This window comes from Diplotaxodon limnothrissa, linkage group LG16, assembly GCF_057381915.1.
Source record: "Diplotaxodon limnothrissa isolate DT_005_m linkage group LG16, D_limnothrissa_male_GT1.1, whole genome shotgun sequence".
In the NCBI taxonomy this organism is placed as follows: Eukaryota; Metazoa; Chordata; class Actinopteri; order Cichliformes; family Cichlidae; genus Diplotaxodon; species Diplotaxodon limnothrissa.
In genome coordinates, this window is record NC_140611.1 from 39,477,426 (window position 1) to 39,547,962 (window position 70,537).

The window sequence follows — 70,537 nt, forward strand, 5'->3', positions numbered from 1 at the left end:
CATCAGTTTCTCCCAACAAGAATGTGGGAATGTTAAAGCTGCAGACGGCAGAGGAAAATAGCAGTCCTCCCATAAACAGCAACAACGAGCTTCTACATTACACTGAAGTATAAGTGAGGTTTGGGGAACATCACAGAGCTTCCTCAGCTCCTCTGCACCGGCTACTCTTCTGAAACATGGTTGCTGCAACAATCAATATGGATCAATCAGCAATTTATCTTCTGTGAAAACACTCACTGTTTAAAACACAACCAGCCACTGTGGAAATACGTCGAGTGCTGAATGACACCACAGATGTAATCCTGTCACAGGTCCCAGCAGGTGGAGTTAGTCACACCTGATTAAGCACCCGAAGCATGACGTGATGGACAGCAGCTTAGACTCAAGATCAGTTTGATCATTTTTGAATATTATGAATAAATTCCAGAAGCTGAGAGTAAATCAGGATCATGTTAAAGTTACAGAGTTTTATTTTGGTCACAGCCGTCTAAGAAACATTCTTCCTAAACCAGTTCAGCCACTAACCTCAGGGAAGCGGATACTGGGAGGATTCTTCCAGATTTCTGAAACTAGTTCAGCGCTGAGACGTCTTCTCTGACATATTTTGAAGATAGTTGTAAGAAACGTTTTTAAACCTCAAACTTCACGCTGGAGCCTCTTCAATGGACATCCAGAAGGAACTCGTGCTTTCTCTCTGACATGAAATTCATATGAGCTGTTCGCACTAAAGTAAAAAGCACCATCACTTCATGCGGAGACCCCTTTGGCGCCAGCAGCAAGGCTGGAGCCGAACAACAACACCCTGATTACGACTGTGTTGAGTCTGTTCTTCCCATTCATGCAAGGCCACCTGGGTTGGCTGGAAGACTGTTTACTTAGCCTGGCAGGGCGAAGGACACTGTCTCAGCTGAGCTACGGACACGCACACACACTTACACTGATATGCACACTGATCCCCCCTCCCTTTCCAAACGCCTTCGATGCTTGTGCCCTCCCGGGGAAGATGGCAGTCGACTGGACCAGCGCAGACATGCTGCAGGACCGGATGCGCTGTCTACACCGGCTCTCTCTCACCCTTTACCCGCCCTGTTGCTTGTCTTGTGTTTCTATGGTGTGTTGATAGTCATGTGCTTTTGTGCTGAGGTGTTTTTTCTGTTATCAAACTGTTCTCCCACTAGGAGCTCAGTCTGAGTGGAGTTTTTTTCTCCTCCTCTCACCTCATGTTGTTTGTTTTTTCCTATCAGCTGACCTCTCTGACGTGTCTCCCCAATGTGATGTTTGTGTAAAGTAGGTCAGAAGGTTCCTTTGTAAGTGCGCATGCGCCATTAGCGTGCTGCCTGCTGTAACCCTAATTTCCTTCGGGATTAATAAAGTATTCTGATTCTGCTATGCAGCGACCTGCAGGTGGAAATACTCTGTAAGAGAAAGCAGACTGCAAAGCTTCTTGGCCTGTAATGTGAAAGCGTGTGTTTGGATACAAACCGTCCTAATAACGTGGGTCACCACACACACGCTCAAAGAATCACTCAGCAATCAGTTCAAATGCCAACAGCTGGTCCAACAGAGGCCCAGAGAAAGAGCAGAGATGTGGAGGGAGGCTAAAAGGGCCGTCGCCGTGACAAACGCTGCCATGGTAATGCAGCTTTAACAACGCTGAGGTGTGATGTAGGAGTTAATTATGAGCCAGAAGGTGAAAAACTGGCTCCAAACTCAGGAAAGCGACTCAGCAGACCTACTAACTGCTCTTCTTTCCCATCCAGCTCCTCCACACTCCTGTCTCCACAATGTCTCCATCTCTGCTGCTATCAGTTAATGAAGCCGGTGTGGAGCAGGGAGCAGCACTAAGCCAATCTGCAGGGCACAGACGAGGAGCGGGGGGGTTGTGGACAGCGAGACACTCGCAGGCGGTTAGCTCGGGGGCGTCGAGCTTTACTTTGCAATCTGATACAGCCAAAGTTTGACTCTACATACTAAATAGAAAAAGCCTAAATATGGTAATAGAATAAATTGCCCCGAGATTTACTGGATGTCACGAGCGTGGGCACCAAGGAGGCATGTTGCTGAAGTGTAAAGCCATCTGAAATTGAGTTGGCAGCAGCACCTCTAAAAGAACCAGCCGAGGAAAAAAGCTGAAGATAGCTGAAGAGGAATATTCCCCCGAGGTGTCTGAATTGCACCAATAAGAAAGGAGTTGAGCCCTGTGGGTGGAAGGTGCAGTCAGGTTCACTGAATTCTACACAAGCCTATCAGTCTGAATATGACTTCTCCAGAGGGAGTGGATCCCCCACGCTCGGCTGTCGGCGCTGAGCTGTTTTTCTTTCTGGGGGTAATTTGTGACACTCCTCGGTGAGACATCAATTCTTCTTGACGTGGAGAGAAAACAGGAACATTTAAAGGCCTGTATTTGTCATTGTTTTTCCTCAGACAAATTTATTACCGGGGAGGCTGCTGGCCTTCGGGCAGCCAGCTCAGGGTTATTATACGTCTCCTTCATGTCGGCTGTGGGGCCGGTGAGCACACATGCGTTCATACGTGCTGATGTTCTGTTTTACTTCCACTTTTGCTGTTTGCCGATAACATAAATACTCGCAGCACTCAGCGTTTCTGACAATCCTGTGAAAACGTTTAACAGCAATGAGCAAATTTGGCGTGCCGGACAAACCGCTAACACGGTAACAAATTCATGAAGTGCGAATATCGCTGCAGAGTTCAAGTTAGCAGCACTGCAGAACATATTAAACACGATGCCTAATTTATTCATCTCTTTGGTTTCACAGCGGTTCCAGCTTGCAGCTGCGTCTTAACAGTTGGCAGCAAAGTTAAGAAGGAGTACACAGCGCAGCCAGATTCCACGTCAGCTCGACTTGGTTTCTAAAACTTCTCGCTCGAATAAATGCTCCATCTGTCTGTCCTGATCTCATCACCAACACTGCGTCTAATCCTGCCTCCTCAGACACATCACAGCATATTCGCTGACGATTCTCCTCCAAATCAGATGACATTCTGGATTTCACCGGGGGAATCAGACCTCGCCGAGTCTTGAATGGCGTCCAAGGTGACATTTTCATCTGAGCCCTCTTCTTATGGCGGTCTTCTCTGTTCCCTCTTCAGGAAACGAGTTCAACCACTTACCTCAGGGAAGCGGATACTGGGAGGATTCTTCCAGATTTCTGAAACTAGACGCTGAGACGTCTTCTCTGACATATTTTAAAGATAGTTGTAAGAAGCGTTTTTAAACCTCAAACTTCACGCGGGAGCCTCTTCAATGGACATCCAGAAGGAACTCGTGCTTTCTCTCTGACATGGCTGCTATGCAGCGACCTGCAGGTGGAAATACTCTGTAAGAGAAAGCAGACTGCAAAGCTTCTTGGCCTGTAATGTGAAAGCGTGTGTTTGGATACAAACCGTCCTAATAACGTGGGTCACCACACACACGCTCAAAGAATCACTCAGCAATCAGTTCAAATGCCAACAGCTGGTCCAACAGAGGCCCAGAGAAAGAGCAGAGATGTGGAGGGAGGCTAAAAGGGCCGTCGCCGTGACAAACGCTGCCATGGTAATGCAGCTTTAACAACGCTGAGGTGTGATGTAGGAGTTAATTATGAGCCAGAAGGTGAAAAACTGGCTCCAAACTCAGGAAAGCGACTCAGCAGACCTACTAACTGCTCTTCCAGTTAGATTCATCTGGATATGCTAACCTTTAACAGAGGCCCAGGATTTCGGGATTGTTACCAGGACCGGCGCATAAATCCCACCACACACGATGCAATTTATCCTCTCCCAGCACACATATGTATGTACAGACACGTACTTCACGCTAAACATAACAGACTTAATGCCATCACACACAGTCACATATGGATACGGAATAACAGATGCAGACGTACACACTCAGAAACACACACACCCTCCAATAACTGAGAGGCAAGAGGAAGCTCACACAGGGAGTAATCTAGCACCAGGGAAAATGCCAAGTGTCTTATTAGTGGTTTAGCAGAGATGGCTGGGAATCGATGAACGACCCTACTGGTCACAACACGGCACTCCCGGAGACGCACACACATCGTGGCGCTCGCTCTGCGCTATCCATCATAACAAAACAACGAAGGGAAAAAAAGAAACCCCTCCACAGCTAAAGACTTCCTCATTCTTATCCCCCTTCTGTTCTGTGCTTTGGGAGAGACGTGAGAGTGCTGCCAAGCAAAGGCACGATCAACATAAGGAGTTCCTTATTTTCTGCTTCGGTCCTTGGAGACGACCCCTCTATTCCACCTTTGTGCTGCACAACGATGTTTTTACTAAAGTTATTTTTCTTTTCATGTTATTCTTGAAACTCTTCTACCCACCCAAAAGTTTTTGAAGCTTTAATAAAAGCTGATCAAGGAAATCTTGCAGCCCTGCAGAGGTACACATGTGCATCAAAGCACATCGGTCCTTTCAGATGGTGAGCCGATGGGGAAAAGGAGTTACTATTAATGATGACAACAGGTTACATGAATCTGTTTGTTTTAGTCACGTCTTTAGATCCACTGAGTTTGGTTATCCAGTGCTACCATCACACAGAGTACCATTTCTGCCAAAGGTCCTGGATCTTTGTATCCCAGGGAAACGTCAGAGCGGGCGTTCGCCGTTGGAGCAGCTGCACAGGATCTCATCCATGTCTTATACTTACCAACAACAGACTACAGAGTTAGTAAAAGTAGAGAATGTCAAACTTCCTGTAGATGTCTGTAGGTAACAGATGCCACCAAAGGCAGCTTGTTGTCTTTTTGGTAATTCCACCAAATTGTCTAAAAAAAGATTATATTCATAAAACAATAGAAGAATCGAAGAATTGCCAACAACTCTCCCCAAACTAACAAGGTGAAACTTCAAAGGAACAACTTTATGAAAACAGACATCAGGCAACGTTCAGTCCGAAGCATTTCCAGGTGTCACAGACGTGTCCAACCATCAAACGGGCTCATTGGAGATAGAAATCAAAGGAAAGCACCTGGAAACTGACGAAAATTCATGGAAATAAAATTATTTTAAGACATAACTGCCCCATAACAGGCAAATAAACTATACTGTGAATAACCACGTTTACTGAGTGACAGGAGCAAACAGACATCTTTTCTTTACAGTCTGAAAACTCAGGCAGTGCACCAAACTGTGACGTCCATCGTTCCAGTGCATTGTTGTCCATTTCTGATGAAAGCAGAAGCTTTCAACACATCAAATGTTCCATATTTATATAAATTATTTACATCACTGTAAAGCTCGATATCCTCACTGACATGACAGCTTTTTGTTTTGTGCTTCTGGCTGTTATATTAATGTTGTTATACATGACAGCAAAATTGCTTTACATTAATTACACACAGTAGTAGTTTGTGTTTCTTAGTAACTACATAAAGGTCACATGGCAACAAGTAGTCGGGAAATTATTAATATATGAAGAAAATAATTAGATAAAATCTCCTCAGTGTTAAGAGATGATTCACAAAAATATAAATGATTTATTATATATTATTTAACTTTTAGTAATATCATATGCATTCATGCATCTAATCTAAGGTACAAAATCCATATTTCATAAGCCATACTTTGTCATTTGGAGTAATGCATGGATGCTGTATCTGTACTGGTCCTCATTAGATCAAAGCAGAAATAACTGCACTCAAAGCACTAAAACCTGCAGCTCTGCCGTCATGCATCATCACTTCATTTTAATTATTTGCAGTTAATTTCATGTTCAAAAAGAAAACAGAGCATTAAACATCAAACATGCGATTCTCTGACTGGTGTGTCGCACCGTTGCATCCAAAGCAACGCCCTCGTGTAGTTAATGAATGATTAAGTGTAGCTGTGGCTGCAAAGCACTTCAGTGTTTTCCCTCTAATTCCTCTGCCTCTTTCTAATCATTAAGCAAGCTGCTGAGAAGTTACTGAAAGAGCGGAACAAACAAGGTTATTCCGCATGAAAGGTGTGCAGATTGCACGGCAGCGGTCGAACAGACAGGAAACAGCTGGTGGTTAATGGCGTTCCCGAAGAAGAGCTGCTGCTGTTCTGACCATCTTCCCCACTGCACTCTGGTTTTTCTGTTAACACTTTGGGCTCCTCGTCGTTGTGGCTTCCTGATCTGCCGTTGTCCCTGCTTCCCATTATTCACTCACAAAATGAACTACACAATGCTGTAGTGGCTCCAGGGAGCCTCTGTAAAGTTCAGCCATTGAAATAACCATTTATCCCAACGGCCCCTTGACACTCACGGCACCTGCACAGTTCTGCTAAACTGAAATATTATTTGGAAGTATAAAGTGACTCGTATTCAACTCGGGGTTGGCTGTTTCAGCCCAGTGTGAATGGGCCATGGTGTACAAGCTCCACCTCCAAACAAGATGGACACACAGCGGAAAAGGATTCAAATTAAGAGAATAACGGCCGAGTCACAGCAGTCGATGTTACAGAGATAAAAACCTCACTGACTCTAAAGTAGATCCAAAGTTTTCTCATGTTTCACACAGAAACAGAGGCAGCACCTTTCAGATTAGGCTCTTTGAACTAAAGCTAACTTTTAGAGCTTCATGCGTGTTTTAGCTGCACAGTCTGACGTCACTAGCCGTGTCTGGACCTAAACTCCGCTGCAGGTCCATATATCAAACGATCACTGTGGCATTACTGAGAGTTGAAAAACTGTCTAAAGTCTTTCATCTTTAATAAAATGATCAGCATTCTGCTCTACCAGGTGTAACAATTGAGTTTAACATCCAGGCATCCATGAAAACGGAATTTATGACATTTAACGGAGTTAGAAGTTAGCAGGAAGTTAGCTCGCTAGCTTCTATCTAAATACAATATAGCATGTCCTGACTGCGGGGTTTTGGAAACAAATTAAAACGTACAGCTCTGCTATCACTTCCAGCATAAATGAAGACAGAAAACTAAACAGCAGTGACGTTTGTAGGGTTACTGAAGTTGGGCTAGCTGCTATATAATAATGTGCTACGTGACCGCTAGCGACACAGCTACAGTGGGGCAAAAAAGTATTTAGTCAGCCACCGATTGTGCAAGTTCCCCCACTTAAAATGATGACAGAGGTCAGTAATTTGCACCAGAGGTACACTTCAACTGTGAGAGACAGAATGTGAAAAAAAAATCCATGAATCCACATGGTAGGATTTGTAAAGAATTTATTCATAAATCAGGGTGGAAAATAAGTATTTGGTCACCTCAAACAAGGAAAATCTCTGGCTCTCACAGACCTGTAACGTCTTCTGTAAGAAGCTTTTCTGTCCCCCACTCGTTACCTGTATGAATGGCACCTGTTTGAACTCATCATCTGTATAAAAGACACCTGTCCACAGCCTCAAACAGTCAGACTCCAAACTCCGCCATGGCCAAGACCAAAGAGCTTTCGAAGGACACCAGGAAAAGTATTGTAGACCTGCACCAGACTGGGAAGAGTGAATCTACAATAGGCAAGCAGCTTGGTGTGAAAAAATCAACTGTGGGAGCAATCATCAGAAAATGGAAGACATACAAGACCACTGATAATCTCCCTCGATCTGGGGCTCCACGCAAGATCTCATCCCGTGGGGTCAAAATGATCATGAGAACGGTGAGCAAAGATCCCAGAACCACACGGGGGGACCTGGTGAATGACCTGCAGAGAGCTGGGACCAAAGTAACAAAGGTCACCATCAGTAACACACTACAACGGCAGGGAATCAAATCCCGCAGTGCCAGACGTGTTCCGCTGCTGAAGCCAGTGCATGTCCAGGCCCGTCTGAAGTTTGCCAGAGAGCACATGGATGATACAGCAGAGGATTGGGAGAATGTCATGTGGTCAGATGAAACCAAAGTAGGACTTTTTGGTATAAACTCAACTCGTCGTGTTTGGAGGAAGAAGAATACTGAGTTGCATCCCAAGAACACCATACCTACTGTGAAGCATGGGGGTGGAAACATCATGCTATGGGGCTGTTTTTCTGCCAAGGGGACAGGACGACTGATCCGTGTTAAGGACAGAATGAATGGGGCCATGTATCGTGAGATTTTGAGCCAAAACCTCCTTCCATCAGTGAGAACTTTGAAGATGAAACGAGGCTGGGTCTTCCAACATGACAGTGATCCAAAACACACCGCCCGGGCAACAAAGGAGTGGCTCCGTAAGAAGCATTTGAAAGTACTGGAGTGGCCTAGCCAGTCTCCAGACCTCAACCCCATAGAAAATCTGTGGCGGGAGTTGAAAGTCCGTGTTGCTCGGCGACAGCCCCAAAACATCACTGCTCTCGAGAAGATCTACATGGAGGAATGGGCCAAAATACCAGCTACTGTGTGTGCAAACCTGGTAAAGACCTATAGTAAACGTTTGACCTCTGTTATTGCCAACAAAGGTTATGTTACAAAGTATTGAGTTGTATTTTTGTTATTGACCAAATACTTATTTTCCACCCTGATTTACGAATAAATTCTTTACAAATCCTACCATGTGGATTCATGGATTTTTTTTTCACATTCTGTCTCTCACAGTTGAAGTGTACCTCTGGTGCAAATTACTGACCTCTGTCATCATTTTAGGTGGGGGAACTTGCACAATCGCTGGCTGACTAAATACTTTTTTGCCCCACTGTATGTTAGCATAATATAAACAAGCTAACTTTTTTTCCACTCGATAAAAGTTAACGTGAGTGTTCTCGGTGGTCAGGAACAAATGTAATCGCATGGCAGGATGCTGTAAAAGGACCAAACTTCAGCCAGGAGAACAACTGAGATAATCCATCCACAATACGAGGTTAGTCATTCATATACTGCTGCATGGGCTGGGCTGTAGTTACATCCTAAGGTTTTAAAAACTGAGCTTAAATAAATGATTAGCGGTAATAAAAGCCGAGGGAGGTCAACAGTGATCACTGACTGTTTTAGGAGCTTTTTGAGATCAAATAGAAGAAAATACAAAACATTAAACATGTTAACAACACAAAAGCCATATTAAACACAGACTACTTTAGACCCGGAAGTAGGATTCGTCGCGTCATCACTGAACAACCGGATATAAAGCACCTTGAGGTCTCTGTTGTTGTGATTTGATGCTGTATAAATAAAATTGAATTGAAAAATTGAATGTCTGCTGAAATTGCACTGATTTGGATTATTTACTGTTTCACTGTAGTTAAAGTGTGGAGGTAACTAGCAGCCGAGGCTCGGTGCAGAACGTTTTAGCACACTGCTGCCTCTCATTGATCATCGTGGGGTCGGTTTGGTGTCCTTTCAGACTGGAGTGAGATGGTCTGAGGTTCGGTTTAAGCCCTGAGTTGTATTTTAGAAAGACTGTAAAATCAGATCCAAGCACAAGTGTATGTGAGAGTATTCATAATAAGAATGGAAGCAGACAGAACGACGGTCTGCTGCTTCTCCTTTAATTCGTCCTTTTCACTCGTACCCAGATCTGGATGACCATCTACAAGGAAAGAACACTGTGTCTACCTCTCTCATTAGCATCCAATTAAATTCTGTCTAAACAAACACACAGTCAACAATTACTTGTTCTGTGTACTTTGTTTATTTACTCTATTTTTCTATAATGAGAATATTTAGTCCTTTCTGCCTCGAGGTTACGGCGAGCATCTTTTTGTGCTTCCCTTCAGAAACCCGTCTGTTACAGATGTTAGACTGACAGATACAAAACAGCAGAGCTTCAAACAACATTGTCAGTCCACATTTCTTCTGCAAGCAGCAAACTTATACTCATTATTCTGGGCTTCAGTTTATCACTATTTCATGTACAATTTGCAGGATACTTAAAGGGTGCACACACTTTGGATTCTGGCTCGCAGTGCGAGATGAAAAGTCAAAATCATTCACCTCAGTGTCTGTTCAAATTTTCATGGCGGTCTATCCAGTAGTTTTATTCTCGGCCAAAGAACTGATGCACTGATGCAGTCGAACTGACTGATGGACAGCACCCTCCTTAAAGTCTCACCGCTGGCACGGGTAAAAGAAAAAAGCCAAGCGTGCAGGCGTACTGTGACAGAGACAAAGCCTCGTCCCGAGCTTACAACACACGGGATGGAGGGAGTACAAGGGATAAATGAAGAGCTTATCCCTGCTATAAATCCAACTTAATTCCAGTGTCTAATCAGTATTCTGCCAAAGCCCTCTTTCACACATATTTTCATCTGTTATACTAACCTTCCAGTGTCTGTTAGAGAATCCTGAGTGGAATACCTTCCTTTGGTAACCACAGAGAAATGGTAATGTGGGTTTGAGGCTGTGCCAACAAAGAAGCTGCAGCGGGTTCAGTGAATAGATATATTCAAACAAAGAGGAAGCACTGACATCCCCCACACTGCAGGAAAAAGCAGCCTTGGTGGGTATTAGCTCCTGTAATTAGTGGACAGTGTTTAGTGAAAGTAACACACGAAGCTGTAGTGGTGATTACACGACACGTCTTTAACACAGAAGCTAATACAAAGCAGAGAGAAGCAGGACAAAGGCACTTCTGTAATTCAAAATGAAACACATGCAGTTTCCATGTGTGAAAATTAGAACAGGATCCTCAAACGTAATAATATAATAGAGCAACAAGCACTTACACGAGTGGCTCACAGCACTCAAAAGCAAAAACAGCAAGGCTATTAAAAGAATGGAAACGTTTCAGGCTGCGTCCACACCACTGTGGACAGTTTTAAAAATGCTTTTTCCGTCCACACTGAGAAAGAAGAAAGAAAGAAGAGCCCTCGGCTCACTCAGAAATGCAGAATAAGTGATTTTAAAACATAAAGAAGAAGAAAGGGAGACTGACAGGACGTGTCATAAGAGTCACGTTCACCAGATGATGGTGGGAAATAGTTTGGTTGTTGGACAAAAGAGACAAGGAAAAATGAAAGAATCTATCTCATCGTTTCAACAAAGGCCGTTTGTTCACTGTAGATGGATGAGACGACTTTACAGAACACAGATTTTCAGAGAAATCTCAGAGGCATCAGATGCATATAGACGAGTATAAATGAGGAAGAGCACGTCACAATCAATTACTAGACTCTGTGCATGTTTATGAAAGATAAACATAGGAAAAATGGCATTTTATCAAAGAGAATATAGAAATGTGATAGAGTAGAAGGGTTCTCACAGCAGTACGGCAGGTCTGACTGGCTGTGACCAGAGTCAGAGAAGTCAGTGCCAATCAAAGAATCCCTTTAATTTTTCAGGTTATTCAATAGAAAAAATATATTTTGTACTCATGAATATACATAGATTAACATGCAAGTCTGTCTTGCAACAGGCCTTTAATTAATCCTTTAAAAATATAAACAGGTTTGTGGAAGTCGCCATGTTCCCTCGTGGCTGGTCTCTAGTCACGTATGTAACACCAAACACCAAAGGACGAGAGAAGTCGTAGGCGTGCCGTGGACGGACATTTAAATTTGTGTCTGCACCTCAGACTCAAGCTATGAATGATCGTACCTGTTTCATTATCTGAGACGATAGACGAGGTCCCCGTCACCAAAGGAAAGTGAAGCCACCACACGTCATCTGCTTCCTCTTTGCTCTTCTCCTGATCTGAAGTCAGGGCTCTAACACATGAAAACCTGCATAAACACAGTCATTGTCACAATTACTTATTGTCAGCAGATTAAACATGTGACCCTCCCTCTACCAATGTTTAGCCGCTCTTGTGGCTAAACAACAGCAGCTGGTTTTAAGCTAACAATATGCCAGCTTATATTAGGCTCTGGTGTCCTAAAATCAGAATTTCTCTCTGATATATCAGTTTGATCACATTCTCACATCATGTGTGAGTGTATTCAGAGTGTCAGAGTCCAACAAAGCTACATCCACTCCAAAAAGAAGTTCCTCTAACACAGATTAACAGCAGCTAAAGCAGGCTAACAGAGGCTACAGCAGGCTAACAACAGCTAAATCAGGCTAACAGAGGCTACAGCAGGCTAATAACAGCTAAAGCAGGCTAACAGAGGCTAATAGTAGCTAACAGAGGCTAAAGCAGCAGAAACAGACACAAAGGTTCTGTCTTCAGCAGCTCACCTCAGTATGGCTAGGGATGGGTATCGTTTAGGTTTTATCCAATACCAGTACCAAACCGGTACTTTTGAAACGGTGCCGGTGCTTAAACGGTGCTCAAACCGGTGCTTAAAGAATGGAGAACACAAAATTGGTCCAAAACCTCTCATGTTCAGCTGTTTTTTTGTAAAAAGATAACAATGTTAGCCTTTTCTGCAGCTATGGGGCATATATGGCATCACTCTTGGCTGGAAGCAGTGCTTAAACAATGGAAAAAACACAAACTTTGTCCAAAAACCTCTCATGTTTAACTGTTTTCCACTTTTTCTTTGGTCATTTTAGCCTTTTTGGCCAGGGTGAAGGGAGTATCTGCCATCAAACAAGAAGACAGCCGCATGTAGCTATGATGATGTTTGCTAGTTCACCTTACATGCATTAATGTAATAACGTGGTTAGCCTACTCAACGTAAATTACACACGAACAACATGAAGCTACTCACGCAGAGAAGAACGGCTGCTGCTGCCATCATCATCCTCATCATTTCTGCTACACTGGCAGGGCTAGGGGCCAGGACTCTCCTCTTCGGGTTTTTGGGGGATGTTGCTAACTCCGGTCCGATAACAGGCACCATACCCGCAGTAGACATATAGCATTTTGTTAAAATGTTATACGTCATCAGATTTGAGGTGTTAGCTCCTTTGACAGTATCACAGTATCAGCTTAAAGCACTTGTTGCTGCTGAGTTTGCATCTTTTGCTGTGAAGTACAGCCAGACTTTGACCGCTTTGCCTTGGGCATTTTTAATCTGTAGCTCCGCTCTAAAAGAACGTACGTACCTGGGCCCGCCTACTATCCTCGGAAACGTAAAATGATTGGCTAGAATCCAAAGTGTGTCACAGCTCAGGAAAAAAAAGCACCGAAATGTGATGAGCTTCATGTCAGACCTCTTTCATGAAGCTTTTAAGCCTCTTCTGTATAAATAAAGGTGGAGACTTCACAGCAGGGATGTGTACATTTACTCAAACACTTTTTAATGTACTTAGTTACTTTAATGTACTTAGTTACTTTAATGTACTTGTAAGGATTTCCATGTTGTGCTGCTTTCTGTGTTTATTCCATATTTTGGATGCATCCACTACACTGTATACGCCATACGATTTATTTTAAAGCTTTAGTTATTATTTTGCTGATTCAGTATCATAGATCAAACTGTCCAGCCATTTATAAGTTATTAAAATCATCATCGTCAGCTGCAACATTAAAGAGATTTACACATCAATAAATCAATAATCACAATCCACTGATATCATATATAGAACAGAAATGCATAGTGAGGACAGTTACTTTAGCTACTATAAATATATTTTGGAAGTACAACTTGTTTACTGTTTAGGGACTTGATAAGGATCATGACTTTTAGGTTATGATTATGATTATGTTGAAATTATCATGCAGCACCACGTTTCGCATGATAAAGCTGTAATAGATGACAGGGCTGCACATGAGCCTGAAAATCCTGTTTTCTGTTCTGATTGTATTTCTGTAGAAACACTGATGTCCTGTGGGCTCCTCTGGCGTGTTCTTGGTCCCTGTGCACCACATTTAAAAATACTGGAAAACTCCTGCCGCTGCATCTTTGATTCAGTTTGAATCCTCGGATCTTCCGTACTCCACGGCACGCTGCAGTCAGACACCTTACAGTAAAGATAGATCACTTTGGACATTACAGCAGAAAGTGGAACAGAAGGTTGTCAGTTCTTTGATCCAAGTCCTGTGAGGCCTGGATGCGCACAGCGCTACCTGCAGAAGAGTAATATCACATCTGAATAACTGTTTGATGTTAGTTAAACCTGCCCCATTGTTACCTAATTGCCACCTAATTTTATAGTCACACTGCACATAGTATGTAAATGTTATGCTTCTTTTAGACGTCTGAAATACCTGAGGGAGGCTGAAGTGTTGGTGCACCAAAGGCCAACCAGCAGCGGAATAATTGGGGGAAGGAAAGGCTGCTGATTATTATGGGGTTCAAAGGTTCTTCTGTGGAACCAAACTTCAGCGAATCCCAAGGCGGTCGGTTAGGTCGGCTCCTTCCAAACAAACACGATGAATGCACGGAGCAGGAATCAGAAGAATCCATTCACACGTTTGATGTTTTTGCCAACATAATAAATGAAGCCTGCAGTACAGAACAGTTCCCTACCTGTGAAATCTGCAGCAAATACAACATCATAATGAATCTCATTCGAGAAGCATACAACAAATGTACTAAATCTATAGGGACTTCACGAAGGAAGCAGATGTGGCAGACAACGTCAAGGAAACAGTGAGTGTCGTTGTACAAAGTGTGTTGGACACAGGAGAAGGTGACAGCTGTAGAGATGTCAGGGACTTTGACGTGGTCCAGATTATCTGCCTGTAAACGGCTCACAAATGCTGTTCTTGTGGTCAGAGGTCACAGGACGGAGAAACCATACAGCAGTGACAGGACATGAAACCAGTCTGATCCACAGAGGCTACATCACAGGCCTCAGATAATCAGCTGCTCGCGTCTTGTTGTGAGATAGAAGGTCACCTTCATGTCTTGTAGCGTCCAGGCCTCAGCAGGTCCACGCTGCACCGACCGTCTCGTAGGTGGTCGTGACGTTTTGGCTCATCCTTCTTATACTTCTGAAAAATAGTTTTAGAAAACTCTTCATAAGACATCTCAAACTTGACATGAGAGTTTTTTAAGGACTTGTGCATCTATTTTGCCCCGTAGCTGATGTCTCATCCCTACCTGTCAGCCAAAAGCGACCTGCTGCGCTAAGGTTTCACACCCCTACAGCTACATGTGCTCGGACTGAATTCATTATTCTTTAATGGCACGCGCACACAAACTCTTAAGTTCCTGATGCAATTATTGCTCATACACCTCATGCAGATAAATGTGAGCTGCACTGTAGTATCCTGCTGTTCCTTATTATAAATAGCCTCTAATGAATCGTTACTTCAAGCCTACCGATAGGCCTTTGACATGAGTTATGTGTTATGGTGGTTATGAGAGCACACTGCCAGGAATCATCAGATGGGGTAATTATTGCCTCCTCCAGTTTAATCCGCCTTGGCCACATCCCTACATGTTGCACTGACATTGCGTGGAGGTGTTTCAGAGGCTTTTCTCGCCCTCCCTCATTCTGGATTGCACTTTGTTGGCTGCACGGTACTTTTGATAAACCAACATAAAAGGTTTTTGTAAGACACCATCAGATCAGCTTCAGTGCACCATAGCATTGATTTTTCAAGCGTCTGGAGCTCTGCTGCAGAGATGGAGTTTTCTACAAAAGATGTTCCTTCATTTAGTGTTTTGATGATATTTTGGACCGTGCACCGTCTGAGACGTCGGCCCAGTGTCACGACTTTTCAGCTGAGGCTGGATGGTGATGGTCATAGCATGTGGTTCACTTCATTTTCATACTTTCATACTCAGACCATTTTCTGAAATACTTGTGCCGTTTGGATGGGGCTAATGTGTGCTCGAACTCTCCCACTCCCACCAGAGCAGAGAGGTTTTACTGTAGCACAGAGAACGGTGATTTGCAGTGAAGCTTCCCTGTAAGGTGAAGCTCACAGCAGCACAGCAGCTCTCATAAAGAGGCCAAAGGCTGATTCATTACATGTCTCTGGGACTTCTGAGTTTTGCATCTGCAGCATCTTTTCTCTGTCATATGTTTCTATTTAATTAACTTGTTGACTTACCACAGGGAAAGTGCATTTTGCTGTAATAACAATGCTTGTTTTATGCTGCTGCAGTTGTGTCTGTTTGCATAGGTATTAGCCTGCGGAGGAACGTTTCAGACCCCGAGTCCTCCAACAACACGTAGCTCCACGGTGCAGTCTGACACTGGCTGCTGGGCTGAAACAGGAACAGGAGAAGCAGAAAAAACCACCAAAGACAAAAAGTAATTCCTGAAAAGCACAGACTGCTGCAAACACTTTTGTTTTTAACACTTGGTTTCAATTCAGCTGTTTCTAGTTAGGACTTTTCTCTGGAGCTGACTCACAGACCTGCTGTCCCACATACATCTGCCTTCATCTGGCAACAGACAGGCTCTGGAGCTGGACCGGCTCCCCGGCGTCTGCCGAGGAGGAGGGAACCGAGTGCTAGCTGGAGGAATGAGCGAGCTCCTCACCCTCCCTCCTGCGGGCCCATCACCAGCAGTAGGGCCACGACAGTTCAGAGTGATGTGGACTGGGCAGCGACCTGTTGGTCTGATTCCCAGTTGCTAAAAGTGGCTAATTAGTCATGTGTCTGTATATATTTTCCTTTCATAGTCTCTTCCCTTCTCCTTCTGACTTTCAAAAACAACACGGCTCTCTCCTGTGATTACTGACAGCAGTAAATTTACTTAGATGCACTCGAGTACCCGTCTTAGTGAACCCATCAAATCCTCTAATTGGCAAATGCATTTTCTAGGCTGGGCTCATCATAAAAGGCTCCTGATTGCAGAGACAGAGCCTCTTTCTGTTCAAGACAAAATTCTAAAATTATCGTCCTCTTTGCATAAAAAGCCGACCTATCTTTAGTAAAATGACTAAACCAACAAAATAATTAGAAGCATGGTGGGAATAAAGTGTCCATCCTCTCACTGTGCAGCAGGTTATTCTACATACATCAATCATCTATAACTAATTGTAAACAGAGACAGAGGTTTTATTACAGTATGAAATTATCAGTGTAATTAGATCCCGAGCATGTGAGCAACAGAGCCTCTCCTCCGATGTGCTCCCTCTTTGTACTACATGTAGGCACACTGATAAGGATGATGAACGGCTTCTCCCGTAGCTGCTGATGGATGATACTGTCATTGTGACAACATCAAGCGAAAAATTTAATGAAAATCTTTGATACCTTGAGGCTTTTTGCGGTGGCACAGTGGTAAATGAGAGAAACGCGAGGTTCATGGCTCTCAGAGATTTCACTGAAGCCTGACAGCAAATGAACACTGACCATTATTCTCCCGGTGTGCACAAACATAAATCTACTGTACCTCGGCACTATATGTGTTTGACGTTCCTCTCGCCATCCATGGTTAAACAGTTTGCTTTGACTGAGGAGCCCCCGCACCAGATCTGGTCGGCTCACAGGAAGCAGTCCTTCCTTTGAAACGTAGTTTTAATCATCTCAGTTTCTTAGTGGAGCTGCATGTTGAGGGTCTCCAACTCTCCTGGTTGTATTTACTGCATTACCTGGCAGGCAGCGTGGAATAGGCACAGAGGTTTGTTTTGTTATTCTGCAACAGGCTGCTGACGGCTGTGCAAGATTTAATCAGGCTAACCACGGTGGATATGGCATTCGCAATTACACTTTGACACTCAAATTGGAAACAGCAGATACCTGATGGCTGTGCAAGGACTTAATTAATCTGCTGTGAGGGAAGGCCTTGATACGTGCAGGCTGGTGTGGAGAACACCTGCTGTCCATCTCCCTTTTGTAATTCTTTAATTCCAATTATCAACAATAAGTACATTTTTGGATGCAATAATAATGTTCCAGCTCGATAAGTGGGGGCTGTTGGATGAGACCAATCATTTACAGCTGGTAAGGAAACGCGCCTGACCACAGAAAAACAGCTTTGCAGTGTGCCGTCATGTCTGCTTCAGTAACTAATAATGCATGAGTAAAGGTGAGTATAAGTGCGCCATAAAACAATGTTCAGAGAAACAATATTTTGTTTGTTCCACAGCCTGTTTGAAGCTGCACGGCAGCAGATGGTGAGAAAACCGAAGCTCAAGATAAAACACACAAGGTGTAAAGATACTCATTTAAATGCAGAGGACTGTTTGTTTGTTAAAAAATTGAAAATGGAAAAATGAAAGGCTGATATCCTGCTTTCACAATGACAGAAAGGGGTTTTTCTGATGTACCAGATGCAGCATTAATTTGCCAAGTCCTTCAAATGTGGCACAAAAACTGGTCCGCTGGTATTTTAGGCATTTATTTATCAGTCAGCCTGCAGTGTTTCCATCTCTGTTTCTGGATACCTGCTGAACGAGCTTCCTGCTGGGGTTTTAACCACAACACAACACATATCGCCTCTAGCATCAATAATTGTGGAAGAACAATACATCTCCATGTGCAACGGCACCTTTAACAACCTTCCTGATTATTTAAAAAACGTGTCCTACAAGTTAAATCGGTGCCTCTTTGACAGCGTGGCATTTCTGATGTCATGACATTGACGCTCATCGAAGTGAAGGTCCGATGTGCTCGCTGTAATGTCACTGCAGAGCTGCTGCAGAGCTGCTTTCATCAGTTTAAGCTACAGTGAACAGTTGCATCAGATCCTGATAATGAGTTTGTGTCTCATCTGTTAGTGATTACAGGACTGTGCTAATGTGTGTAAACTGCCAGTCTCGTCTCTGGTGAGATGCTGAAATAAGGTCAGCATATCCATAAAAACTGTGGCTGTGCCTTCTGGCTCAGATAATTTTCCATATGCACAATAACTCAATCAAGCTGCTTTTTTTCTTAAAATTCTCAGCCAACTGAAGAAATCAGCACTTCAGCGCATCGTTCGTGTCATTCTGCTCGTCTCATATTCAGAATCAGTCAGACCACTCTGGATAGCATCATATAAAATACTCTTAATGCTTCCCCCAGGTACACCTGCTCAACCATTCGTTAACACAAACATCGAATCGGCCAATCACATGGCAACATCTCAGTGCATTTAGGCATGTGGACATGATCAACAGACCTGCTGAAGTTCAAACATCAGAATGAGGAAGAAACATGAACGTGGGATCGTTGTTGGTACCAGGTGGGCTGCTCGGGCTATTTCCGAAGTTGATCGACCCACGAGCAGCAGTTCTCTGGGTGAACATTGTGACCGTGTCCGTCCCTTTGCGACCACAGTGCACCATCTTCTGAGGGCTGCTTCCAACTACGTGCCACATCCTGGTCTCTTGAACCTGAGTGTTCTCAAATGGCCTTCACAGTCACCTGATCCAACAGAGCCCCTTTGGAATGTTGTGGAACAGGAGAGTCACATCAAGGACGATCAGCTGACAAACCTGAAGCAACCATGTAGTGCAGTTTAAATGATAACAAATAATGTGAACTATCCAAAAGAATCTCTCACTTCTGATCTTGGATGGTGATTTTCGGTCCTTCAGTGGTTACTTGCCAAGAAATACTGAGTGGCTGTTTGAGGATGGCTTGTCGTTGCCTATAGTCTCTGATGTTAGCTTGCTCATCCATCCAACCATCCTCACATCTCCTTCAGGGTTTCAGGCTCAAAATGCCTAACTTTCCTTAACTGCTAAACAAACTGTTTTGGTCTCTTTAGCTAAATTAGCCTCCATAACAGCTGCACATGGGTCAGTGGACACTGATACAGGCAGCTAAAGCTAGCTGTGCTTCACCTGTTTATTAAGGACTGTAGCAGTGTTGGACCAAGTTGTTTGCTTTGCACTTACTTTCACCAACAGAAGCTCCGGGTATTTGTCTACTGACAGAGTGCTAGCATGTTAGTAATGTTAGTAATTAGATGGTGTCTGAGTCTGTGTGATACATACAGTACATGGATGGAGCTAGCTTGTTAGCATTAGCCAATAACTGAGCACTCCACCCTAATATTAAAAACAAAAAATAGCAGCAAAGAAATGCTTTCAGCTTCAAACTGTGCAGTCATAAACTAATGGATGACATCATTATACACAGTCCAGGGTTGAGTCAGTCTGGACATGCCTGCATCTTTGCTGCGCCCTGACACATCCAACTCAAAGAGCTTCGACCAACAGTGGAGATCATGTGACGCCTGACCAACAGACACCGAGGACTCGCCCAAGGTTCGACTTTACCGATCCAAAGGAAGAATGATTGTTACCGCCATCATTGCTCCAACAGCGTGGAGCTGGTGATGATGCTCCACCTCAGCAACACAATGCAGGGCAAAGTGAGCTGTTCACAGCAGAGCTGCTGCGACAGTGACAGCACGGAGCTCTATGGTCAAATTATATTTGGTGATTGATTTTGTGTTGCAGATACGGTGTCTGTGGGCGGGTTTATCACACTTACACCAGTGAAAACAAGCTCATTCATTCATTAGCGGACCACGAGAGGTAACGTCCACCTTGTCCAATGAAAGCTGTTTTGATTCATAAAAATTAAATAAAAAGATATCTGCCATCACTAATTATGCGATACTATAATTAATATGAATGCGCACAGCCATTAATGTTCCATGAACTAAATGTTTAATAAGGACTGACAAACATTCATTCAGTCAATCAACAATCACCAGTGGATGAATCCTAGTAGGGAGCACAGTGGCATCACTGGTGCTCAGAGCAGGCCTGCAGAACAGCAACACTGCCATCCTGTGGGCAGAGCGTGCACAGGCGTTTCCCGCAGAGACTGCACGCAGACAGCAGGATGTGGCACAGTCGCTAAAATAGGAGTTATTCTCTGTCCGCTGCATTTATCTTACAGGGCGAGCACAATTCCACCGAGTCCGTTTCTCTTTCTGTATAATGAAGGACTGTGATGGTGCTTTATCACTCGCACATCCTCATCCCCAACATTAGCTCAGATATAATGAGGGTTACTCTGAGGACGGGGGCCTCTCTGCAGAATGATAAAAGACCCCAGAGTGTGCCGGTGACACAGCATCGGTCATTAGCCGGGCTCACTTTGCCCTTTCATGTATTTCTAAATAAGTGCCTTCCTGTGGGTTTAACAGACCACCTAATCTGCCTACTTAGAGGCGCAGGCGAAGAGTGGGGATCCAGAGAGGTGAGTGTCAGGCAGGTAAATGTGCTTATCAGAGCTGTGACATGTTTGGCTTCTCTGGTGGAAACGCTGCCACAGGCTTTTAAACCTAGTAGGTTTCACCGGAGATGGAAATTACGGAGGATTAGTGTGTTTGTGTTAAGTATGGAGGAAATGTGGAGCCATTATCATTACAGGCTGAAACTCCCCACACTATTTCTCATGTTAGCTTTCCCTTTAGTTGCGCGGGCCTATATGATCAATAGCGAGCTGAGGAGTCTTATCTGTGGCGCGGTACAGACGCCGGCCCGGAGCTGCTGCACAGCCTGAGGACGTGAGGGATGTTTCGGCTCGGACAGTGAAAAAGAGCAAATCCATAATCCCGGAACATTATATAAATAACCCAGCTTGAATACTCGGGGACGTTTCAAAATGAGGCAGAATAAGATGAAGTCAGATTTAACAGCAACACAGGAATAACCCCAGCTGTGTGGAGGAGGGCGGCGTGTACCTGGAACTACAGCAGCCCCTCCTGTAACACCAGGGAAGGAGCTTCCTCCCACCCTCCACACGAAAACTATTTTCAAAGTGATGTATGGTCAGTCTTTGCCTGGTGATGTAGTCAACCGTGTTTTCACACTGTGAAATGAGTTTCAGTGACCCGGCCGCCCCCGGGGCTTCAGCTACGAGAGCCCACGACCGGTTCATCTCCAGGGTGGCGTCACACAATTCCTGCCGTGTAAGATAAGGCTGTGAGGTTAATATAAATGGTGCTACTACATCACTGTCAGATTGGAGAAAAACAGGCCGTTGGCACTCTTCTGATGGCAGAGGAACAATCGATGCAAAGTGAGTGAGTGCTGGGTTATTTGACCAAACTAGGCCGTATGCCCCACGGGGACCACGGACTGGCAGCCACGTTTCAGTGGATAATGTCGCTGTAACTGTAACTGTGGCCATAAAGTAAGTGGCTCCGCTGCCTCCACCAGAGGGCGCTGTGCAGCACACCGCCTCCCCTTACCTGCCACACCACCAACGTTTTTACATCTGTCTGCAGGAAGTCGGACATTGAATCGAGCTCCTTACAAAGACATGAAAAAAGGAAGAAAAGCATTTATTCAGCAGCTCTCAGCCGCCAACAAACACACAGCAGGGTCACCATGAACATCTGAATACACAACAGCTGGAGCATCAGAGCTTCACTCAGACACACAGCAAGGTAAGAAGGTTCTCCCACAAATGCACACACACACACTCTTACACAACATACATACCACACACCCACAAACATAGTTTGAATTTTTGTTGGCACAGCGTGACTCAACACAGCATGAAGCCACTTCTAAGGTACTGACAATGTAGTGCATGTTATTCAAAAGAAGATCAGGACTATGGAGACTAACAGACTGAATGCATTAGCAGGGTGGCCTCCTGGATTGTCGTGCCTCCCAGCACCGATCCAACCTCGCTCCTGGACAAACGGTGGCGTCTGCGCTCTGAGGAGGGTCACACCGACGTGGCAGAGCTCTCTCACCATTCATTTCCCACATTCTTAAAATACAGAACAAACGTTAAAATATCTCATCGCGTGTACGTGAAGAGAAATGAGTGGATTCTGAGTCAGCGAGGATGTAATTTACAGCTTCACTGAAAATGGTTTTAACATTGATTTATGGTGATCGTGTCAGGACACGACTGCACTGCGTGAACCTCCTGGGATGAAAAAACCTCAATTCCTCGCATGAAACTGAAGAAAAATATTCAAGAAACCTGAAGGCAGGGGGGGGGGAAACCGGACATTAAACTTGCAGCTTCAGCAGCTACTGCAAACACAAAGTGGGCGATGGAAACCTGCTCCACAGAGAGGCCATCAGTGTACATGCAGTCTACACTGACTGCAGGCCCAGATTAGAGGAGGCGAACAAACTAACGGCTTCGTAGAGAGAGAGGAACCAAAGGAAAGGCAGTAAACCGCTGAACGTGTCCAGCAGCACAGTTAGTGTCAATGGCAGTTTGGTCGCTGGCTTCCTGTGAGCCATCAAGCGCTGCAGTCGCCGTCCATCCTCACAGCAGAGCCAGTCAGCTTTCATTCATTCAGATTGGCAACATAGTGGTTGCGATTGTTCTAGACATGAAACTATAACAAGCTATCAATAAAAAATAATCAGATTCATTGAGATCAAAGACGCTGAGCTCTGCTCCTCTGTTCTGTGGAGCTTTGTGTTTTCAGGTCCACGAGGAGCTCAAAGTAAACAGCATCTCTCCCTGAAGCTCTTCTTGTTCTTCTTGTTCTTCCCTTTCCCGTTCTTGTCTTTGTTTTCAGACATTTTCTTGCCTCGCACTTCACGCATCAGGTCAAAGAACACCTGGAAAGAAATCAATCGCATATTTATAACACATACAGGACTCGTGTGTGAAAGAGTCAAAAGCTCAGCTGTGCAGAAGCTTCAGGCACGTTCCGATTCCTCAGTACTCTATGTGACGGCTCCCAGTAAGACCAGCAGCACGCGGGCGTTGGTACAACTCATCGGGCGGAGCGGGTCACCCGTGTGCATCAGCACGCCCTCCCCTGCTCGATCTCAAAGGCTAAAATTCCCCAAAAATAATTCAAAAAAGAAGTGTGGCAGGTCCACAGAGATTAAACCAGCTCTCAGAATTTCTTTGTTTGCTGTATGGAGGGTCGTGGGCATTAAACCTCCCTGTGCCCGCCCACCTCCTTCCTGGGTCTGGGCCTCATCCCAGTGGGTCATGCTGGAAACGGCCCCACTGGGAGGCGCACTCTAATTTCTGTTGAATCACGTTTACGTCACCTTCAGTGCCTAAAACTTGAGCACAGCTCTGTGCTGGTGCGTCTGAGTGATGATACCTTGTCAACGTTGGCTCTGGTTTTTGCTGACGTCTCCACGTACTGGACGCCCCACGCCTCGGCCTTCCCGCGGGCCTCGTCCACGGGCACCTGCCGACGCTCCTCCAGGTCCGACTTGTTCCCCACCAGCAGGAGCGGGATCTTGTCCTCTTCTGCCTTCACCCGCAAGATCTGCTCCCTGTGAGCACAAATGATTATTTGGTCTTTCTCAGGACGTTTCCCCAAATCTAACATGATAACCAGCTGGCAGCGTCACAGAAACAAAGACTTTTACAGGTTGATTAGCAGGATCGGGGCCGGCGCTTTAATGTTTCCACACTGTCGACGGACGTGCTGCCGTCATGTACACTGCTGAAAAACACTAATCTAACTTGCATTGTAGCCGTTTGGAGGATCCCATCCTCTCCCCTCTCAGCGAGCCTCAGAGGCTGACGTGTTTGATTCAAAGTGCTGCTGACTAACGTTTGCATTAAGCTTCAGTGTTTTGTTGCTGTGCTCTAATCCTATCTGCACCTTCCTGCCACAACACGTCCACACTGACACGCCTCCCCACTGACACTGTGACGTGGGTGTGACTCTACACGATCTGGATATTCATGTATTATCCAGACACTGAAAGACACTCGTGGGTGCAGATTGTTGCTGATGTGCCGACTCTGGATACTCTACAGCAGATGTGTAACGAGCGACGATGGCTGATGATCAGTGATGTCATTTTTAACCACTCGCCGGCTTTCATTAATGGCACCAAACTGAACGCACGCATCCGTACCTGAACTCAGCAGTGGCAGCGAAGGACTCGGGCTCTGTGATGGAGAAGACCAACAGGAAGCCCTCCCCGCTGCGAAAGTAGTTGTCCCTGATAGCAGCATAGTCCTCCTGCCCGGCGGTGTCCAGGATGTCGATCTGAGCCTCCTCCCCGTCCAGAACCACCTTTTTCCTGTAGCTGTCTGCTTTGGTGGGCTCGTAGTCCTCCACAAACTACACGTGAAGAGGCAGAGCAGTGGCGCCTGATCAGCAGTGACTCAGCAGGCTAACATGGAAATCAGACGCATGGACAAAAACGCCTGCAGACATGCTGCTGGGAGCCGGAGCTCTCCCCGACACAGGTGGGGACCAGTGACAGCAGCGCCTCTGTTAGGCAGGAGTGGCTGTTAGTCTCAGGCTACAGGGAGCAAGGGACTCATTTCACATTTATGGTAAACCACTGAAAACATCATAAAGGTTGCAAATAAAATCCAGATAGTAAAATAAATGAAGAGTGGTCACGCCTGCAGCCAAACCCCCTCATCTGCTGTCGTGACCTTGCTACAGCAGTGCCTTAGAAGTGTTAACTCACCTCATCGTACATGAACTGCAGGGTGAGGGCTGACTTTCCCACGCCGCCGCTGCCCACCATTATCAGCTTGTGCAGCACCAGAGAGCTCTGGTTTTTACCCTTATTGGCAGCCATCACTGGATTCTTCTTTGTGCCTCTCTTAAACACTCAAACACATGTGCACAGGTACACACACACACACACTCACGACCTGTAGAGGACAAGAGCGGAAACATCAGTGCGTACAGTAAATAACCTCCGTGTGCCGAAAACACAAGCGTACCGTGGACGAGCGCGAGGACAGATGGCAGCTGCTTCTTAGCAGCTTTCACTCTGACTCGCTGTGCCAGGACTCCAGGCTGTGCTCCAGCTAATCTTAAATCTTAACCCCCATCATCTCCATTAAAGCACCAAATTGCCTACTCGTGAATCCTAGAACTTTATAAAGTTCGCCATCAAAAGGTCATTGCAACTGATCAGAAGTAATGAAGCCATCATTCTTCAGTGCAAAGCAGCATTTACAAATGCATTAAACAGGCCACCGTGTGCTAAACTGGTTAAAGAGCAGGGAGACGTGCCTGCCATCTATCTGCTCTGTAATGGCTCTGCCCTCACAAGGTGAAAGCTCACAGTCAATTGCTTTTACCCGACTTCACAACCTTCTCTGTGTCAGATACGATAGCTGCCGTGCCCTCACCTGCTCTATGCTGTGGACGTGGTGCTGTGGAGTGCATCAAATAAGGTTCACAACAGATCAGCAGTCTAACAATGTTTACCTGCAGTGCTCAGCAGGAATCAGAAGTGCTTCTTCATTATATGTTTGAGCACGGCCGACAGCTTCAGTCATAACCAGCAATGTGTGAAAGCCTGTTGATCTGATCAGTTAGGAGATGACTGAGTGTCCGAGGAATCTTTTCCTGGCATTAAGCGTTTCTTATCTACCACCTTTACACGAAGCGTCACAGGAGCTTGTATACAAGCAGGCAGAAAGTCAGACGCGAGTGGAGCTGGTGGACGGGCCGTGGTGGTAAAAACACTTCACTTCCTGTTGTCACAGTTAGTGTCACACATGAAAACCATGTGACAGTTCGTGCTGACATCATTGGTGGACTTTTTCCTGTGGTAGGGACACGCTGTGTTTATATGTAACTGCTCTCTCGTACTCTCTACTTAAATCACAAGGCTTAAACTAAAAGCTCACAGCAGTCAACAATCAGTCAAAGTCCCGTGTTCAGAAGGAAATGCGTTACTGCAGACATTATCAGCTCACTGCTGTAACTGAGAGGCGATCGTCATGAAGAGAAGCTGATGTTTTTGCATCCATATCATAGGATGCATCTGTGACTGTATCTGTATCCTGAGCTCTTATGACCCATCGCTTCCTGCAGAGCAGCCTGCTAACACAATTCCAGCCCTGATAAACACTGATGACTTTCAGTCCTCATTAGTTAACCCCCATCTGTGTTTAAGGCATCGTCACTCCCCGTTTGTTATCCGCGCTGCACCCTTGACGCTCATGCCGGACAGGCGAACACTCATCAGCCACTGAGGCGCAACAGCTGGCCACCCCGTGCACGAACCATACGAGCTGAGATGAAGTCTGCACAGTCCATCACAGGAACCCCAGCTCCCTCATTGGGACGATGCTGAGCCTCCTCTGAGCTGTCACACTAACAGCAGCACACAGCTGATTCCTGGCGTTATTCTAAATCTGCTCCACCCAAACAGCAAACACTTCATTTCACAGAGTGGGCTCAGTGCTCACACTCAGGAACCTCCTGCCTCTCACACATGTAATAGAAGAGCTCTGCAGAAGCTACAAACTCCTGGAGGGAAATCAAACAGCAACAACCTGTGTGTGAACGTCAGTTTCTTTACATCGTCTGACAGCAGAACTCGTCTTGCTGCGTCAGCCGTCGTACGATAGCTGCTGATGCCGGCGATGAGGCATCGTGGTCTTCCTATATCCTAGCAGGAAGTGAAATCTGATCTGTGCTCTTCCTGTCTTTGTTATCAGTCACAGGCCAGGATACCCACACAAGCCTACACATACCCAAACACCCATCAGGAAGGCAGCTGACACAGAGGAGGGGTCACCGTGTAAATTATTTACTGCGACCCACTTCTCCGTACGCCAGCGCAGACACGGACTCCATCATAAACAAAGCAGTCAGAGCCAATAAACTTAGGCAGTGTGAAACATGCGCATCATCAGAATCAGAATCAGAATACTTTATTCATCCCGAGGGAAATTAGGGGTTACAGCAGGCAGCACGCTAATGGCGCATGCGCACTCACAAAGGAACCATCATGTGTGCTTAGTGGAAAGTTTCCGAGGGAAGTTCACACAGCGAGGGTGGGGCCGTGTCACATTTCCACCAGCTGCGCTGCGACTTTGAATGCAGGGCCAAAATCAGGGGACAGTTGCAAAAGATATGAAAAATTCATATTTAAGCATGACCCACATCCAGGAGCTGAGTGCGCGCGGTGCTGGTCCTTCTTCGGGGCGGTGGGGTTATGGGGGGAGCCTACAAGGCCGCTCTGGTTTCTAAGGCTCCTGAAATATAGATGACACCAGCGCAAGAATTCATTAAGATTCCCTTTGGAGAACGGCCCGATGTTCCCTCTGCACTCATCCTCACACTCTGGCAAAGACGTACGGAGGTTTGCAGAGACTCTCGCAGATCCTAACAAAAGATTACAGCAAACAGAAAGTGTGAAGCACCCAAACTGGATTTATGTGCCGAGTAAAGCCGAGACATCTGAGCCAGACTTGTAAAGAGCCCGAGGATGCTCCGTCTTTCCACATTCGTCTGATCCCAGGGGTGGGGGGGATTTCCTCTCCCTGTCTGATGAAGAAAACAGTGATGTTTATTCCCTAAATAACAAACCTCCAAATTCCAAGGATTTCCAAAGGAGATCAGTTAGTTTTCTCATCTCGATACCGATCCACTGAGTCAATCACAACACTTATGTGGCCCACCGATACGTCGCGCATGCTAAACAGCTTTCACTTTAATGCTTCTGTCCTCTCAACACTTCCTTCTTTTCCAGCAGAAGTGAGGGAGCACACAGTTCCCACTATAACCATAACTGGAGCTCGCTGTGATAAAACAATACGATGGAGGTAAGAGTACGAGCAGGTCACACACAAAAAAATAAAGACCTGCGGGGTTATTTACCAAACATCTGGGCATCAGGAAATGATTTTTCCTACTTTCAAAGACAGCACGCAGCAGCACGAGAGACATCTTCAAAAAGCGAGCTCCCCACTGTGCATACTAACGACCCTGAGCCAGGAGAGTGTACAGAGAAGCCTTTGACCAAACTGGGCAGCAGGGACCCGGATCGTCTGTAACAGTCCTCGCCCTCCGGCCGCAGCGAGCGGGACCTTTCAAACAAACGTAAACGCATACGAAGTCTTCACTGATCCCTGCAGTGGATCAGCAACACGCCTTTAACACAAAGCAGATATCGTTGCTCCCCATGCTGCAGCTGACCCTGATGATCTTATCCAGACACTCGAGTCGTTCCCATTCCTGGAGCATTCCACTGGACTGATTCACCACGGAGAGACCGATGAGTCCACTTCTCAGCACACATTTCATCACAAATGTATTTGTTCCTGCTGAGCAACTCCCAGCTGCCCACTACTTATCTCTCATTGCAATGTAAACATATCTTTTCATTTTCCTGACAAATAATCACAACGGGCCCCGGTACATACCACCTACACCAGCGCAGCGGCCTGCAGTGCCGCCCCTGGAAGAAATAAAAGCACCACCTCACATTTCCGCTCCATCTGTCTTCACGGAGCCGGTGGTGACGGTAAACTTCACTGCTCTCACACTGTCTGTACCATCGGAGAAGGCGAGGTGGTCAACCTCAATCTGCCTTGTAATACTTCCACGCTGGAGCGAGACATGGTGCTGCGGCCTGCAGCTACAGCTTAAACACAGACGTGGGTTTAATGAGACAGCGAGGCGACTGGACAACTGTGTGAAATCTAATCTCCCAGGCTTTGCATCTGTCGAGCAGAGAGAGCGACGTGTGCTCTAAAAAAGAAATGAACAACAAATACTCAGTTTAAAGATGTTGCTCGTCCCGACCGGGACAGTTACACTTTCCCCTACTTTACTCTGTAACAAGGCATCGATACAGAAGCCAGGACACGGCTGTAAAGTAATAACCAATATGATGGTTTATTGCTTTGCTAACCAAATGATGTCCGTGTTTGTGCTTCCCCTTCAAAAAACTACCGGTTATTAAAGCAGATACAGTTACAACCTCCACAGAGGCCTGAATGAGTGAAAGACCCCGGCCATGAGGTGTTAATTAAAACTGAAACACACCGACCCTGGGCTACCATTGTGTTCCACAAACACTTATTTGCATAAGCAGTTCCTCTTCCTTTAAGGAAACAGGATGTAATGCTTTCCATATTTGATGTGTTACACATATCAGTTACAACTACTGTGTGTAAATATCTGGACATCAGAACATGTCGGTGGGCGTCTTCTAGAGAAGTACACCGAGTGCTCGTCCAGGCCGAGTTTCTACTTCTAATTAAGTCAGACAGAACTAGACAAAGCCCCATCGGCCTGCTGAGTAAGGCGCCGTTTATCACTGCTACGCACTTACCTACATCAGCACACAGCCTCACTTCTATTTAATGACAGACCTGAGAGGATGGCACTAATGCTAATGCACAGCAGGAAAAGACCACAGCGGGCTTTCAAGATAATTCAGTGAACTTAAGTTACATAAATAACCTGCATGACTCTCAGCACAGACCGTCTGTTAGTCAGTGGGCAGCAGCAGCCTGACTGAGCAGGTTCGTCAAGAGTAACCAAAGATAATGATCCACACTCATAACATTCACACTCGGTTCACATCGATATGACATCTACCTGAAGTACCTCTGCAAACGGACCGTCTCAGTGTCAGCAGCTCTCAAATCAGCGTCTGTGAGCGACAGGCAGAAACAACCAATAGGACGGCTCGTTCAGCAGACTACAACCTCGGCTCAGCGATCGCTTTCTGTCATCTGATCTCTGATCAGCTAGCTGTACTTAGAAACAGTGGGTAGAAAATGTGACTTCAGCAGCTCAGTGAGCAGCTCTGTGTGTTTGCTGTGGACCACATTACAGCCCAGATTTCACAGTTGTTCTGACAACAAGAGAAACTTTTACTTACTTCACTTGTGAGTTTGTCTGCATTAAAATGCAGTACGCAGGCTGTACGTCCCTGCTGGTTATAAATGGGTTGTTTCATGGTTACTCCTCAGAGCTACACATTGACCAAAGCTCACCATTCCTCTAGGTTATCCACAGCAGGATTTCCTGTTCCTGCGGGAATGTCACCGGCTAAAGTAATTCACTGGGATTTCAGATCTCCGGGTCACAGGAAAGTGTCAGTTTGGTTATTTCTGCTTTACGTGCTGTCACATAACTCTTCTGATATTTGTACCATTTTCTGGAACATAAAATTACTGGAGATAAAAAAAACTTTTAATAAAGTTTCAGTCATAGTGATTTTTTAGCAGCATGCTATCAAACTCCACTTAGCTCTGACCCAAGAAGAAGTGAGAAGCAGCCCGTGGGTGGATGTTAGCTCAACATGAGTACCCACTGTCCACGTAGGAAGAAGGGAACCTTGGAGGAGTCTCCAAAGGTCGATTCTGTTCATCTGGACGTAGCGTTTTGTGGGAGAAACGTTTCATCATCATCCAGCTGACTTCTTCAGTCTCAGCTGCAGGTTTATAATCTTATAATCAGTACATTTGCATAATGACTGAAACCAGCCCACTGAGGAACAATGGGCTGGGAGGTCAGTTCTTTCATCATAACCATAAACCTTGGAAGAGGCCTGTGGGGCTGGGGGGTAACTTTCTCCATAAACATCTCATAACACTATAAAAATGGATATGGGCCCTTTAAATACAATTTCCCCCAAAACAAATAAAAATGGCCCATCAGCTTTTAGAAACCACGGGAATTCCCACAAAACTGATGACCTGCTTTTCCTGGAAGAGCTGTTATTGTGCTTGGATCAGCGCGGTGCTCGGGAGCTGTTTACGAGGGTTTCAGAAGATCACGAGACTGTGAGCTTACAGGATGTCACTGCTGCTTTAAATGAGGTGTTAGTCAGCCCAGAATGACACGAGTCTGTGTGATGAACCACACACGGTCACTTTCCCCTCACACAGACCCACAGCGGGCTTTGTCAAAGAGAAGGAAAAGTGCTGCTGCTTTGCCAGCATCGTCCCTCCACCAGCACCTCAACTGTATACATGTAAACACGGAGCACTCACCTAGCTGCCTTCCTCCTCACATTTCTGCACTTCACCGGAGGGTTAAAGTGACCATTGCAGGGCCTCCAAAGTCAGGGGGCTGACAGAGGTGTCCCTCCATACAACAGGAGAAACTCCATGTATGATTTTCTCCGTCACATACAGACAGAGGACAGGTGTGACAGCACCAGCATGATCTCAGTGTTAGCACACCAAACTGTCCTTTTCGCTGACATCAGCTGAGTTACAGGAACATGAGCCGGACCTGGCTCACTGGGTGTGTCCACTCATCTTCCCAGAGGTAAAAACTTTTCAGCAACTACCGCCAAACAAAGTAGAACCGCTAACTTTACCCAGTCCGTCTCTAAACGGTAACTTTACACAACAACAGAGCAAACAGGAGCGGTAAAGCCGCTGTAGTGCCACAGCACAGCCGTGGAGAGGACAGGCTGTGCTGTGTCTGTGTTACCGAGGCTACACCGCCACTGGAAGCTAAGCTAACGACCGGCCAAACAAACAGCTCGTGCCTGACGTTAGCTTCCACAGAGACAGCTAATCAGTCACCAGTGTGTGTCCCGGTGTCCTCACAGCCGTGGGTGCTGAGAGGACAGCCTTTGGACCCGCGGGGTGCTCGCCCGTCCTTACAGCAGGTGCGGTACCGTCAACCTCCCCAAAGCCCCGGTTACAGACTCACGGTGTTCCGCTTGACCGGGGCTGCCCGGAGCCTTACCGAAGCACGATCCGCTTGTCTGCCCGAGGCTGCCGCTATCTTGCTGAGCGCGTTAACAGCGAACACAGAGGCATTGGTCTACATATACAAACCGCTCCCGCAACAAAAGCCCCACCTTCCGGAAGTACAAGCTGCAAACGGCAGGATGTGACGTAATCAGCCTGACTGCCAGCGTTTACTTGGATTTCTAACTGGACAGGATTACTACTAATAAAAAAAAAATTACTACTAATAATTATGAATTATTAATTAATAATTTTAAATAAATAACAAAAAACAGTTCAGTGTAACAGAGTGGTGTAAAACTAGCACAGTTACTGTCTATGAATCCTCGGAGTTAATACTCAAAACATGTTGTAGGAACTTTTAAAGACGACCAGGTTTCTGTGACGTGACACCGCAGGGAAAATAAACAATACTCTGAATTCAGTTCAGTTTGATTTATACGCCACCAAATCACAACAGCACGAGCCTTACGGAGCTTTGTATTGTAAGGGAAACCCCACAGCTAGCACACGAACCCTGCGATGGTTGTGTACAGTGACGGTGCTCCAGCAGCAGCTTCAAGAATAAGATTATCAATATTATGATCTACAATGAAAACAACAAGTACTTCATACTGACGGATGTGAGGTAGTGCGAAATGTTACATAAACCAATGTGAAAATCATTTTTAACATGAAAAAATAAATAAAAATAAGACGGATTGTGGAAAAGCAAATTCTTGTGAATATTAGAGCAAAACTCAAATAAATAGCTCTATAGCTTTAACACTTTAAATATGAGAAACAGACTTGTGTGGAGTCTTGTGTCCTGACAGGTGTGTTCACCTGTTACAAAGAGGAGAGGTTTCCGAGGACGGTGGGAAGGACTTCCTGAACCGCTCTTTCTCGCAGCGTGATTGGATAATTCTCAGGGAGGAGGAGCTCTGCTGACCGGACCGGAGCAGTTGTGATTAGTGATGTGCGATACCACTGATTTCCTTTCCGATCCGATACCAAGTAAAATTCAGGGTGGTATCGGTGATACTGATACTTTGTGCAAAAACTTACTTTATTTATTGTATCTTTTATTGTATCTCACATTATAGCATCATCATGATTACAGGACATCATATTACTTGCTCTTATCACTTAATAATGCAGAATTCATCATATAGAAATAAAAAACCTGAAGTTGTGGCTATTTGAACACGCTGCCTGCCTGCAGCACTAAAGGACTAAAGGAGAGACGTCTGTCTCGCCCTAGCAGCACCTGTCCCTCTCCTCTTCAGTTTGCCTCAACATACGCTCGTCCTATTCTGTGATCTGATTTCCTGTGAGGTATCTCACGAGGTTAGTGGTCTTGCCACAGCACCTCACTGTCTTGCCACATGTATTGCAAACCACATCTCGGCTGTTTGTGGAGGTAAAATACGTCTGCACGTAACTCCAATTACACTCAGCCATTGTTGCGAGTGCGCACGCCAGGGGCTGGACACAGTTATACAGCCGTATTTTGCACATGACTATGAAAGGCAGAAGAGGAAGTAGTTCCTTCCAATGTTGACAATCCAAATGATATAGTTTCTTTCCACTGTGTTCCTGTTAATGATAAACTACAAATTTACCCTAAATTACTAAAATATCGATATTTTAATGTGAGAATTGATTCTAGAACATAAATGACTGGTATCGGAGGAATCGATATTTCAGTATCGATCCGCACATCACTAGTTGTGATTGTCTATGATGGAGGACGGTGTGTTTAGTGAACTGCGGCCCCTCACTGACTCAAACACCTCCAGATTCTGACCAATGAGGTTCCAGCTTGGTGGACTAGTTTGCTGATGCTGCTACAGACGGACAGAAGTTCTCCAGCACAAACGGAAGGACCTGAGGTTCCTCACAGAGTCCAGTCGGCTCATCCCCTTCACTGTTGGTCCTCCAGTCTGTGATTCACAGAAACGCCCACTGAGACATAATATTAAGAACAAGTGTTGTAGCTCAGACATGCCAGATCAGCAGTTCCATGACAATAAAACCACCTGCTGTCAGTGAACCCTGACCTCTGGCTAAATACTAGCCAAAGTAAGAATAAAGAGAGCGTCCCAGACATGTTTTGCCTTTTACAGAAACTCAAAATGTGAGTTCTCCTGTCCTGTCGTAGAAGAAATGGTTTATTCTGAGACACAGGAGCAGCACCGCCATGTCTTCCTACATATTGTTAGAACAGAGATGATGATTTTTTTAAAGATGCATGGCTGATGCTGTGAAGATAAAATGCAGGTGTGATGCTGAGACTCAGTCCTGTTAAAGCGGATGTTGCAGCCGACCTTAAGCTCGTCTAGTCGAACGAGCCAAAGCAGAGGCAGTGCAGCTCTTATTGCAGTGTAATGGGCACTGTGCCTCTTGCAAAAGTGTGTATAGAAAATGAATGAGTGGATGGAAACTGCACGACGGGGACTTTTGCAGACCACGTTTATGGAGGTGGCAATAAAATGTCAGTGAGCTCTCTGGGCCGGTTCTCACTGAGGTTTGTAAACCACCGTCTGTGCTCACACTTTTTAATCCTTCTCTTTATTCTCTATTCATCCGAGAAAACTGATACATGAGACAGTTTTCTAAAATAAAGGCAAAGATGAGATATACACAAATTATATTATTGTTTATATTCAGAGCTCACATCGTTAAAATTTAGACTTTGCATGGTTTCTCTTTTTCCCCAGTCTGGGTGATTTTCTGCCTTCGTTGTTCCACTGCAGGCCTGGCTGAGGAGTGCACGGCACCATTACTCCATCAGCTTTTTCCCTCCTGTGGAGGTAATGATGTGATTAATTTAACACACCTCAGAGTACAAATGTTGACAATCCCACAGCTCCGTGCTATAAAAAAGCAGAGCCTTTAAACATTTATGGGCACAATTCCTCTTTTGCTATTAAGGTGTGAGGAAAATAAATTGAAGAACAGTAAACTGGGAATACAGACCTTTATACCCGCCCTGGAGAACCACCTGCAAAAATATATATTTATCTGCAGCGCCGACTCAGCCGTGTAGAACCAGCTCTTTACAATTATGCTATTAAACACGTCCCAGCTGACAGAAGACGACCGCGTGGTCTCGCTACACTGACCCGAGGTGCACGCGCCGCAGACGCCGCGCTGCACGCGCCTGATAATGATGCTGAAAATGGTAAAAGTGGATCTATTTCAGGAAACAGTCTGCCAACACTGGACAATGGAGGGGGCTGTGTCTAAGTTAAGGTGAATGAAGACCTGGAAATATAAATTCATCTTATCACAGCAACACTTTGTAAAACATGAAAGCTACACATGCACAGTCTGTTTGATCTTAATGGGATATTCACGTGTTTACAGACGCAGACTGGAGGTTTGTGCTGCCTCTGCTGTTTATTTTGATGTTAAGCCTTCACATGCATACTGAGTGTAGCTGTAACCAGCTAACATGTAGGTGAAAAACTTCACTCCAGACTTTTGAGCTTTGCACTCAATCACAGAATCGCTCAAAGCTGCAAAATCAAGTCTAAACCGAGGGTCATCTCCCAGTTTAGACTCAGTGGGGCTTTGAGCCGTCACGCCAAAAACTAAAGAAACCAGTTTAGACTCGAGAAACAGAAAGAAGCCTGGAGAAAGATCAAGTAGACTTAAAGCACAAGCTCAGGTCAGATGAGATGAAAATAGAGACGGTGCTTATGTCTTGACGAAGAAGGAAGGAGTCCAAAGAAAACCCCACAGTGAAACTCGGCAGTGGGAGTCCTGTGCATCTGGAACTGGGAATCTCGTCAAGGAGAATCATGGAGAAAACACTCTGCAGCAAAACTGTGTCTGGGTCGTGGCTTTGACAAAGACCTCGAACATGTGTCACTCCTGATGTAGACCGACCTCCAGAAGAGTTACTGGCCGGCACAAAGACACGTCTGCAGGGAGAACTGAAGACCGTCAGCTGTAGAGGAGCGCTCGTGATCCGGGACTGCGCAGTAAAAAGGCAAAAGTGCAAAGAAATGCTACAAAATACTGAGAGACCTAACTGACGTAGGTTGTTTATTTTATTATTTATTAACATTTAGCATTAGTCCGAGGTTATCGATATTACATTTAAGAAGAACAGCAGGCCTGTGTGGTGATTTTGGTGAACAGGAGAAAGTTCCCTAATGTTACAGAAGTATTACTTTTTTTATTTAAATGATAAATGAGACAAGTGGAATCAAGACTAACCTTCTGCCTCAGCTCAGTTTCTGCTCTCATACATGATGCAGACCTTTACGATTTTCCTCCTGCACCTCTTCCTCACCTCCAGGCTGTGAAAAATAAAAGAGTGGACCCTGACAAACCCAGAAAGTTAAGTATTGTGTTCAAATAGATCTGGCAGTTTGATGTGAGACTGTAACTCAGCCCAGTGAAGCTCTGACGGAGATAAAAGCCGCAGCGTTGGTGCAGATGGGACGACTCCATCTTCTTTGGCAGGTGATGATGAAACATAGTGGCTGTAACAAAACAAACCTTTTAGCTTGTGTGCCGGCTGCTGGTGTCAGAGCAGGACCGGTGCCCGTCTGTCTGCTAACAGAAGCCACTGCAGGCTCTGAGACGCCTTCAGCACAGACTCATTCCTGCTGACACCTGAGCCGTCTCACGCTGCTTCGGCCGCGGGCCGTAGGATGAAAGAATTATTCCGTATTCCCAAAGATGAATCGAGCCTGGAATTTGTCTGTGCGCTGATCCTCGAGCCCACCAGGGGGAGCCAAATACACCAACTACTGTAAAAGCCTTGCTCAGATCTGTAGTGCGTGACTTCGAACATTATTAAAAACTGGCACAGCTGCACAAACGGATTTAAATTTCCTTCAGACAGACAGAAGAAGCACGTAAACATGCTGCCACTGCATGCATGCTTCAAACCATAAGCACAGGCTTCAGTCTGCATGCTCATTAAATAAGCATTCTACTCACACAGTCATATTTCAGCTCCATCAGTTAATTTATTTTCTCTTACATTTGATTTCACACATTCACTGTATCAGGTGTCTAATACTGGGTTGGGTTCATTCATCATGGCTCTGCTTTGAGACTGCAGCCAACATCCTTCAGGCAAGTTCAGGAAACCAGCTCGGCTGGACCTCAGCAGCGACGCTCGCTGTGATCTTTAACCGTTGACGTGCTGTGCATCCACAGATGCTTTACTGCATATCTTGATGCGAACCAGCGGTTACACGTGTGTATGCGAGCAGCTGGAACAGGCGTACCTAATGAAGTGGCTGGTGAGTGTGTGTTCCATGCGTACCCAAATTAAAACAGAATCTTTTAGTCTGGGGGGGTTCAGTTGTTTCCGTGCTTTATAGCTTTTAATGAGAGACACATTAAACATGGCGAGCACAGCTTCTGCTTCCAAACCTGCTCAGACTGTTCGTCTGTCTGTGACCTTAAATCGGCGCTTTCGGGCTTCACAGACCTGCAGAGGCAAAAATGTCATCGATGTCATCGTGAGTGACCGTGCTCCGACACGTCGCCTCTCGAGCGGTCCCGCTTCTCAGGTCGTCCCCGCTAAGTCGAGCTCGTGTCTGTCGTCCCGCCTGCTCTTTCCTTTTTACGCCGCCTCTCATCATAAGCCTCCTGAGAGTATGAAAACGAATTCTCCCGTGGACACGTCTCCTCGAGGCGAGCGAACGTAAGGTCTTTGGCGCTGATCCTTCTGGAGATGAAGCCCAGCAAGCTTCCTTTTTGAAGGTTTGCAGCTTCCTCTGGACGCTGAAGCACGAGAAGAGAGAACATGAGCACCTCTGCAGAACGCTAAAGGAAGACTTCCTGAGAAAGTGTCGCTCTTACTTGTAGCCCGCTGCCTCCAGGCATTTCATCTGCCGGCACTTTAACTGCAGGAAGGTTAAAAGGCGTTTTTCCTTTCCCATCCTCTGGGATTTGCACCAGCGAATCATCTCGTCCACACGGATCTCCAGGTGTGAGAAAGAAGCAGCATCTCTCACCTGCTTCTGGAACTCGTGTCTCCTGTCAGCTCTGCTCGTTTGTTTGGGCGTCGACTTGCCCTCGAGTCGCAAGAAGAAGAAGTAAATACGTGAACATTAGAAACAGTAAAAGTAGAGACGAGTCACGTGCTTGCTCACATACCTCTGTGAAAGTCCTGCACAGCTTGAAAAAAGACTTCCTGTCTGCTGCGAGGCCGACGCCTGGAGAAATATCAGGGATGTGAGTGGGGATGTGGGGAGGTTCACGTCTCACTGAGGTCACGTTTGCGTTGGGAAAAACAGCGCATGAATGCAGACTACCTCTTATAACTGCAACGCCGAGGTCTTCTTTGAGCTTTCTTTTCTGCGTGCAGGTCTTCTTGGCTTCAGCTGGAAGTTTCTTCGCCGCCTGCTTCTTTTCCTGCCGCGCTCTGCTGTGCGCCGCAGGCTTGGTCAATAACAAAGCATCAGAGGGACCGAGGAACTGAGCCAGATCAGCTGGCAGGGAGAAGTCTGTGAGGAAGGGCATGGGCTGGACTCGGGCTACGTCTCTGAGAAGCTCCAGGAGCTGCCGGTAGAGGCCGGACAGGGCGAGCAGCACGCCACGGAAAATCACCCTGAGAACGCACGAAATACAACGTGTTAACACTTTCTGCAGACTTAGTGCGCTCTCTCTCTAAATGCACGTATGCTGCAGAAAACGTCCTGACCACAGACGGCTGAGCATGCTGGTTATCACCACGTTCAGGATGACAAACTCCTCCCACTTCATCTGCTGCTTTGCGAGTCTGAAACAAGCAGCTGTTAAGGGGAAACCTGCAGAGGGCACGAGAGTCAGACTTGGTTCAGATGAAGACATCCGCACGTCGTTCACGCGGAGATCGATGCCGAGTCTGAGAACAGAACGGCCTCACAGAAGGATACGTGAAAGCTCTGCTGCAGCGACGCAGCGTGCAGCTCGTCAGCCGAGCGGCCCCCAGCACTTTGAGACAGATCCACTCCAGCGTGGGCTGACTGGGAACGACACACTGGCCGTCCTTGATGCTCAGCTGCCTAAAACACACAGACACACACCACTGCAGACTGTGGCAGAAACTGACATCCACACAGAATTTCACAGTTTGAATCTCCGTCCTATCTTCTATAAAGACGTCCGTCTGCATGCTGAGAGGACTTCATTCATGCAGTTGCCCACCCCCGGTCTACTGTGGGAATAACACACATTTTCATTGTGCACTCAGTAGATAAAAGCTGAGTGGACTGGTTCATGAATCCGACCTGGTCACAGCAGTGAAGGTTCACGATGAAGACCTGCTCTGCACGTCACACACTTCACAGCGAGCCGCAGACTTACCTCTGGATCCTGTTCGGACACAGATCTGACAGTTCCTGAAGAGCAGCATCGAGCTTCATGTTCTTCAGCCGGTTCACACACTGCTCCACCTTTGAAGGAAGGAACATGTAGGTTAGTCTGCTAGTTGACTAAGGCCAGAACACCGGCCTAGTGAAAACATCTGGATGATCTCCGAGACTTCTGGGAGAACATCCCGTGGCCTGAGGAGACAAAAGCTGAACGTTGGGAGGTTTGAGTCCCGTTACATCTGCATTAAACATAAAGAGAACATCACAGCAGCAGTCGGACACGGCGGTGGGAGCGTGATGGTCTGAGCTGCTCTCTAGGAGAATGTGGGCCCGGCAGTCATGCAGCAGCAGCAGCTCCACCTCTGATTGGCTCTGAAGACAAAATGAAGGTTCTGGAGCGTCCGAGTCAAAGTGTGGACTTAATCAGACCGAGGTGACCATAGACAGGCGCTCATACTGGAAAAGCCTCCAACTATTCAGAGTGGGACAAAGTTCCTCCACAGAGACGTGAAACACTCACCATCAACACACCACAAGGTGTGGACTGCAGTGCTGCTGGGCACAGATACCTCGTCTCCCTTGATAAATACAATCAGCATTAAAAACTGCAGTTTATTTTCACTCAGGTTATCTTTGTATTAAAACTCATCTGAGGACATCGATCAGTGAAGGACAAACAGCAGTCTGTGGAGGCTCACTGATAACTTATGCTGGAGGTCTTTCTGATGCTGTGACTCTGGAGACATTCAGGGAGCTGTCAGGCTGTCAGTCTGATTACAGCTGTTTTATTGTCCCCAGAGTCACAAACACGCAGCCTTTCATCCTGTTAATCATGATTTCCGTGTCTGTGATGTTACATGTAACAACAGTCTGAGGCTGAACCTGGATCGGGGTGAACTGGGGATGCATCGATCCCATATACAGCACCGGCCTGATCCTGACCTAAATGACTTGATCAGATATCAGGAGAAATAAAAAGTGTAGCCCGATCCTTTAAATATTACAAAAGTGCCTCATGAAGCTTGCGACACGGCATAACCGAGGTCGTGACCTTAGCACGTCGGAGCAGTATGTGTCATGCGATAGAGCGGTCGTTGTGTGCGAGACCTGTCGGCGGCGTGGAGTTACTTCAGACTGAAAGAAGAAAATAGGAAGATGTGGTAGCAGCGTTGGGAACTTTAACACCACAAACATGATTAAACACTCACAGAAATACCAAATACAGGAGCACACAGAGTTTATCCAGTGACTCAGTACAGAGTAGGGATGGGTACCGGTGTCCGGTGCCATGATGGCACCGGTTCTGACATAAACGGTAGTAACCAGACCGAAAAGCAGCGCACATTTCGGTGCTTTATTTCGGTGCTTTTTTTTTCCTGAGCTGTGATACACTTTAGATTCTAGCCAATCATTTTACGTTTCCGAGGATAGTAGGCGGGGCCAGGTACGTACGTTCTGTTAGAGCAGAGCTACAGATTAAAAATGCCCAAGGCAAAGCGGTCAAAGTCTGGCTGTACTTCACAGCAAAATATGCAAACTCAGCAGCAACAAGTGCTTTAAGCTGATACTGTGATACTGTCAAAGGAGGTAACACCTCGAATCTGATGAAACACCTGGTGACGCGTAGCGTTTTTTTTTTAAAGCTGAAAAATGCGCCGTATTTGATAGCTTGCTGCGAGACCTCACACCGAGCACATCTACTGCGGGTGGGTTGCCTGTTATGCAACATCCCCCAAAAACCCGAAGAGGAGAGTCCTGGCCCCTAGCCCTGCCAGTGTAGCAGGAATGATGAGGATGATGATGCAGCAGCAGCCGTTCTTCTCTGCGTGAGTAGCTAATTTACGTTGAGTAGGCTAACCACGTTATTACATTAATGCAGGTAAGGTGAACTAGCAAACATCATCATAGCTACATGCGGCTGTCTTCTTGTTTGATGGCAGATACTCCCTTCACCCTGGCTAAAAAGGCTAAAATGACCAAAGAAAAAGTGGAAAACAGTTAAACATGAGAGGTTTTTGGACAAAGTTTGTGTTTTTTCCATTGTTTAAGCACTGCTTCCAGCCAAGAGTGATGCCATATATGCCCCATAGCTGCAGAAAAGGCTAACATTGTTATCTTTTTACAAAAAAACAGCTGAACATGAGAGGTTTTTGGACAAAGTTTGTGTTCTCCATTCTTTAAGCACCGGTTTGAGCACCGTTTAAGCACCGGCACCGTTTCAAAAGTACCGGTTTGGCACCGGTATCGGATAAAACCTAAACGATACCCATCCCTAGTACAGAGTTCATCCAGGCCTCCAACACGAAGCAGAAAAGTATCAACAAACGCTTTTGGAAAACATTCAGAGTCGCGAGAAACTCCGTCCAGAAAGCAACAAAGCAAAGCTGATAACAGAGAAAACTGCTGAATTTGTTGTACTCGATGAGCACAACACGTGTTATTAATCTGTCTCTTTATCCTGTCTTCCTTCTGTCACCCCAACCAATCACAGCAGATGGCCCCGCCCCTCCCTGAGCCTGGTTCTTCCGGAGGTTTCTTCCTGTTAAAAGGGAGTTTCTCCTTCCCACTATGGGCGATCGTGGCTCAAGAGTTGGGAGTTCGCCTTGTAATCGGAAGGTTGCCGGTTCGAGCCCCGGCTCTGACAGTCTCGGTCGTTGTGTCCTTGGGCAAGACACTTCACCCGTTGCCTACTGGTGGTGGTCAGAGGGCCCGGTGGCGCCAGTGTCCGGCAGAATGTGTAAAGCGCTTTGGGGTCCATAGGGACTAGTAAAGTGCTGTACAAATACAGGCCATTTACTTGCTCATAGGGGGGTTTCTCTGTATGTATTACTGTAGGGTCTACCTTACGATATAAAGCGCCCTGAGGCGACTGGCGCTGTATAAATAAAGCTGAACTGCATTTCTGTTGTGGGAAATGTCAGTTTTTGGTGCTTAAAGGAGCATTGTGAGCCTCGCTACGTGCTGCCAAACCAACGTTTCATTAAAGGCATAATCAATCAATCAATCAAGTTGTTGAATACAAACATTATTTTGTGATGATATTGGGCTTCATGTGTTTTTCAGAACTTTGCATAAAACTGCGTTTTGAATGTTACTTTAAATACTTAGATCTAAAGTTGGAATTTGTAATGTTCTTGGATACCGGTGATGACGTTTGTTTCAAAGCTTTAAATAAAAAGATCAGCTGAGCTGAGCAGTATTTTGGCTGCTTACAAGTATAATAGAAGAACTTTAGTCGTTTTTTTGCTTTTTTTAAATCTTAATATGACATTTATGACTAAAAGCAGACTATACCGGAGTCATATCGGTATCCAAATCTATGACATCAGTATAGGACATACAGACGTGGCGTCATCCATCCCTACTGTGAACGACAGGCTGCCTGGCTGCATGGAGGAGGAACATGTTGTCGTCGTGTTGGTGTTGTTCCCACATCATCATGAAAATGTTGTTCCAGGATCAACATTGCAAGTGACCAATCACATTGTTGTGACGTTATTCTTTTGCGCGCCAAGCCATTCGTGCATTTATGAAATTCCAATGTTGCAAGGACAATATCAGTTCTGCTCAGCGTTTATTAAAGGGTTACGGTCAGGGTCAGGGTCCGTTGATCGGCGGACAGAGGCGGTTTCTCGCAGCTTAAGTACAGTTTTTTGTTTTACGGCGGTTTTTCCCGAAGTCGCAGAAGTATGACGTCACAACATTCTGATTGGTCACTTGCAATGTTGATCCTGGAACAACATTTAGTATGTTGATCTGGGAACAACACCAACACGACGATATCACCTGTACGTGACTCGGAGCTCAGGTGGGCGCGCTCCGAGTTGCCCTGAGCTCTTAATGAACACACCCACGGTTGCCCTGGAGACAGCGCTCACCTGCTTCAGTGCCTTGAACGTCTTGTTGCCCCGGTAGCTGTTGTTCAGGACGTACAGCAGCTCGTACAGCAGCCTGACCTCCGTCTGAAGCATCTCACTGCGGAGCAGCTTCAGCACATTTTCGCGCTCCGTCAGCAGCGTTTCAACGTCTGCAGCTGCACAAACACAAACACCATCATCATCGTCACCTCACAGCCACGCGGCGCCGAGTCCTGGCTCTCCCACGTGGGTCGCATGCGGCGTGTTATTTCGCACACAGCACGTCAGTGACCGCGCGCTGCGGCTCGTACCTGTCTGTGCGGTGAAGGGCACGCGGACAGCGGACACGGCGCTGGGAAAAGGGACGTTGACTCTGTTCCAGAGCTCCACGGCCATGCTCGAGTCTGCCTGAAAAACAAAATACGACCCGGAAGTCCCACAGCCAATGGCGTACGAGCACGCGTAAACGTCATCGTCTGTGTTAAAGGCACCGCAGTCGCCGAGTGTGCTCTGCTAAAGTACTTACAACACAAATGATTCCTCCGAACTGATCAGAACAAAAGCGTAGAAACAATAAAGGCCAATAAATATTAAAATTATGAAAACACAACGAGGATAATGACAATAAACGTGTTTTAATAGAGCAATGGATTATTAACACAGCATTTGTAAACATATACGTTATTCCTGTTTGCACACAATAACAGAATAATTATTTCATCCAAACAAACACGGTGAGGGTCAAAACTGAAGCCCCTGAAAAAGTGACCTTTATACTGAAACACAGCACAAACCACCGCTGTGCCACAAGGTGCTGTCAGGAGAACAGCACTTTATTGTGACAGTACAGGCAGGAAGCAAGCACTCAACTTCAAACCGAGGGTCGTCTTCCACTTTACACTCATAGAGGAACTTCAGCGAGGGGTCGATGTGAAAACCTCCATGTGAAAGAGTTCCTTTCAGCTCCTCTCACAAACCGACAGCATCATCATCACCTCGGTGTTCTCCTTTGTGCTGCAGGCGGCCTCTGAGGGGCTCCTCCTGACCCATAAACCAGGACTGTTCTTATGTAACACATTAAGGCTCCTCAATCCCAAACAAACGTCTTCTCGTGTACAACTCCTGAACTGTTTGTTGCATAGTTTTTAGTGCTGCTAAAGGTAGTCTGTGCAGCAGAAAAACACCTTTAAACTGTAATGAGTTATGACTTCAGATGAATACGGAGAGGAAGTGTGAGGAAGAGTAATGTCTGCACAGACTGATTTATCAACATTCATCACCATGTTGCACATTAAGATTCGGGTTTCACATACTGTGCAGAATAAAAGCTCCCCATGTGTTCACACAGACGCCCACTGTGAAATACTGCCATCGTTTATTGGAACAAAAGCAACAGATTTAACGAGAGGACATTAAGGGGCCTGTGCCGCCTGATTCCTGATCCAAGAGATGACTTTTAGGTTCACTTCCTCCATCACGGACACCTCAGAACGGCCTTTCACCTTCAGTCCATGGCTGCCTCCTCGTAGCCACAAAATCTCAACCTGAGCTTTCATTTCTTTCACCGTCGTGTCAAAGTGAACCTGAGCGAGGACACAGAGCAGAGTGAGCACTGCAGCACGTCCCAAGAGCAATGTCCCGTTACACAGATGCATCAGAACTACATGCAAACAGAACAGCAACAATGAGCACACAGGACAGTCTTCTAATAGTTTAATAAGGAAACATGCATTAGGTATGAATCTCATTCCTCACCCTGTCACACATGTCGTCCTCAGTGCCCGACACAAACAGCACACGCGTGTGCGCCGGCAGCACCCTTAGATCTTCGCTCCGTTGGCGGTGTGCATGCGTCTGTCCTGGGGGGTGCAGGGGGAAAGACAAGCAGATCACACCCTCCACCGCGGCCTCGGATTCCTCGCTCAGTCGCCTAGCTAAAGCTGCAGCCGCACGACACCCCATCGACCTGCCTGTGGAAACGTCACAGTGTTCAAGGACTCCCACTCAGTTATTTCTACACTGCTGCATGTCCTCGTCTTCACTTGAAACATAGATGGAGGTTCAGAGGTGAAGATGTGGTATCTGGTGATGTCATCAGTTAAAGGCAGGCGCTCATGGACAGAGTGCGGTCTTTAAGCCCCGGACATCAACGTGGGGTCTGTTTTACCACATTAACATGCTTCCCACCAAAGTAAACTGTTAAGGTACAACAACACTTTGCAAACTGAAGTACGTGAGACAAAATGACCCGACAGCGTTTCTGCTCTGAGCTCTTCCTCTTTTGTTTTGAACATCTTAAGGCTTCTTACCTCCAAAAAAGACGCGTTTTACTGTGAACCTCTGCAGTGACTTCAGGTAGTCCTACAGGTGGAAACACGTTAAACAGCACACGTTACATCATACTGGTGCTCTACAAAAAACGTGTAATATTGCACGTAAAGCAGTGAGTGCAGTTTTGACTTTAACACGTACCCACACAGCAGTGTACGCCTTCAGCCTGTGAGCCAGGTTCAAACCTTTGCATGTAAAGCGCAGGCACAGGAAACCGTGTGATGCCAGCTGGTGAGCCAGAGAAACCAGCTGACTGAAGTTCATGTCTCCCCCGGCTCCGTGCGTGAGGATCACGGCGGTGTGAGCGTCCGACATGGCGGCAGGGACGCACAGGGCAGCATCTAAAGATTTGGCCCCAAACGGCACCTTCACCGCCTCCTGAAAGCCAGCGAGCACCGATTCAGCACCTCACAGCCAACCATTCTCTCTCCCGACCTTTACAGAGCAGTGAATGGTAAATGGCCTGTATTTATATAGCGCTTTACTAGTCCCTAAGGACCCCAAAGCGCTTTACATATCCAGTCATCCACACATTCACACACTGGTGATGGCAGCTACATTGGAAGGGGACATCCACATTAAGGGGACGGCTGTGGAGCGTGTGAGCAGCTTCAAGTTCCTGGGAGTCCACATCTCCGAGGATCTCACCTGGACGACCAACTGCTCCAAGCTGGTCAAGAAGGCTCACCAGCGCCTCTTCTTCTTGAGGACTCTGAGGAAGAACCACCTGTCCTCAGACATCCTGGTGAACTTCTATCGTTGCACCATCGAGAGCATCCTGACCAACTGTATAACAGTCTGGTACGGGAACTGCTCTGCCTCGGACCGGAAGGCGTTGCAGAGGGTCGTGAAAACTGCCCAGTGCATCGCCAGAGCACCACTTCCTGCCATAAAAGACATCTACAGGAAGCGGTGTCTGAAAAGGGCTGGGAAAATCATCAGAGACCCCAGTCACCCATCACATGGACTCTTCACCTCCCTGCCCTCTGGGAGGCGCCACAGGAGCCTCCGGACTAAGACCACCAGGTACCGGAACAGCTTCTTCCCCACAGCTGTCAGACTCCTGAACTCTGCCTCCTGACATCTGACCCACGTTAAACTCATGGACTGAACATACACACCCCCACAATGGACAACTGTACCCTCAAACACACAATAATAACATGGACTGAACCACCACTCACAACCACTAGCACTTTATATAGCCTCTGTAGAAACTATCTACACCCTCACTTATCTTAACTGCACTACTGTATAGCTCTGTGTAAATAATCATTCTGTACATTCGATAATCTTTAATCCTACAACTGTTTACAACTTGCATAGTTCCCATTTCTGTATAGCTGTATATCTCAGATTCTGTAAAGTTATTTATTTCATATTCTGTATAGTTTTTCATATTTATATCCTGTTCATATCCTGTACATAGCTTGTACTCACTACAGCCTGTACATACTTATAGTTATAGAATATTCACAACATACTTCATACCGTGTACATTATAACATACCATAATAGACCCATTTCTGTAATATACTCACATATCTATATTATTGCTAATATATATTGTAATATATCTATATCACTAAAGCACTTCTGGATGGATGCAAACTGCATTTCGTTGCCCTGTACCTGTGCATGTGCAATGACAATAAAGTTGAATTCTATTCTATTGTAGCCACAGCCAGCCTGGGGCGCACTGACAGAGGCGAGGCTGCCGGACACTGGCGCCACCGGGCCCTCTGACCACCACCAGTAGGCAACGGGTGAAGTGTCTTGCCCAAGGACACAACGACCGAGACTGTCCAAGCCGGGGCTCGAACCGGCAACCTTCCGATTACAAGACGAACTCCCAACTCTTGAGCCAGTGAAGGTGATTACATGGTGATACTTGAAAAATCAGAAGTCTTATCTCAAGCTGACTCTGACTCACTGGTCCATCACATCCAGCAGATTACTGTAACACTCTCCAGATCATCAGCTCATTCATCCTCACACACACGTGACCACATTACTCCACACCACTTCCACACTGGCTCCCTGCGACCTTTACGATCCTTCTGATAGTTCATACAGCTCTCTGTGGTTTGGTCCGTGTCTCTAACCCAGTCACACCTGTCAGGTCATCAGCTGCTCCAGAGCCAGAGCTCGGGGCTGGAGGTGCTTCACTTACTGTGGTCCTGATCTTTGGAACCAGCTGCCTGCTGGTCTGAGATCAGTTCCAGCCACGCTCTTATTCAAAATCAGACTCGAAACCTTTGAATTCCCCGAGGCTTACACTTCCTGCTGCGCTCACTGCCTACAGGCTTTGTAACCTGCGCAGGTGTTTGTGTGTTTGTGAAGCACACCGAGCCCACAGGACGTGGCGCGCGCTAGCCTCTCGTGCACCCGTCCTCTCGGTGCTCCGGGCTCCGCTCCTGGTTCGAGTTCCGTTTCATTCTAACCTGACTCTGGTTTCTGACATGTTTGCTTTTTATTTTTCATATTTACCTCCAGAAACGTCTCCATCACAAGCAGCTTCTTCTCTGGAACACCGAGGACTTCAATACGTATTAGTGACACCTAGCGGGGAGGAGTGGTCACTACAGCGTCACCAAACCTGTATCTAAAGTACTTTTTATTAAAAAAATAAATAAATGGTTTGAAATGTTTGTTATGTTTCATTAAAATTATTTGTTTCAGATTGTTCGCTTTTTAATATATCTTTATCCAGTGGACGTACTGGAAACGCAGCATCATACTTCATAATGGTCAGTCTCTGTAACACTTCCCTTCCTTCCCAGTCATCCTGCACACTGGCACATTGTTGGATATTACTGACATCTGATCAATTGAAACATCACCCTATACTCTCTATCATGTTTCATACTTTCAGTTTTATCCATGTCTGAGCATCTTTGATTTTATACGTTTGATTTTATATATCAGGATAAATATCTCAGCAAAAATATCACTTTGTACAGGGCAGTGACTCCTCACCAACAGCGACTCAATGCTTTGTGGTTCAAATCTAAACCATGCAACAGGGTAATGGTCAGTTATAAACAGCAGCATTAACTTTATGACACTTCCGTTTGTTTACTTTTTCACAAGGATACGATTTTTATTTTAAATGTTTTCCGTTCTGTTTTATCCGTCAGGTAAACTGAAGGCGTGGCCACGGCTGATTTTCCAACAGGCACAGCGGTCAGCTGCTCAACCTCAGGGCTGACACTAAACCTCACTGAGTAAATAATCTGACATCAGAGAGAAAAACACGCTCTGAACACATTAAAAGCATTTATTGAAAAATAAGAATCAGATATTCAAACCATAGTCATACAATTGATTGGCACTTTAAAAGAAAAGGCTGTCAGTTATGAAGTGGGAGGAGCTCAGTCACAGTTCATCCTTCACCTGAAAAACAAACATGAAAACACTCCTGTTAGAACAGCACGTTGGTCCAAACGTTCACTCTAACGTGGCTTCTTGGTGGTTGCAGTGACGCCTCACGTACACCAGATGGCGCCACAGACTGTAGAATAATAAAACTATCCCAGATTTAACGTTGTTTCCTCTTCTTAACGTGCAAAAAGTAAAATAAGATCATTCGGATCTGCAGACAAGCTGCAGAGCAAACAAAGCAGTTGGGTGTTTCTCACGTTTGTCCTGTGGCAGGAACATGGGAACAGGTCATCAGCAGGCTGCTCCACGACTTCCATGTCCTTCCGGATCTTCGGCTCGGTGACCTGGAGTTTGGCGTAGTCCTAGTTCGCACGCATAAATATGACATGTGAGGGAAGTGCGACACATTTACATCGGTCCGAATGAAGAATGATCAGCATTGTGTCAGTGCGACGCAGCGCGAGCACAGTAAGACTGCGTGAGTAGTAACATTGTATACTTTTTCAGTCGTGCAGTAACTCTGAAACTGTAATCACATTACCTTGATCAGTATGTAGTAATAACAGAAGATGGTGTCCCCCATGAGGTGACTGCGGGCAAACTGCTGACCTGCGAGAGCAATTTTCTTTGCCTGAAAGAAGAAAACAAAATGACACCACCTTCACTCGTCATTAGTGAAACCAGCGAGGATCCAGTCACGTGTTCTCGTCACCTCTTCGTCGTGGTCACGCGCCCACTGGATCTTCTCCAGCAGGTCTCTCAGGTCTGCCCTGACAGGGATGTAGTGCTCCCACGCTCGAAGCTGCTTGTAGAAATGTTCGTAGTACCCAGAATCCTGCTTCAGGACCACGCTGTCCCCCGCCAGCAGGTACGGCAGCCGATAAGCTGCCACAGTGCCATCAATGTTGATTTGGTACTTGTACTGGTGATGCATGGACACAATGAAAACACACACATTAGCATAAGAATATCTGACGTAATAAAAGCGTTTTTATGGAATATAATTCATCTCACCTTGAAAAAGTCAAAAAACGAAACATGTTTGACGAGCGGCCCGTAGAGGCTCTCGTCGTGTTTGAAGAAGAAGAAATTAGTAAAGGCGGCGTCTATGATGTGCGGGTGAGCCCTCGAAAGCTTGACCAGCTCCAGGCGCTCCTGTCGGCTGTCCCGCCCCCTCCAGAAGGCGGTGGCGTTCTTCTCGGGCCACGGCGGCCCCGTGTTGGCCTGAACCGACATCATGTCCAGGCTCACCCTGTACGGCAGAGGACGTGCTGAATGTTACATCCTCTGCAGTTTGTGAGATCACTAACCTCACAGGTGAGGGTCCAACATTAAACAGCTCTCATCATCACACCTGCATTAAATATCAACTCAAACAGCAGCAAGGTGAGAGGAGGAAATGCAGGTTCATACTGCAGTCTGCTTACTGACGGCCTCAGTGATGGCAGAGCACGCGTACATGAAGAGGAGCAGGAACCAGGTGACCCTGAATCCTCCCTTAGTTATGCTGCAATAGACGTAGGCTGCCGGGGGATTCCCATGATGCACTGGGGGTTTCTTCTTCTCTCACTATGTGTTAGCAGACCTCTCTGCACTGAATCATATCTGTTATTAACCTCTGTCTCTCTTCCACAGCATGTCTTTATCCTGTCTTCCTTCTCTCACACCAACCAATCACAGCAGATGGCCCCGCCCCTCCCTGAGCCTGGTTCTGCTGGAGGTTTCTTCCTGTTAAAAGGGAGTTTTTCCTTCCCACTGTCGCCAAAGTGCGTGCTCATAGGGGGTCATATGATTGTTGGGTTTTTCTCTGTATGTGCTATAATAGGGTCGACCTTACAATATAAAGCGTCTTGAGGCGACTGTTGCTGTGATTTTGTGCTATGTAAATAAAACTGAATTGAATTTACTGCCAGTTTCCGTGGTAACGTAGCAATACTTTAGCTGAATCCACACAGAGCTTTACCTCCCCATGGTCTCCAGGACGGACTCGGTCAGGTCATAGGTCGGCATGACGATATCTCTGGTGTTATTGGAGCCACACCAGGAGAAGATGGGATGAAGCTTCTCGGGAGGCTTCCTCTTCTCCAACGGCCAGTCACCGAGATTAACAAAGAACTCCACATCAGGGAGCCGCACCTGAAAATGTTTCATGATAATCATTACTGTTGCCACCGTCTGATCGCATATCTGCACTGATGATGACGATGATAACCAGCATGCACTGCACCAGTTGTGTCTGAACGTTTCATCCCTGATGCATCAACATATACAGACATTAAAATCAAAGTGTGTTTCTGGTCGTCTGAGCGACGGCTGAGTAAACGTAAACACGGATTACCTTTCTGGTGAGAGACAGCAGGACGGCATCCATAAAGATTCTAAACCCGACATGTTCCCCAAATGTCCTCACGTAGATCTAAAGACAACAGAAACACATTACAGAAAACAGCTGCTCACCAATCCAAGATTACCTTCACAGGTAATAGATTACACCGCTGCACAGGATTACAGGAGTCAGTGGCAGCTGAGTCGTTACTGCAATGATACAGTGACTTCAGTATTTCATTAAACTATAAAGAAAACAGACAGAGCTGTAAAATGATGCAGACATTAAAATAATTAAACAACTCGGCATGCTGGGAAATGTGGGAATGACTTTATTCCTTCTCGTTCATTTAAAGTGTTCAGATATGAAGTGAACACAGAGCAACAGAAACCCTGAAGCGTGACACTCGTCACATTCACCTCTGATAAAGGGACTCAGCTGCACTCACACACACAGTATGAAATGCAGTAGCAAAGTACTACTGTAGTAGTTTTTACTACTAAAAGCATCAATTTCACTTTACCACAGTCATACCTTTAGAGGGAACTAGTCATGGAAGCGGATACGTTCCTGAATATTCTCATGTAATGCGAGCAGTGTGTGAACCGGGCTTTAGACTCATCGCTATCACAGCAGCACTCATGCACACCTGGCTCTGCTCTTACAGGTGAGTCACACAGCTCCAGGGTCCAGGATGAAGGAACATTACCCTTCATATTCTTCCCTTCTACACTCACCTTTGGATCTGATGTGTGTCCAGAGGCCTACATGGTGTCGTGGTTTAAGAAGGCCTGGCTGGATGACTGAGAGGCCCACAAGCTGACTTTCTCAGCTTCCTCTCAGGTAAAACATAAACACCTATGATACGTCTGTGTTTGTTTCCCCAGGTGGAATCACCTTGTTGTCTTTGACGGTGTAGTGGCAGAGGCTCTGCCGCTGTCCGAAGCGCTGTGGGATCTCCTGTGCGTTACGATCTGGGTCGACACTCGGGTAAAAGGACAGGTCCCTCTCTATCTGTGCGAAGGACGGAGGGCAGTGCATGTGGGCCTCCCACGCAGAGCCGCTCTCCCGGGGACAGTCGCATCCCTCGTGATAGACCGGGCCTGCAGACGACAACACTGACTCATTAAGTTTCTGGATCCAGCAAAAACAGCAGGTGAAGACTCAGGATTGGAGCGTGAGCAGGAATCAAGTCCATGATGTCATTTATCAGAGTGAACATCGCAGCTTCACGGACCGCGCCCTACCTTTGAGAACAAACGGTGACTTGGCAACGTGCTCGTTCTTCAGCAAAACGTGGACGTGAAGCTCCGAGTAGGTGGCGTACATTCGGTAGCGGACCAGGAATGAGCCATCCCGACGATCCAGGACCTGGATCCAAATCCTGGTGAACTGCTCCACAGGAGACACAATCTTTACTTCAAAGGTTTTCTCACCAGGTGATGCAGTCAAACTGTGGGAGGAGGGAGAATACAAAGATATCTACTGCTGCTCAGGAGGACAGCATCTCATCTTATAACAACAAATACGAGCCGATGTTTACAAAGCAGCGGACTGAACCTTTGCCAGTTCATCATCGTATGGTTCATTTCAGCGCTCACTCACAGTTTATACTCTCTACATACAAGAAGGTTTAAAGTTTGCGTGTCACAGAAAACATCTGTGCCGTGGTGGTCTCCTAACAGATGTGTCTGGGTAACTTGGATCGTCACTCAGAGTAACAACTTGTGCACTGTTTTTTATGGTTGGGTGCACTTTTTGCACAGTCAGTGTGTCTGCACCAGCTCACGGTGCAGTAATGACTGTAGCAGGCATGATCACCACAGAGAGGAGGCACCTTTGATAAGCTCCTGCAACTGTGTGATGAAAAAGGTCATTGGAGGCCGTCTGACATCGTCCTGCCTGTGGTTTGTCTGTCATATCTGCCCTCACAGGTCAAAACTTCAGATTTAACACCACACTTTATTTTATATAGTGTTCTTTTGTAGTCATGCAGGTTTTTTTGGCTTATAAGTACAAATAGATAAGATAAAATGTTCTCTAAAGGTTCTCTTGAGCAATAGTTCTCCAGTTTTCTGAAGGTGTCTCAGTGTTTTTCTTTGGACACCCCATCAAAGGAGCTCTGATTCAAGCATAAAAATCCACCGAGCGATGGTCACACTTCACTGAAGCCTCATCAGAGAAGATTCAGTGAAGGACGGCTGAAGGGAAACAGGAGGAAAGGCTGAGGCTGAAAATGACACCAGAACTGGACTGAAGGTCAGAGGAACAGGTGTGATGGAGAGATGGATCCACATCATGGTCAGTGTGTACGAGGAGGTCAGGAGGAGGTCCAGCAGTGAGAGTCTGCAGCCATCTGTGAAGCACGGTGGAGGCTGTGTCATGGTTTCAGGTTCTTTGATAAACTGATGAATTACAGAGTCTGATCCACCACGCAGGAACATCTGGAAACATCTCTTTAGCATGACACTCGGACCTCAGCTCCACTGAAGCAGTGTGGGATCATCCTGACAGAGAACACAAGCAAAGGCAGAAACATCCGAGGAAGAGCTTTGACTGTCCTTCAGGAAGCCTGGAGAACAGTTCCTGAAGATCCTCACAGAGCTGCTCAGAGAGCTCAGACTGTGCTGAACAATAAAGCGGTCATACTAAATATTCACTCGGACGCTTTTTGCAATCACATAAACTCTTTCTTTGCTGCATTTCCATATTTATCAGCAAATTCGTGTCCCCTTTCTCTTCTAATATAAAGAACAGAGAGGTTTGACATGGCACTGGATATCTGATAGTGACACAGAGGAGATACGGAGGAGACTCAGAGACAGACGTGATTTTGCACACAGCTACATTCAGACCTTTGGTACTTCTGACTGTTAAATCACACCTGCGTGGTCACATGTGAGGTCTCCGGCTTGCACATGCGCATGATAATGAGAAAACCAGTGATGTGATTCTGACACCCCGATACGACAGTAAACTCCAGGCTCTGCAGCTGGAGTCGCATACCACAGGCCTCGCATTACTCACTTTTTCCCCGAGCTGTCCGCCGCCTGTATGTAGAAGAATCGAGCTGGAAGGACGACGCTAGCCTCCAGCCCGGGTCCCCATACTAAAGTGTTCGCAGCGCTGGGGGCCGAGCCCGCCTGAGACCCCCGCAGGTCATGCCCGAGCACAGCCAGACAGAAGAGCAGCCACCACGGCCGCAGTGCAGACATACCGGCCAATGCGCAGGCTCACACGGGTTACAGTCGTGCGAGCTCTCGGCCTCTGCCGGCCCAAACTGCCATTGTTCGTTCAACTCTGTGAAAACTGAGCGGACGGACTGAAGTCAGTGTGCAGCGTGTGAACTTCGCTTCGCTCCATCTACACTCACACGACTCACCGCAGACACCGCATTTCACATCCGGTTAGAACGAGCGCGGTGTCGCTGTTTCAGGAACGTTAACGCTGCTAGCACACCGGCAGCTAACTCAAAAAAATCTTTTACAGTCGAGTAAACAATTAGCTGAATGAAAGGGGGCGGGACAACAGAGCGCGTTGTGAGACCCGATTGGCCAAGAGACCGATGGAGCTCCAGGTGTAAATGTGATTGGACGGAAACACGGAAGTTAAAGTCTTGGGTACATGCTGGCCTGAATGTAAGTGGTTGGAAATGAAAACTTTACCTCATATTTAAATAACAATAAAACGACTCCTCCCACTACTGGTAATAATATAAATGATAATAAACATGTTATAAATGTCACCTGAAAGTTATAACAAACTATAATTAATGTGATTTTATACGGCGCAGTCGTATTTGTTTTACTAGATATAATTTTATTTATATTTATTTGTACAAAATAGAAATGTTCTTAAATTAAATTTGTACAAATCTGAAGTCCTGAAAGATTTCAAAGAAGTTAAAGTTTAAGAACTTTTTTTCCAGTGTAAATATTAAATATTCTGTTTGAAGGTGCAGTTCGGGCCATATGTGGAAAATTAAACCATTTTTGTAACTCACAGCTTTAATTCAAATAAATAAAACCCATAAATCTTCCCCGTCTCAGAGGCTCAGAAGTAGTTGGTCAGACTAACATAATTTTGAATACAAACTTTATATTTTAGTATCTGGATAAAAGTCTTTGCAATGATATTTTACTGCCTGGTGACATCACCACGTGCTGTTTCCTTACCTGAGATGCTCTGCCAGTGTCTCTCCGCCGCTTGTTTCTGAGTCTCTGCCTTAAGTTTTGCATTTAATAACTAAAGCTGCTCTGTTGGGCTGAGATCAGGTCACTGACTCAGACATTGGAGACTTTCTTTGCTTTCCTTGAGAAAGTCTTGGGCTGTTTTTGCAGTTTGCTTTGGCTCATTATCTGTCTGCACTGTGAAGCTCTGTCTGATCAGCTCTGCAGGATTATCTGAATGTGAGCAGAGAGGAAGCCCTGAGCTCTTCACAGCTCATCCTGCTGCTTCGATCAGCAGTCACAATCAAGACGAACAACCTTCTTCCACTGCAGCCATAGCCGAACTTTGGCTCGTGAGCTGTTTCCTCCTTCTCCAGTTTCTCTTCCCATTACTGCAAACAAGTGTTTATGTACCACTCTGCATCTATTATTAACTCCACAGCGCGTCTTTTGTCCCGTTTTCATCCCCTCATCCCTAACCAGTTGCAGCAGATGGCCCCCTGGTTCCTTCCCACTGTCACACATGATCACAGGGGGTCATATAATAATAGATTGCATTTATATAGCGCTTTTCGGGGCCCTCAAAGCGCTTTACAATTCCACTATTCATTCACTCTCACATTCACAACAACAGCTACAGGTGTAGCCACAGCTGCCCTGGGGCAGACTGACAGAAGCGAGGCTGCCATAACGCGCTAATCTGCCCCTCTGGCCATCACCAGTAGGCGGTAGGTGAAGTGTCTTGCCCAAGGACACAACGACCGAGACTGTCCGAGCTGGGGCTCGAACCGGCAACCTTCCGATTACAAGACAAACTGCCAACTCTTTGAGCCACGATCGCCCTGACTGTATATCATTGTAGTTCTTTACCTTCAGTATAAAGCACCTTGAGCCAACAGCTGCTGTATAAATAAAATTGAATGTAAACCGTCTTTATTTACATTCATGAAGGTGTCTCTTTGACAATAACACTCCTCCCTCCTCTGGAGTGTTAAAATGTTGTTTTTTTAACTAAAGAAAGAACTTGCGATCATCCACCTCAGCTGCCTTCTTCGGTTGTTTTTTCTGTCTGTGTGACACGTTGATTCCTTTTCAGCCTAACGAGGGCCTCCTCGACTTCCACTGACAGCTCGTTGGGTTTGGATAAAAGCGTAACTGGTTAAACTGTTTGTCAGTCAATAGGCCAATTATTGTTGAGCCTCTGACAGTGGGGACAGCGCATAGAAATGAACAGTAAATGCAGTACTTTTGTTAAACCTTGAATAAAATCAGGGAGTCTGCACGTTAGTCGCGTATTGATTTATAAATGCACTGCACTGGTGTATAAAAGTACACAAACTGTGTTCCAGTCAGAAAACTTATGGACCTACTAAATCTAACAAAACTGTCAAAATAATTAAAGTTTCTACATAAATATGATGCACTGGTAAAATCAGGCTTTTTGCTCTTAACATCACAGAATATCACAGTTACGTCTGTTCATGAACTATTTCTGAGCTTAAATGAACTCCAGTCCTCTTTATGTCATTAGACTCACCTGGCAGGTAGCGTTGAATTTACCAGAGGAAGGACAGTTCTTAGTCTGGAAGCTTTATTACTATTGATGAAAGGTAAATGACAATAACTGCATAAACCTGATCCTGGCTTTACCTGTGGGTCAAAACGTGGTTACTTACCTGAACAAAGGTCAAACTAAAGTGCTTTTGCACTCGCAGCTGGTTTAGTGACGAGAGCTCTCAGCCGTGTACATCAATCAATGTTTATTTCAATTTGCTGTTGCATCAACATATTTTCAGATCATTTTTTGTCAAGTAATTTCTATTACACTAGTATAATATCAAGAAGAACAAAAAGTGGTAGAATCCATTTAAATAAGACAAACGTTGCTGCCATCATTGAAAACCAAGTGAATGCCTCTTTAACATACTACAGTGTGAAGAACTACATCGTTCCTGTGATTTAGACAGAGCCAGAATACCAGATACAGTACCAGCAGTAACAGGTACAACATATACGAGAAAATATCCCAAGAATATACTTTATTTTTTATTTTTTTGTTTCACCTTTCACCCAAGATTGAACTGTACAGTTAATATAAAAACTGAAAACATAGAAACCGAAAACCTTCTAACAAAACACCCTGTCAGCAGAATCTGAGTTTTTTTGTCATTTTTTTGTGTATTTTGGTTTTGTGTTGTTTTTTCTGCACTTACACAAAACTCATTGACGGTACAGAGATAAGAGAGAACGACATTATTAGTTTGCTGTGTTTTAGACACCCCGTTGAACCAAATCCAGGTAGCCTGGCTGTAGGATTTCAGGTGAAGTCGGTAAAAATAAAAGCGTGAAGGCCGCTCGAGCCTCAGGAATGTGTCAGCCGCCTGACAGGAAGCAGGCAAAGATGATTAGCAATGCAGATTCACGTGTTCCTCTTATTGTTTCAGGCTGTGGATGTATGTGCTGCCGTGCACGTTTCACGCGGGCGTGACGCCGCCACGATCAGCATAAAGGTCTGATGTGTGTGAGAGACGGATGCCGGTTATCCCGCGTTTGAGTTTTCAGTTCAAAATACAGACAAATACACAAGTACAAAATATCCTCCTCACTCGATGTTGTTCGTCCTTGTCGTGTGGCTACCCACTGACACGTAACACAATCACGATGTGATACACGACGACCATGTATCATGACACGTTTGTTGTTTTTAAAATACAAAAGCCTTCGTTAAAGAGGCCGTAACCATCAAATATAGGACTGCGACACAAGGATATCATAGTCACAGTCATCAAGAACGATATCGAAAGGAAGAGAAACCAAAACCGAACGAACGCCTTCATTTTTTTTTCACGTACTCGACGGCTGAACATCACTGGAAAAAACTGTCACTTCTCCCGAACCGCTTACTGACAAACAACTCCTCTTCATGTTCCCATCACGAAGACGGTGACAGTCACCACGAGTACTGCCTGTCATTATGAAAAGACGACTGCTCGGGTTGCACACCAGAATGCACCAACTGCAGAGTGAGGTGGAGAGAGATGTGAGGGTGTCGTTCACGTTGGCTGCTCTGGCTGAGGGAGGGTGTGGTTCTCTTTCTGCCTCACTCACACTTGCACACGCGACCTAACGTCGCGCGAAGGCAGCGATAGACTCAAAGATCAGGGACAACTAAAACACGCCTTCATATGTTCACGGTCACCGTTCTCTGCTGTGAGCCACAGGAAACCCGGATCAGCTCCTCCGTGGTTTTTATGGCACGTGAATATAAGTTTGTAGTATAGATATAAACACACTGACCGCAACACGCTCCCACACCCACGCCTTCTCTCGTGTTCATTTCACGGGTTTGTAAGTTGCAGCAGCTGAAAAGTGGAACTAGATTGCTGAGAGCTGAGTGTTAATACAACTGAGTTATATTTCATTTGCACTGTGCAGCCCAGAGTACGAACAACGTTTTAGCGGTTTTTAAGTGTGTGTCGACAAAGTTAACTGTGTGCGTTTGGTATATATAGTGTGTGAAGTAATATGAGCGGAGACTAGGGAGTAAAAAGAAACATTAAAAAAAGGGAAAGTAACACAACTTTTGGCTTAGTAGCAATGCAGGTATACGTTTCCCTTTTTATATATCATTTTTTGTTAATATCTCAAAAAATAGAAAGTTTTTCATAATTTGTGTTGTTGGCTTACATCATAAATAAAACGTCTTTTTATGTTTGACTCTCATGTTAAAGTAGCATGCTGCTTTTTAATATGGCAGTTGTATATTTTTAGTCATTCATTGCTGTTTCATGCATTTCTTGTTGGTTTCTTAGTTTTTGACTATCTACACAGTAAGGTCCAGAAAAACCGCACACACACACACACACACACACACACACACACACACACACACACACACACACACACACACACACACACTTCCAGTTCCATCTTCAGACCTTCAAATGCCGCCATCTCCTCACCGTCCTTCTCGCTGCAGGTCTAGACGGGGAACTAGCCCGTCCTCATCACTCAGCGATGTGACAGTGTGTGCATGAAGCCAAGCCAGAAGCCATAAAGACAAAGTCACTGTGCCTCTCTTTGAATGCTTTCATTTTTGAAGTGAAAGTCCCGTCGCGGCATATCGTTCCCAGCAGCATGAGGGCAGACCGAGGCCCCCGTCCTGCTATTAGAACTGGTACCACTTCTTGTCCTTGCATTTCAGCATCAGCTGGAAAAGATACAAAAGGACATCTTCTTAATGAGAAGGACTGAAACCTTGAGAGCATTTCTTTTTATTGCATTGGGGAGTAAATTATTGATTTGCCAACAAGAGAATCATTTAATAACCACTTTTGTTGGCTTCAGTTCAGTTTTTGTTAATGTCTCAAAATCCAAAGTTGTACATTTAGATGCTCTTTATATTTTCACATCATGTTATGTTTCATTTTCACCTCATGAGCGTGCTTGGAGAAGGCTTCTGCACTAGTCATCATTAGGGCGGTGCGCTCCTCCAGCTCCCCCAGCCTCTGGCCTCTCTCATCCAGAGCAATGCGCGCCCTCGCCAGCTCGCCCACCACTCCACTAGCGGCGACCTTCATGCCCTCCACTCCTCCCTGTCCAGGGATGTGCTGCGCAAGACTCCGAGAAGCCTTCCCAGCCGCAGCCTCGCCGACTGTTGGAACGAGACAGAGTGACAGGGGTGTGGAAATCAAACGCACCCTGGGGTTCTTCAGACACGCCTCCTGATTTTGCCAACTGACTGTTTGTCATTGTTTGCCAACATTGTGTGCTCGCTCTGACTGCGATTGCCTCGTCTGATACAAGTTAAACTAGTCTGAGTATTTTCAACTTAAGAAAACTTTTAAGGTGTTCTCACATCGCCCCGTCTCACTGCGCGACCTCTTATTGGTTAGAGCGAGTGCTAGTCTCACAACCAAAGCCACAAAATCAGCAAGTACATCTTATGTAATCTGCCATGTGCAGGCTAAAGACATTCATGTCTTATTATTAGCAGTATAATATGGTGTCATGCATTCTTGAATGCTTTATATTAAGAAAATAATGTAGACAGACAACGCACAGAGCTCTTCTCTGTCAAAGGTGTGGGCATTTCCTCCAAAGAAGCCTTTTAAAAATCCTCGGTTCTGGGCTTCTGGTGTTTCTATTGGTGTAAACAGCTCTCCCAGCATTTCCTGCAAAAAAAAAAAAAAGAATTTTAGAAGTTGCACGAAGGATGTAATCAGAGAAGATGGCAGATAATTCACTGGCCATCAGCAACAGACGGAGGGGATGATTGCCAAATGGCCAATTTTGCCAGCCCTAGTGCTGACCTGCAGGTTATCGCACATCTCCTGGCTGTATGTAATTCTCTGGACCTCTGTGGGGGAGCTGAGATACAGTGCCTGCCCCCCATTGGTGAAGTAAAAGGTTCTTGCAATGCGCATGTCTGTCAGAGGCAGGTAATTGACATCCATGAGCGGTCTTAAGCTGGGCAGACTGTGGGCAGAATGAAAGAGTGAAGAAAGGTAAGAACAGCTGTGTAATAATTACTGAGCTTCAAAAGTAAACTACACTGAACATCAGAATAAAAAGAAAGAAATCATTATTATGTTTCTTTTCTAATCTTTGGTAACAAAGCAGCTTTTCATAGGCTGTAGTCTCAGAGGTAAACTGCACGAATCCGGTCTTTAAGTCTGACGTCATTAGTCAAACGAACACTGCAGCATCACTGAGAGTTACAAACTGTCTAAATTCTTTCACCTTTAATAAAATGATCAGCGTTGCTGCTTTACCAGGTGTAACAATTCAGTTTAACATCCATGAAAACAGGATTTATTACGTTTAACAGAGTTAGAAGTTAGCAGGAAGTTAGCTCGCTAGCTTCCACCTAAACATGATATAGCATGTTCTGACTGAGAGGTTTCTGGAAAATTCAAACGTACAGCTCTGCTATCACTTCCAACATAAATGAAGACAGGAAACTAAACAGCAGTGACGTTTGTAGGGTTACTGAAGTTGGGCTAGCTGCTATATAATGATGTGCTACGTGATCACTAGCGACACAGCTATGTTAGCCTAGCATAAACACAGTGAAGCTGGAGGATGAACGCTAACTTTTTTCCACTCGATAAAAGTTAACATGAGGGTTCCTGATGGTTAGAGATAAATGCAATCGCATGGCAGGATGCTGTAAACGGACCAAACTTCAGTCAGGAGAACAACTGAGATAATCCATCCACAATACGAGGTTAGTCATTAATATACTGCTGCATGGGCTGTAGCTACATCGTAAGGGTTTAAACACTGAGCTTTAAAATGAACAGTGGTGGTAAAAACAGAGAGAGTTTTTTAGGGGCTTGTTCAGATTAAATAGAACAAGATACAAAACATGTTAAAAACACAGCAGCCTTAATAAACACAGTAGTTTGGACTCGGAAGCAGGTTCATCACATCATCACTTAAAGACCGGATAGAGCCAGACCATTCAGCATCCACCCAGTGAGTGGCCCTTGCATAGAGTCACATGTAACTCTCAGATTTCCTCTGCACCAAAACGCTCTCACTGACCGGTTCAGATTAAGTATCCTTACCTGTGAAAAGGAAAAAGCTGCTACGCAGCCACGTTCAGCTTAACAGTGCAAACACAGAAATGATAGCTGCGCTGACAGAGCAGGCTTTAAAGCAGGCCGCGCTACAGCGTGCGCAGATTAAAACAAACATCTAATAACAGAGAACTCGAGCGGCCGTGGTCATACCTGAGTGTCATGACGTGTCCGTTTGCACAGAAGCAGGCGAGGCACACGCTGTTGCACACAGACACCACGTCAGCCCTCAGCACAAAGGACGACTCTGTGATGTTGTGGACAAACAGGCAAGACTGCGAGGGCATCAGGAACACTTTGGCCTGCCTCTCAGAGCACACCACAGCCAAGTGTCCGTCTCCGCAGGCGTCCTGGGAGGACGATGGCGAAAAGTGGACCAGCTTGCGCCTCCGCAGTCGGTCGGGGTCCTCGGGGGCGTTGTGGTCCCGCCAAACCTCATAGGGGGGCTGGATGAGAGCTCCCATGCAGTCCAAGAAGCTGAAGCGTAACACAGAGCCCTTCAGCATCAGCACCGCTCCTGTGAGTGTGTGAGCAGGAGAGGGACCCAGCACACAGTGGGAGAGAAAAGTCTTTAAAGCTCAGCACAGGATGGAAGACGGCGCTAAGCGTAACATTTCAGTCAAAAAGATGCGTCTATGTTCTCACGTGGTCTTTAAAACTGAGCATGTATGTACAGACCACTGCTGCCAGAGTCCTGGCAGACCTCTGCTGTAGGTCTCTTCGAGTCAAAGCGGGGTCCTTCCTTTCCACTGTTGTGATTTTCCCTCTAATACTGCCTGTAATATAACGTTTGTATAGCTATACAAAAAGGACTGAATGATACAAGGCAAGCTTCACAACCTTGTACACTTAACTGCCTCACAAGTGCAACTACTGGATGCAGTAATACATTACTGACACTTTTCAGATGCTGCATTTACTACATCGGACGTTATCCAATAGACGCCCACAGGAGCACTTTAGAACGAGAGGAAACAATCCTTTCTTCTTCTCTCGAGTGGATCTGTGACCTTCCAGTAATAAGCTCGCTTCTCATAAGTTTAGTCTCAAGGGAAGAGCTGCTGCTTCAAAGGGACTGGAAATTTGGCTATATTGATGTTTTTACTTTGAACGGGAGACCTTTTTTTCAGGAGCAGTAATGCGTCTCTGAGTGGCTCCATTTTGTGTAGACTGTAGAAACACTGTCCACACTCTGGAGTACAAAATCAAGCCATCTGCAAAATAATGCACGATGCCCATCAAAGTTTCAGTGAAAGAAAATCACGTGTAATTGAAACAAATGAGGCCTTTGAAGCCTCACAGCTTAACACGGTGCATCTGTGCTCTTGGAGAACGATCTCCACTTACTGTAAGAGTCGGCCACACATTTCCTCTCATGTTCATAACGACCGTTTGTGTCCACAGAATTCAAACTGAGTGAAAGATGAGATTTGTTTGGTCAGATCAGTGTCCCGGGGTTTAGACCGAGCTCCATCAGAGCAGCATCAGCATCACTGACATGATGATAACTTTATTATGGACTGTGGCCACTGTGGGTCGGCTCCAGCTGTTCAGGGTAAACTTCAGTTTCATACAGATCTGTGACGAATCAGTTTCCTCTACGTACCAAATGACCATTTTACTTCAAACGTAATTTTAATGCAGTTTTTCAATGACAATGAATCCACATTTTTGCCTTTTGAAGGCATGTGGTCCTAAACTTTGATCAGCTGTAACGCAGCCTGTGTCGGTGTCTGTGACTCAGCATTTGGAGTCCATGTTGAAAGTATGCTTAGTCCTTGCGCTGCTATTATTAGTTAGGATTTAGTTGAGTTTCATTCTGGTTTTGTTTCTTCTATAATTCCTCATTTATAAGTCGTCTCTTGTCATGTGTTTATTGTCTGCATGTTGTCATGTCCACGTCTCTCCATGTTTTGTGTTCTGTGTTCAGTGTGCTTGGTTTTACTTCCCCCTGGGGCACCATCATGTTCGTTTGTGTCAGCTGTGTTTGCACTTCCCTCGTTACCCTCCTGTGTGCTTCAGTCCGCTTACTGTCCTTGGTCGGGTCGTCTGTTTGTTTCATGTCATAGAGTTTTTGCTCCTACTGTTCAGGTTCCTGTGCAGTTTCATGCTCTAGTCTCTTGTCATTGTTTCCATATTTAGCCACAGTTGTTTCCCAGTTATGTTTCAGTTTAGTTTCACCCTTGTTTCAACTCGCCTCGCTTGTCTCTTTTCTCATCAGCTTAAATCAACGGCTCTTTGTTAAACCATAGTTCGTTGGGGTCCGTTCCTCAAACACACCGGCTGCTCAGCCGTGACAGCCCGTTTCAGTCTAAGTGATGTTTCCAATAAATTTCATGCTCAAAAAATGTTTCGTGTCACTCAGATTTCTTCTTGTTGCAGATTGAAGCTCTACTTGGAACCAACCATGCAAAATATGAATTTTGCCGTTTTTCAACTTTTGATTGGGATTCATTCCAACACATTTGTAATATGAAATCACTGCACTGAACTCACCTTATGAACTCCTAAATGAAGCATTACACTGAAAAACCTGCAGTTCTTGGAGCCTCCACTTCAGGCTGGTTTAAACAAACGTTACAGCAGAACAAGCACGAGTCACCGCCTGGTACAACTATCGCTGTTGGTCTCTGTTGCTATAGAAATATACACGACTCTATCCAGAATATTGTGACACTTCATTCATTCGTGCTCTCCCATTAGCATGATGGCAAACTGCTGAACTACAGTGAAACTACAGAGGACCTGTGGCCCTAATCATGACCGTATCATAGTGTTGTTGCTTCAGCAGTATCATGTAGGCGGGTATAGTTTAAAGTGACTAATAACTTTGGTACTTCTTGTGGTACTGTTGCAGTTTCGGTGGTACTTACCACTTACGCCCATCGTGACAGGCTCTTCCATCCTTTCCTCCTGATCAGTGGGGATGGACATGGGGATGAGCAGCACCACGCCTAAGCTAGTGCCCACCCACAGACACGGGGTGGGCAGGACATCGTTCTTGCGCCCGTACGACTCTCCGAACTGCAGCGTGGTCACAGCCTCTTTGGTGTCGCGGTCAATGCTGGAAACACTGGAGCTGCGCGAGCGGGTGAAGGAGTTTTCACGACTCTCTGCAGCAGCATCCCCAAACACCCGGCAGAGGCACGAAGGAGCGTGACAGATGATGGCGAGAGAGCAAAGAGGAAATTGGATGGAGTTGATTGGAGTTGGATGGTGTAATTGATTTATAAGAAGAGCGGTGCAGAGAACAGCAGCATGGCGGAGGAGAGGGAATGGAGCAATGAGGTGATGAGCAGTTAAAGGGAAAGAAGCACACAGTAAGAGCTTGAGAGGATACAGGTGCTAACGTTCAAAGTGAGCTTTCTGCAGATTTCATATGATGAAGAAATGGAACAAAAATGTCACTGAACAGATGTGAAACACTGAGGAGGGAGAACTCACTGCAGAGACACGGGAACATGTTTACCACCACACACACACACACACACACACACGCACCCACACATGCACGCACACACACACGCACCCACACATGCACGCACACACACACACACACATGCACACACGCACCCACACATGCACGCACACACACACACACACATGCACACACGCACCCACACATGCACGCACACACACACACACACACGCACACACACACACACACATGCACACACGCACCCACACATGCACGCACACACACACACATGCACACACGCACCCACACATGCACGCACACACACACACATGCACGCACACACACACACACACACGCACACACACACATGCACACACACACACACACACATGCACACACGCACCCACGCACACACACATGCACACACGCACACACTTTTAAAGCCTTCCAGTCTGAGTTTACTGAGACTGCAGTGGTTTTAAGACTCTACTTAGTGGCTTTGTGGCATTCCCAAGGACAAATACACACACACACACACACACACGGGGGCACTTGCCACAGATTGAACAAACTTGTTTGATTATTTGAGTGCCTCCATCTTTAAAGTGTTGCTGCATCTGTGAATTATTCAGAGCCAGCCGACGTGCAGCACTGCAGCCCAACGTTACACAAAGTGCAGACTTTACGTAACAGCGACTGCAGATGGTCGCCGAAGCTGCTGTACACATATCAAGCTAAGATAAATGAAATGTCGGCAGCTGCTCAGTTTCAGCAACACTTCTGAACAATATTCTGAGAAGCAAAGCTGCGTAAGTGATTCATCTCTGTGTTTGTCACATGAGAGCTGTGAGTCGGCATCAACTGTTTCCATTACGCTTCCTGGCCGTGGATGCGCAGAAACGCTTGTCTGTTGTTACCTGTCGTCTGTGTTAAACTAATGAAACAGCAAAGTGATGCAACAATAACATGTTCACTATTGACGAGCCCGCGCTGGCTACAGCATGCTTACAGACAGAAACCATGCTGCTATGAACTGCTCAACAGACGGCTTCACCAACTCCAGAAGCTTCCAGGACATGAGCAGACACTTCATGTATGCTTTAGATGATACAGGTCCACAGGACGGACGGACATTCTGACGGACGCACGTAAAGTAGTCAGCAGGACAGCAGGTGATGCGTTTGTGGCCGAAGCCCTCTTACCTCGGTCACTCCAGCAGTAGGAGGTGGTGCTGTGGTGCTCGTCGTGGGAGTACATAGTGACTCCGTGTAACTGCTGCAGCATTGCCCTCCTGGATGCATGCCCTATTTGTCCCCCACAACATGAACCCCATAGGACAAAGCACAGCGGCCACCACCAGAGAAACAGATACACACATGTGTAACCATCCAGACAGACAGACGGACAGCAGTACGAGAATGACAGGAGGGAAAGAGAGAAAGAAGCCACTGAGCATGGAGCTTCAAATATACACCAAGACAGAGAGAGCTGCACAGGAGGCTGCTCGGCTAACTTTCTGCTGTCCGAACAACCTTTGACTCTCTTCCTGTTTCTGTCTGGACCCCTTTTAGCACCGCCTGCTGTAGTAAACGCTGGTGGACAAAGAAGCAGGCTTCTACTCCTCACCTGCTGTGATAAGGTGCACCTAATACACTCTACTGAAGGACGACCGCACAGCCCTGTTGCACACAACCAAAACTTTAATCGAGCTTCCTTTGAAACTGCCACAAGTGCAAAACTGGTTTCAAAGCAAGTGCAGTGTGAGCGAGAATCAGCTGCATGCTAAACTGGAACAACAGGTGATGTGAAGGATCTTTTTCAGGAAGACCAATATGTGCTAAAATTGTGGTGCATTGACGACAGAGCTGAACAACGCTGCTGCAAACACGGCACAAACTGTTCCTCGGCTGTGAGTCCGGATGGCAGCCGCTCAGTTTCGCAATGAGTCGCCGGGGTGTGTTTACGCTGTGTGACAGAGCCTGTGGGGTGCCGGCTAATGAAAGTCAGGCGCAGCGGTACTATGACAGGACACAGGGACCCCTGGGGGGCCCTCACAGGGAGCTGGAGGCAGGCAGGCAGTGTCGGGGAGGTGATAAGGGGAAGGCAGGCAATCTGAAGTCGAGAGACAATGTGCTCGATTTATGCAGTGATGTTTGCACAAGCACACACGCAGGTTAGAGGGACACACACCTGCAGACTCTTATCTATGGACTGCAACACAAATGAACATGATGCATATTCAGCTGTTTGTTAAACTGGCCTGTCGTTGGAAAGCATTAAATTTGGTGTGCAAAGCTGAGTCACCTCAGTTTTGCGATGCGATCCAATAACGTCCGTATTTTACTGCCTGTGTTATTTTTGTATTCTGTAGGTGAGCAGACCCTGTGAGCCTGCGCGTGGGCTGCAGCAGAGGTACAAAAGGGGAAGCAAACACTTGTTCCTAAACAATGCCCAGTGTGTCTGCAGGCACTGCTCGTGGCATCACACAGAAGTATTTTTAATATTTAAAAGGTGGGCTGCCCGACCGAGATGGGAGGTATGGAAATGTTTACTGCGCTCCGACTTTGCTTCCCTTGCCATTTCCCTCCTCTGTGTCCTTGCCCTGCGTGCAGATCTCATTAACATCGGGCTAATTTCTCGCACTGCTTGTTGACCTTTAATTATACTGGTGAGCCTGCTGGCTCTTCACTGTGGTACCCAGTGCAAGTGATAAACAACAGTGCCAAAGGTAGGTGATAGACAGGGAACAAGTGTGCTGAGAAAAGCCACTGTTCAGGTATAAAATGTGCTCATTAAGGCCAGTATAGACCTTCTTTTCCCATTTTATTATCTTCTTCTCCTTCTTGCAGCGTCCTGTTAGTCAGTGTAAACAATTAGAGAATATGGCTCATCCAAGCTAACTGTGGTGTCCTCCTTCAGTCTGCAGCTCTGTTTAAATCCATATTTATCATGTATCCTATTTTGTTCTAAAAACCTGGGACAATGTTTAAAAGACTTCACAGAATCACGGTCCCTGAAACACGAGTGCAACTCAAATATTAGGTTATGTAATATCCTGTGTACTGAGTGGACTTTCTAAGTGGGCAGCACAAGAAGCAAAGCTGGAGCCGTCTCCACACTGTAAAAAACAGCATGTGCTTTAGAGCACATGAAGGCTGTGTTATTCCAGGTCAAATAAAATAAGATGCATTAAGACAAACATGACAAAGTGCAATGAGAAGCCCAAAGCTCTGCGCCTCCAACAGCCTGCGTGTGCACAGGCCTGCAGCAGAACCACCCTCGTGTTCTGGACGCTTTCATGACAGCTGCAAAATCATTAGAGGCAGAAGGACACTCGGTGTGTTAGTGGATGCTCAGGCAGCGTTCTAACACACTTAAAAAGCTAAAATAACAACGTTTTCTTTCCATTTGGTGTTAAATCTCTTGGAATGGCTTCTTTGCTTCTGCCTTTATTTTGAAGTAAAGCCTGACGCAAACAAAAGGTCCGGGCAAAATGTTTCAATGCATCGGGCTGCGCTCGAGTCAGGTGCAGCTAGGCAACCGGCATGGCTATGCTAATCACCACGGGCCCACGCTAGTATACAGTTTCATGGAAAATTACGCAACAAGTCTGTTGAACAGTTTCTTATGCATATTTTCACAGCAGCTTTGAATCATCTGCATCGGTGTGGTTGGTGATGCAGCTGGAGCCCCAACCGTGGCTTTAATAAAACATTCAGCTTATGCTAATGAAAAACTGCTTCCCTCTCGGTTCCAGGTCACTGTTGTATAATGAGGTCGGTGAAGATGGCGGCATGAATTTAATTGCAGAATTGCTGTAAAAGGGTCAGCTGTACTCCGGAGTAACGGACACGTGTTCTTAAGAGTGCCTGTTGATGATCCCAGCGTAGAAGCCTTTGGACGTGCAGAGCCCGGTGTGCTGAATGTGATCATCTGCCAAACTGTGGTGTGCTAATGTTTCGTGCAGTTTGGCTACAATAACTGTGACATTTGGGAAACTGTCACAATGTTGAGCCTCCTATGGAGAGATTAGTTTGTCGTGACCTGACTGAGACTGTAAATCTGGCGGCGCCCGCGTCTAAGCAAACACGACCCATCAGTGGACCACGAGTGGAGCTTTGCAGGAGTGTACTTTCTGCAAGGGACGAGTTTATGTGGTGCATCAGCACTTAGAAAGCCAGGTGTACACGATGATTGGGCCCACTGTGACTGATGTACACGGGCTGTGTGACAGGCTGCTGCAATCTGCTCCACACTTTAGATCAGACCCTGCATCATTAGACGACTCCTCCACCCTCGGGGCCGACGGCCATCCGGTCTGAACCTGCTCTTAGGCTGCTGTTGTTTATTTTTAACACCTTCTGAATATAACCCGACCCTGTGAATCACCACAGAGACAAAGAAGCTCGCAGACACTCCCACTGATACTTCTGCTGCTCTTCTCCAACTGAAGCAAGATCATAAAACTTTTAATATGACAGGACAGAGTCAGAGTCCTGTTAGAACGAACGATCTGCATCTACTTTTTATGTTTATTCAAAGTAAATGGACGCCCTGCATTAGTGTTGTCTGTCAGGCTGTGACAGACTAAGTGTTACAATTCACACAGAATCTGTAATTACGTGGTTGCTAATCCTGCATGAGGCCATTTCTCTGTCACTTCTGAGGTCAGCAACTCGAAATTATACTGCTGGGATCGCAGTTTAAGTCTTCACTTGACAGGACGTTTATGTGTTTTTCTCCCTTCGTCTCGTTTGTCACGCGATGAGTAAAAGAAGAAAGGAAAACTTTATCCAACAAAGGTCAAAAATTCATTCTCATTTTGTCTTTAAGATAGTCATGCTGTCTTGGGGAGATAAGGAAAAATGAATTATCAAGGCTTTTATGTTTGTCTTAAAGCAGCAGTTCTCGTTCAGCCAATCGTAGTTCAAATGTTCTGAGAGGAAAGTGAAATGTAACACCAAAGCCAGCAGGGGGCGACCTCTGTCTGCATCTGTCGATCACCACAAACATCTTCCCAGTTATCTCACGTTCTGCTTCTATTTCAGTAATATTTTGGCCACCTAAAAAAATCTGTCTCAGAGTGAAGATGGACTAAAAGAAACACAAAGACTGGCTCTGCACTTCTGTACTAAAATTAGCATCTCAGCTGTGATGTCATTCAGCGGTTTGTAGGGTCCCATTA

At 46.0% G+C, this 70,537-nt stretch overlaps 5 protein-coding genes across 8 annotated transcripts in view; all 5 read right to left on the minus strand.

Annotated features, from left to right (window-relative positions):
• Positions 1–21,916: 21,916 nt before the first annotated feature.
• On the minus strand, positions 21,917–32,045 carry LOC146616677 (ras-related protein Ral-B). Its single transcript, XM_085375102.1, has 5 exons — positions 31,969–32,045; positions 24,968–25,157; positions 24,401–24,609; positions 23,629–23,806; positions 21,917–23,128 (listed from the first exon to the last, which is right to left on the minus strand). Exons 2-5 carry the CDS (start codon positions 25,079–25,081, stop codon positions 23,006–23,008), a joined length of 624 nt encoding a protein of 207 aa, XP_085231228.1. The 5' UTR covers positions 25,082–25,157; positions 31,969–32,045; the 3' UTR covers positions 21,917–23,005.
• A 4,893-nt stretch (positions 32,046–36,938) lies between these two features.
• On the minus strand, positions 36,939–43,537 carry rmp64 (ribonuclease MRP subunit p64). The gene is made up of 8 exons (XM_085374909.1): positions 43,452–43,537; positions 43,162–43,316; positions 39,276–39,364; positions 38,846–38,974; positions 38,632–38,709; positions 38,085–38,538; positions 37,788–38,002; positions 36,939–37,709 (listed from the first exon to the last, which is right to left on the minus strand). The coding sequence occupies exons 1-8, from the start codon at positions 43,534–43,536 to the stop codon at positions 37,406–37,408; spliced, it is 1,509 nt and encodes a 502-aa protein (XP_085231035.1). The 5' UTR covers position 43,537; the 3' UTR covers positions 36,939–37,405.
• Positions 43,538–44,501: 964 nt separating this feature from the next.
• tex30 (testis expressed 30) lies at positions 44,502–47,992 on the minus strand. Its single transcript, XM_085373868.1, has 5 exons — positions 47,962–47,992; positions 45,613–45,849; positions 45,450–45,501; positions 44,896–45,110; positions 44,502–44,723 (listed from the first exon to the last, which is right to left on the minus strand). Exons 1-5 carry the CDS (start codon positions 47,977–47,979, stop codon positions 44,553–44,555), a joined length of 693 nt encoding a protein of 230 aa, XP_085229994.1. The 5' UTR covers positions 47,980–47,992; the 3' UTR covers positions 44,502–44,552.
• Positions 47,993–48,806: 814 nt separating this feature from the next.
• poglut2 (protein O-glucosyltransferase 2) lies at positions 48,807–54,638 on the minus strand. The gene is made up of 10 exons (XM_085374908.1): positions 54,209–54,638; positions 52,429–52,634; positions 52,079–52,284; positions 51,194–51,271; positions 50,819–50,991; positions 49,870–50,107; positions 49,568–49,777; positions 49,397–49,486; positions 49,113–49,217; positions 48,807–48,867 (listed from the first exon to the last, which is right to left on the minus strand). Exons 1-10 carry the CDS (start codon positions 54,394–54,396, stop codon positions 48,850–48,852), a joined length of 1,512 nt encoding a protein of 503 aa, XP_085231034.1. The 5' UTR covers positions 54,397–54,638; the 3' UTR covers positions 48,807–48,849.
• Positions 54,639–59,518: 4,880 nt separating this feature from the next.
• stxbp5l (syntaxin binding protein 5L) overlaps positions 59,519–70,537 on the minus strand; it is a 131,205-nt gene continuing 120,186 nt past the window's right edge. For 2 of the 4 annotated variants that reach the window (XM_085374905.1, XM_085374904.1), the window contains exons 24-30: positions 66,555–66,656; positions 64,808–65,047; positions 62,088–62,451; positions 60,663–60,828; positions 60,413–60,524; positions 59,784–60,004; positions 59,519–59,560 (exon numbers count right to left, since the gene is read on the minus strand). In XM_085374905.1, the coding sequence (XP_085231031.1) occupies positions 59,519–59,560; positions 59,784–60,004; positions 60,413–60,524; positions 60,663–60,828; positions 62,088–62,451; positions 64,808–65,047; positions 66,555–66,656 (1,247 nt within the window). The remainder of the gene's footprint in view (positions 59,561–59,783; positions 60,005–60,412; positions 60,525–60,662; positions 60,829–62,087; positions 62,452–64,807; positions 65,048–66,554; positions 66,657–70,537) is intronic. The other 2 variants (XM_085374907.1, XM_085374906.1) reach the window with 1 other exon arrangement.

Excerpts from the sequence above, each read along its gene's own strand:
- poglut2 (XM_085374908.1), bottom strand. The coding sequence starts at position 54,396 with ATGTCTGCACTGCGGCCGTGGTGGCTGCTCTTCTGTCTGGCTGTGCTC. Across the intron at positions 52,635-54,208 it reads GCGGACAGCTCGGGGAAAAA|TTTGACTGCATCACCTGGTG; the intron begins GTGAGTAATGCG and ends CTCCTCCCACAG. Across the intron at positions 49,487-49,567 it reads CGCGTGACCACGACGAAGAG|GCAAAGAAAATTGCTCTCGC; the intron begins GTGACGAGAACA and ends TTCTTCTTTCAG.
- rmp64 (XM_085374909.1), bottom strand. The coding sequence starts at position 43,536 with ATGGCCGTGGAGCTCTGGAACAGAGTCAACGTCCCTTTTCCCAGCGCC. Across the intron at positions 39,365-43,161 it reads CGTTCAAGGCACTGAAGCAG|GTGGAGCAGTGTGTGAACCG; the intron begins GTGAGCGCTGTC and ends CTTCCTTCAAAG. Across the intron at positions 38,003-38,084 it reads TGTGCAGGACTTTCACAGAG|GGCAAGTCGACGCCCAAACA; the intron begins GTATGTGAGCAA and ends TTGCGACTCGAG.
- LOC146616677 (XM_085375102.1), bottom strand. The coding sequence starts at position 25,081 with ATGGCTGCCAATAAGGGTAAAAACCAGAGCTCTCTGGTGCTGCACAAG. Across the intron at positions 24,610-24,967 it reads TGCAGTTCATGTACGATGAG|TTTGTGGAGGACTACGAGCC; the intron begins GTGAGTTAACAC and ends CTTCACGTGTAG. Across the intron at positions 23,129-23,628 it reads CCAGAGCCAACGTTGACAAG|GTGTTCTTTGACCTGATGCG; the intron begins GTATCATCACTC and ends ATTTCTTTCCAG.
- tex30 (XM_085373868.1), bottom strand. Across the intron at positions 45,502-45,612 it reads AGGCGTACACTGCTGTGTGG|GACTACCTGAAGTCACTGCA; the intron begins GTACGTGTTAAA and ends TTCCACCTGTAG. Across the intron at positions 44,724-44,895 it reads AGGACGACATGTGTGACAGG|GTTCACTTTGACACGACGGT; the intron begins GTGAGGAATGAG and ends GTCCTCGCTCAG.